A 72,089-nucleotide genomic window follows, 5' to 3' on the forward strand; every position below is an offset into this window, starting at 1 on the left:
TTCACTCCCATTGTACACAATCCAAATGGATCAAACTCCTTCCCATCTACGCCACTTGCACACAATCACAATGGATCCAAACACCTCTCCACACACTCCCATTGTGCATGATGCCTCAGGGATAGAAGCAGTTCACATTCATTCCCATTGTCCAGAACCCCAATGGATCAAACACTTTTCATTTAGCACCATTGTACACAACCCCAATACAGCCAATACCCTTCCCATTTACACTCACTGTACGCAATCCCAATTGACCTAAACCCCTTCACATTCACTCCCCTTTTGCACAATCCCAATGGAAACAAACCCTTTCTTTTTCACTCCGATTGTACACAATCCCAATAGACCAAATCCCATTCCCATTCACTCCCACTGTACACAATCTAATTGGATCAAACCATGGTCCATTGACTCCGATTGTACATAATCCCAATGGACCAAACCCAATCCCATTTGCTCCCATTGTACACAATCCAAATGGAACCAAACCCCTTTCCATTCACTCCCATTGTACACAGACCCAATGTATCTGGACTCCTTCCGTTCCATGGCCATTGTACACAGTCCAATGGATCAAATCCCTTCCCATTTACTCCCATTGTACACAATCCCAATGGATCAAAGACCTTCCCATTCACTCCCATTGCACACTGTCCCAATAATTCCAAACACATTCCCATTCACTCCCATTGTACTCAGTCCCATTGGATCTAAACTCATTCCCATCCACTATCGTTGCACACAATCCCAATGGATCCAACCCCTTCCCATTCACTTGCATTGTACACAGTCCCAATGGATCCAAAACCCTTCCCATTCACTCCCCTTGTACACAATCACAATGCACCCAAACCCCTTCCCATTAACTCTCATGTACACAATCCAAATGGATCAAACCACTTCCCATTGACTCCCATTGTACACACTCTCATTGTACACACTCCCAATGGATCAGATCCTCATCCCATTTCCCATCCATTGTGCACAATCCCAGTAGAACTAAACCCCTTCACATTCACTCCAGTTTTATACAACCCCAATGGATCAATCCCCTTTGCTTACACTCCCGAAGTACACAATCCCAAAAGATCCAATGCCCTTCCCATTCACTCCCATGGTGCACAACCCCAATGGACCCAAACTCCTTACCATTTGCTCCCATTGAACAAAATCCAAATGGACCCAAAATCCATTCCCATTCACTCCCATTGTACACAATCCCAATGGAGCTAATCCCTTTCCCATTCACTCCCATTCTGCACAACGACAATGGACCCAAACACCTTCCCTTTCACTCCCATTGTACACAATCCCAATGGACGCAATACCCTTCACATTGACTCCCATTGATTACACACCTAATGCACCCAAACCCCTTCCCATTCACTCTCATTTTACACAATCCCAATGGACACAAGACCCTTCCCATTCACTCCCATTGAGTACAAACCCAATGGAGCCAAACCCTTCCCATTCACTCTCATTGAACACAATCCAAATGGACACAAGACCCTTCCCATTGACACCCATTTTACACAAGCCCAATGGACACAAACCCCTTCCCTTTCACCCCCATTGTACACAATCCCAATGGACCCAAACCCCTTGCCATTCGCTCTCATGTACACAATCCAAATGGATCAAACCCCTTCCCATTGACTCCCATTGTATAAACTCCCAATGGATCAAATCATCATCCCATTTCCCATCCATTGTGCACAATCCGCGTGGAATGAAATCCCTTCCCATTCAATGCAGTTTTATACAACCCCAATGGACCAAACCCTTTAGCCTTGTCTGCTGAAGTACAGAATCCCAATGGAACAAAGCCCTTCCCATTCACTCCCGTTGTACACAATCCCAATGGACCCAAACCCCTTCCCATTCATTCCCATTGTAAACAATCCCAATGGACCCAAAAACGATCCCATTCAATCTTATTGTACATAATCCCAACGGAACCAAAACCCTTCCCATCCACTCCCATTGTACACAATCTCAATGGACCCAAACCTCTTCCCTTTCATTCTCATTTTACAAAATCCCAATGGACCCAAACGCCTTCCCATTCGCTCTCATGTACACATCCAAATGGATCAAACCAATTCCCATTGACTCCCATTGTATAAACTCCCAATGGATCAAATCATCATCCCATTTCCCATCCATTGTGCACAGTCCGAGTGGAATGAAACTTCTTCCCATTCACTGCAGTTTTATACAACCCCAATGGACCAAACCCTTTAGCGTTCACTGCTGAAGTACAGAATCCCAAAGGAGCAAAGCCCTTCCCATTCACTCCCGTTGTACACAATCCCAATGGACCCAAACCCCTTCCCCTTCACTCCCATTGTAAACATTCCCAATGGACCCAAAAACGTTCCCATTCAGTCTTATTGTACACAATCCCAATGGAACCAAACCCCTTCCGATCACTCCCATTGTAAGCAATTCCAATGGACCCAAACCTTTTCCCATTCACTCCCATTGCACACAATCCCAATGGACCCAAACCGCTTCCCATTCACTCCCATTGTACACAATCCCGATGGAACAAACCCCTCTCATTCACTCCCATTGTACCCAATATCAATGGACCCAGACGTGTTCCCATTCACTCTCGTTGTATACAATCCCAAGAGAACCAAACCCCTACCCATTCACTCTCATTGTACCCAATCCCAATGGACCCAAACCACTTCCCATTCACTCTCATTGTACACAATCCCAATGGACCCAAACCCCTTCCCTTTCACTCCCAGTTTTCCCACTCCCAATGGACGCAAAACCATTCCCATTCACTGCCCTTGTACACAATCCCAATGGACACAAACCACTTCCTATTCACTCCGATTGTACACAATCCCAATAGACCAAATCCCATTCCATTTCAATCCCATTGTACACAATCTAAATGGATCAAACCATGCCCCATTGACTCCGATTGTACATAATCCCAATGGAATAAACCCAACCCCATTCGCTCCCATTGTACACAATCCCAATGGATCAAATCCCTTCCCATTCACTCCCATTGCACACTGTCCCAATAATTCCAAACACATTCCCATTCACTCCCATTGTTTTCAGTCCCATTGGATCTAAACTCATTCCCATCCACCATCGTTGCACACAATCCCATTGGATCCAACCCCTTCCCGTTCACTTGCGTTGTACACAGTCCCAATGGATCCAAATCCCTTCCCATTCACTCCCCTTGTACACAATCCCAATGCACCCAAACCCCTTCCCATTAACTCTCATGTACACAATCCAAATGGATCAAACCACTTCCCATTGACTCTCATTGTACACACTCTCATTGTACACACTCCCAATCGATCAATTCCTCATCCCATTTCCCATCCATTGTGCACAATCCCAGTGGAACCAAACCCCTTCACATTCACTCCAGTTTTATACAACCCCAATGGATCAATCCCCTTTGCTTACACTCCCGAAGTACACAATCCCAAAAGAGCCAATGCCCTTCCCATTCACTCCCATGGTGCACAACCCCAATGGACACAAACTCGTTACCATTTGTTCCCATTGAACAAAATCCAAATGGACCCAAACACCATTCCCATTCACTCCCATTGTACACAATCCCAATGGAGCTAATCCCTTTCCCATTCACTCCCATTGTGCACAACGCCAATGGACCCAAACCCCTTCCCATTCACTCCCATTGTACACAATCCACATGGACCCAAACCCCTACCCATTCACTCTCATTGTACCCAATCCCAATGGACCTAAACCTCTTCCCATTCACTCTCATTGTACACAATCCCAATGGACCCAAACCCCTCCAATTCACTCCCAGCGTACCCACTCCCAATAGACCCAATCCCCTTCCCATTCACTCCCCTTGTACACAATCCCAATGGACACAAATCACTTCCTAAACACTCTCATTATACACAATCCCAATGGACACAAGAGCCTTCCCTTTGACGCCCTTTGAGTACTGATCCAATGGAGCCAATCCCCTTCCCATTCACCCCCATTTTACACAATCCCAATGGATCCAAATCCGTTCCCATTCACTCCCATTGCAAACAATCCCAATGGACACAAAACCATTCCCATTCACATTGATTGTACACAATCCCAATGGAACCAAACCCCTTCCCATTCACTCCCATTGTACACTATCCCAATGCACCCAAACCCCTTCCCATTCAATCCCATTGTACACAATCCCAATGGACCCAAACCCCTTCTCATTCACTCTCATTGTACACAATCCCAATGGACCCAAGACCCTTCCCATTGACTCCCGTTGAGCATACACCTAATGCACCCAAACCCTTCCCATTCATTCTCATTGTACAGAATCCCAATGGACCCAAACCCCTTCCCTTTCACTCTCATTGTACACAATCCCAATGGACACTAGAACCTTCCCATTCACTCCCATTGAGTACAAACCCAATGGAGCCAACCCCTTCCCATTCACTCTCATTGAACACAATCCAAATGGACACAAGACCCTTCCCATTGACACCCATTTTACACAATCCCAATGGACCCAAACCCCTTGCCATTCGCTCTCATGTACACAATCCAAATGGATCAAAACAATTCCCATTGACTCCCAATGTATAAACTCCCAATGGATCAAATCATCATCCCATTTCCCATCCATTGTGCACAATCCGAGTGGAATGAAATCCCTTCCCAATCACTGCAGTTTTATACAACCCCAATGGACCAAACCCTTTAGCCTTGTCTGCTGAAGTACAGAATCCCAATGGATCAAAGCCCTTCCCATTGACTCCCGTTGTACACAATCCCAATGGACCCAAACCCCTTCCCATTCACTCCCATTGTACACAATCCCAATGGACCCAAACCCCTTCTCATTCACTCCCATTGCACACAATCCCAATGGATCCAAAACGCTTCTCATTCACTCCCATTGTACACAATCCCGATGGATCAAACCCCATCTCATTCACTCCCATAGTACCCAATCCCAATGGACCCAAACCTCTTCCCATTCACTCTTATTTTACACAATCCCAATGGACCCAAACCCCGTCCCATTAACTCCCAGTGTTCCCACTCACAATGGACCCAAACCCCTTCCCTTTCACTCCCATTGTACACAATCCCAATGGACCCAAACCCCTTGCCATTCACTCCCATTGTACACTATCCCAATGGACCCAAACCCCTTGCCATTCGCTCTCATGTACACAATCCAAATGGATCAAACCAATTCCCATTGACTCCCAATGTATAAACTCCCAGTGGATCAAATCATCATCCCATTTCCCATCCATTGTGCACAATCCGAGTGGAATGAAATCCCTTCCCAATCACTGCAGTTTTATACAACACCAATGGACCAAACCCTTTAGCCTTGTCTGCTGAAGTACAGAATCCCAATGGAGCAAAGCCCTTCCCATTGACTCCCGTTGTACACAATCCCAATGGACCCAAACCCCTTCCCATTCACTCCCATTGCACACAATCCCAATGGATCCAAAACGCTTCTCATTCACTCCCATTGTACACAATCCCGATGGATCAAACCCCATCTCATTCACTCCCATAGTACACAATCCCAATGGACCCAGACACCTTCCCATTCACTCTTATTGTACACAATCCCAATGGACCCAAACCCCTTCCCATTAACTCCCAGTGTTCCCACTCACAAAGGCCCCAAACCCCTTCCCTTTCACTCCCATTGTACACAATCCCAATGGACCAAAACCGCTTCCCATCCTCTCTCATGTACACAATCCAAATGGAGCAAGCAAATTCCTATTGACTCCCATTGTATAAACTCCCAATGGATCAAATCATCATCCCATTTCCTATCCATTGTACACAATCCGAGTGGAATGAAACTTCTTCCCATTCACTGCAGTTTTATACAACCTCAATGGACCAAACCCTTTAGCCTTCACTGATGAAGTACAGAATCCCAATGGATCCAACCCCTTCCAATTCACTTGCATTGTACACAGTCCCAATGGATCCAAACCCCTTCCCATTCACTCCCCTTGTACACAATCCCAATGCACCCAAACCCCTTCCCATTAACTCTCATGTACACAATCCAAATAGATCAAACCACTTCCCTTTGACTCCCATTGTACACACTCTCATTGTACACACTCCCAATGGATCAGATCCTCATCCCATTTCCCATCCATTGTGCACAATCCCAGTAGAACCAAACCCCTGCACATTCACTCCAGTTTTATACAACCCCAATGGATCAATCCCCTTTGCTTACACTCCCGAAGTACACAATCCCAAAAGAGCCAATGCCCTTTCCATTCACTCCCATGGTGCACAACCCCAATGGACCCAAACTCCATACCATTTGCTCCCATTGAACAAAATCCAAATGGACACATTCTCCATTCCCATTCACTCCCATTGCACACAATCCCAATGGAGCTAATCCCTTTCCCATTCACTCCCATTGTGCACAACGCCAATGGACCCAAACACCTTCCCATTCACTCCCATTGTACACAATCCCAATGGACCCAAACACCTACCCATTCACTCTCATTGTACCCAATCCCAATGGACAAAAACCTCTTCCCATTCACTCTCATTGTACACAATCCCAATGGACCCAAACCCCTCCAATTCACTCCCAGTGTACCCAGTCCCAATAGACCCAACACCCTTCCCATTCAATCCCCTTGTACACAATCCCAATGGACACAAACCGCTTCCTATTCACTCTCACTATACACAATCCCAATGGACACAAGACCATTCCCTTTGACGCCCTTTCAGCACAGATCCAATGGAGCCAATCCCCTTCCCATTCACCCCCATTTTACACAATCCCAATGGATCCAAATCCGTTCCCTTTCACTCCCATTGTACACAATCCCAATGGACACAAAACCATTCCCATTCGCTCTGATTGTACACAATCCCAATGGAACCAAACCCCTTCCCATTCACTCCCATTGTACACTATCCCAATGCACCCAAAACCCTTCCCATTCAATCCCATTGTACACAATCCCAATGGACCCAAACCCCTTCTCATTCACTCTCATTGTACACAATCCCAAAGGACCCAAGACCCATCCCATTGACTCCCATTGAGCACACACCTCATGGACCCAAAACCCTTCCCATTCACTCACATTGCACAGAATCCCAATGGACCCAAACCCCTTCCCATTCACTCTCATTGGACACAAGCCAAATGGACACAAGATCCTTCCCATTGACACCCATTTTACACAAGCCCAATGGACCCAATCCCCTTCCCATTCACTCCCATTGTACGCAATCCCAATGGACCCAAACCCCTTCCCATTCGCTCTCATGTACACAATCCAAATGGATCAAACCAATTCCCTTTGACTCCCATTGTATAAACTCCCAATGGATCAAATCATCATCCAATTTCCCATCCAAAGTGCACAATCCGAGTGGAATGAAATCCCTTCCCATTCACTGCAGTTTTATACAACACCAAAGTACCAAACCCTTTAGCCTTCACTGCTGAAGTAAAGAATCCCAATGGAGCAAAGCCCTTCCCATTCACTCCCGTTGTACACAATCCCAATGGACCCAAACCCCTTCCCATTCACTCCCTTTGTAAACAATCCCAATGGACCCAAAAACGTTCCCACTCACTCTTATTGTACACAATCCCAATGGAACCAAACCCCTTCCCCGTCCACTCCCATTGTACACAATCCCAATGGACCAAAACCCCATCTCATTCACTCCGATTGCACACAATCCCAATGGACCCAAACCGCTTCCCATTCACTCCCATTGTACACAATCCCGATGGATCAAACCCCATCTCATTCACTCCAATAGTACCCAATCCCAATGGACCCAGACCCGGTCCCATTCACTCTCGTTGTATACAATCCCAAGAGAACCAAACCCCTACCCATTCACTCTCATTGTACCCAATCCCAATGGACCCAAACCTCTTCCCATTCACTCTTATTGTACACAATCCCAATGGACACAAACCCCTTCCCATTAACTCCCATTGTACACAATCTAAATGAATCAACCCATGCCCCATTTACTCCGATTGTACATAATCCCAATGGAATAAACCCAACCCCATTCACTCCCATTGTACACAATCCCAATGGATAAAAATCTTCCCATTTCAAACCCATTATACACAATCCAAATGGATCAAACTCCTTCCCATCTACCCCAATTGCACACAATCACAATGGATCCAAACACCTCTCCACACACTCCCATTGTGCATGATGCCTCAGGGATAGAAGCAGTTCACATTCATTCCCATTGTCCAGAACCCCAATGGATCAAACACTTTTCATTTAGCACCATTGTACACAACTCCAAACAGCCAATACCCTTCCCTTTTACTCTCATTGTACGCAATCCCAATTGACCTAAACCCCTTCCCATTCACTCCCATTTTACACAATCCCAAAGGAAACAAACCCTTTCTCATTCACTCCGATTGTACACAATCCCAATAGACCAAATCCCATTCCCATTCACTCCCACTGTACACAACCTAATTGGATCAAACCATGGCCCATTGACTCCGATTGTACATAAACCCAATGGACCAAACCCAATCCCATTTGCTCCCATTGTACACAATCCACATGGAACCAAACCCCTTCCCATTCACTCCCATTGTACACAGACCCAATGTATCTGGACTCCTTCCGTTCCATGGCCATTGTACACAGTCCAATGGATCAAATCCCTTCCCATTTACTCCCATTGTACACAATCCCAATGGATCCAAAACGCTTCTCATTCACTCCCATTGTACACAATCCCGATGGATCAAACCCCATCTCATTCACTCCCATAGTACACAATCCCAATGGACCCAGACACCTTCCCATTCACTCTCGTTGTATACAATCCCAAGAGAACCAAACCCCTACCCATTCACTCTCATTGTACCCAATCCCAATGGACCCAAACCTCTTCCCATTCACTCTTATTGTACACAATCCCAATGGACCCAAACCCCTTCCCATTAACTCCCAGTGTTCCCACTCACAATGGCCCCAAACCCCTTCCCTTTCACTCCCATTGTACACAATCCCAATGGACCCAAACCGCTTCCCATCCTCTCCCATGTACACAATCCAAATGGAGCAAACAAATTCCTATTGACTCCCATTGTATAAACTCCCAATGGATCAAATCATCATCCCATGTCCTATCCATTGTACACAATCCGAGTGGAATGAAACTTCTTCCCATTCACTGCAGTTTTATACAACCTCAATGGACCAAACCCTTTAGCCTTCACTGATGAAGTACAGAATCCCAATGGATCCAACCCCTTCCAATTCACTTGCATTGTACACAGTCCCAATGGATCCAAACCCCTTCCCATTCACTCCCCTTGTACACAATCCCAATGCACCCAAACCCCTTCCCATTAACTCTCATGTACACAATCCAAATAGATCAAACCACTTCCCTTTGACTCCCATTGTACACACTCTCATTGTACACACTCCCAATGGATCAGATCCTCATCCCATTTCCCATCCATTGTGCACAATCCCAGTAGAACCAAACCCCTGCACATTCACTCCAGTTTTATACAACCCCAATGGATCAAGCCCCTTTGCTTACACTCCCGAAGTACACAATCCCAAAAGAGCCAATGCCCTTCCCATTCACTCCCATGGTGCACAACCCCAATGGACCCAAACTCCTTACCATTTGCTCCCATTGAACAAAATCCAAATGGACCCATTCTCCATTCCCATTCACTCCCATTGCACACAATCCCAATGGAGCTAATCCCTTTCCCATTCACTCCCATTGTGCACAACGCCAATGGACCCAAACACCTTCCCATTCACTCCCATTGTACACAATCCCAATGGACCCAAACACCTACCCATTCACTCTCATTGTACCCAATCCCAATGGACAAAAACCTCTTCCCATTCACTCTCATTGTACACAATCCCAATGGACCCAAACCCCTCCAATTCACTCCCAGTGTACCCAGTCCCAATAGACCCAACACCCTTCCCATTCAATCCCCTTGTACAGAATCCCAATGGACACAAACCGCTTCCTATTCACTCTCACTATACACAATCCCAATGGACACAAGACCGTTCCCTTTGACGCCCTTTCAGCACAGATCCAATGGAGCCAATCCCCTTCCCATTCACCCCCATTTTACACAATCCCAATGGATCCAAATCCGTTCCCTTTCACTCCCATTGTACACAATCCCAATGGACACAAAACCATTGCAATTCGCTCTGATTGTACACAATCCCAATGGAACCAAACCCCTTCCCATTCACTCCCATTGTACACTATCCCAATGCACCCAAAACCCTTCCCATTCACTCCCATTGTACACTATCCCAATGCACCCAAAACCCTTCCCATTCAATCCCATTGTACACAATCCCAATGGACCCAAACCCCTTCTCATTCACTCTCATTGTACACAATCCCAATGGACCCAAGACCCTTCCCATTGACTCCCATTGAGCACACACCTCATGGACCCAAAACCCTTCCCATTCACTCACATTGCACAGAATCCCAATGGACCCAAACCCCTTCCCATTCACTCTCATTGAGTAGAAACCCAATGGAGCCAAATCCTTCCCATTCACTCTCATTGGACACAAGCCAAATGGACACAAGATCCTTCCCATTGACACCCATTTTACACAAGCCCAATGGACCCAATCCCCTTCCCATTCACTCCCATTGTACGCAATCCCAATGGACCCAAACCCCTTCCCATTCGCTCTCATGTACACAATCCAAATGGATCAAACCAATTCCCTTTGACTCCCATTGTATAAACTCCCAATGGATCAAATCATCATCCAATTTCCCATCCAAAGTGCACAATCCGAGTGGAATGAAATCCCTTCCCATTCACTGCAGTTTTATACAACACCAAAGGACCAAACCCTTTAGCCTTCACTGCTGAAGTAAAGAATCCCAATGGAGCAAAGCCCTTCCCATTCACTCCCGTTGTACACAATCCCAATGGACCCAAACCCCTTCCCATTCACTCCCTTTGTAAACAATCCCAATGGACCCAAAAACGTTCCCACTCACTCTTATTGTACACAATCCCAATGGAACCAAACCCCTTCCCATCCACTCCCATTGTACACAATCCCAATGGACCAAAACCCCATCTCATTCACTCCGATTGCACACAATCCCAATGGACCCAAACCGCTTCCCATTCACTCCCATTGTACACAATCCCGATGGATCAAACCCCATCTCATTCACTCCAATAGTACCCAATCCCAATGGACCCAGACCCGGTCCCATTCACTCTCGTTGTATACAATCCCAAGAGAACCAAACCCCTACCCATTCACTCTCATTGTACCCAATCCCAATGGACCCAAACCTCTTCCCATTCACTCTTATTGTACACAATCCCAATGGACCCAAACCCCTTCCCATTCACTCCCATTGTACACAATCTAAATGAATCAACCCATGCCCCATTTACTCCGATTGTACATAATCCCAATGGAATAAACCAACCCCATTCACTCCCATTGTACACAATCCCAATGGATAAAAAACTTCCCATTTCACTCCCATTGTACACAATCCAAATGGATCAAACTCCTTCCCATCTACCCCAATTGCACACAATCACAATGGATCCAAACACCTCTCCACACACTCCCATTGTGCATGATGCCTCAGGGATAGAAGCAGTTCACATTCATTCCCATTGTCCAGAACCCCAATGGATCAAACACTTTTCATTTAGCACCATTGTACACAACCCCAATACAGCCAATACCCTTCCCTTTTACTCTCATTGTACGCAATCCCAATTGACCTAAACCCCTTCCCATTCACTCCCCTTTTACACAATCCCAAAGGAAACAAACCCTTTCTCATTCACTCCGATTGTACACAATCCCAATAGACCAAATCCCATTCCCATGCACTCCCACTGTACACAACCTAATTGGATCAAACCATGGCCCATTGTCTCCGATTGTACATAAACCCAATGGACCAAAATCCCTTCCCATTTACTCCCATTGTACACAATCCCAATGGATCAAAGACCTTCCCATTCACTCCCATTGCACACTGTCCCAATAATTCCAAGCACATTCCCATTCACTCCCATTGTACTCAGTCCCATTGGATCTAAACTCATTCCCATCCACTATCGTTGCACACAATCCCAATGGATCCAACCCCTTCCCATTCACTTGTATTGTACACAGTCCCAATGGATCCAAACCCCTTCCCATTCACTCCCCTTGTACACAATCCCAATGCACCCAAACCCCTTCCCATTAACTCTCATGTACACAATCCAAATGGATCAAACCACTTCCCATTGACTCCCATTGTACACACTCTCATTGTACACACTCCCAATGGATCAGATCCTCATCCCATTTCCCATCCATTGTGCACAATCCCAGTGGAACCAAACCCCTTCACATTCACTCCAGTTTTATACAACCCCAATGGATCAATCCCCTTTGCTTACACTCCCGAAGTACACAATCCCAAAAGAGCCAATGCCCTTCCCTTTCACTCCCATGGTGCACAACCCCAATGGACCCAAACTCCTTACCATTTGCTCCCATTGAACAAAATCCAAATGGACCCATTCTCCATTCCCATTCACTCCCATTGTACAAAATGCCAATGGAGCTAATCCCTTTCCCATTCACTCCCATTGTGCACAACGCCAATTGACCCAAACCCCTTCCCATTCACTCCCATTGTACACAATCCCAATGGACCCAAACCCCTTCTCATTCACTCTCATTGTACACAATCCCAAAGGACCCAATACCCTTCCCATTGACTCCCATTGAGTACACACCTAATGCACCCAAAACTCTTCCCCTTTCACTCTTATTGTACACAATCCCAATGGACCCAAACCCCTTGCCATTCGCTCTCATGTACACAATACAAATGGAACAAACCAATTCCCATTGACTCCCATTGTATAAACTCCCAATGGATCAAATCATCATCCCATTTCCCATCCATTGTGCACAATCCGAGTGGAATGAAACCCCTTCCCATTCACTGCAGTTTTATACAACCCCAATGGACCAAACCCTTTAGCGTTCAGTGCTGAAGTACAGAATCCCAATGGAGCAAAGCCCTTCCCATTCACTCCCGTTGTACACAATCCCAATGGACCCAAACCCCTTCCCCTTCACTCCCATTGTAAACAATCCCAATGGACCCAAAAACGTTCCCATTCAATCTTATTGTACACAATCCCAATGGAACCAAACGCCTTCCCTTCCACTCGCATTGTACACAATCCCAATGGACCCAAACCCCTTCTCATTCACTCCCATTGCACACAATCCCAATGGATCCAAACCGCTTCCCATTCACTCCCATTGTACACAATCCCGATGGATCAAACCCCATCTCATTCAGTCCCATAGGACCCAATCCCAATGGACCCAGACCCGTTCCCATTCACTCTCGTTGTATACAATCCCAACAGAACCAAAGCCCTACCCATTCACTCTGATTGTACCCAATCCCAATGGACCCAAACCTCTTCCCATTCACTCTCATTGTACACAATCCCAATGGACCCAAACCCCTTCTCATTCGCTCTCATGTACACAATCCAAATGGATCAAACCAATTCCCATTGACTACCATTGTATAAACTCCCAATGGATCAAATCATCATCCCATTTCCCATCCATGGTGCACAATCCCAGTGGAATGAAACTTCTTCCCATTCCCTGCAGTTTTATACAACCCCAATGGACCAAACCCTTTAGCGTCCACTGCTGAAGTACAGAATCCCAATGGAGCAAAGCCCTTCCCATTCACTCCCGTTGTACACAATCCCAATGGACCCAAACCCCTTCCCCTTCACTCCCATTGTAAACATTCCCAATGGACCCAAAAACCTTCCCATTCACACTTATTGTACACAATCCCAATGGAACCAAACCCCTTCCCCGTCCACTCCCATTGTACACCATTCCGATGGATCCAAACCGCTTCCCATTCACTCCCATTGCACACAATCCCAATGGACCCAACCGCTTCTCATTCATTCCCATTGTACACAATCCCGATGGATCAAACCCCTTCTCATTCATTCCGATTGTACCCAATCCCAATGGACCCAGACGCGTTCCCTTTCACTCTCGTTGTTTACAATCCCAAGAGAACCAAACCCCTACCCATTCACTCACATTGTACCCAATCCCAATGGACCCAAACCACTTCCCATTCACTCTCATTGTACACAATCCCAATGGACCCAAACCCCTTCCCATTCACTCCCAGTTTTCCCACTCCCAATGAACGCAAAACCCTTCCCATTCACTGCCCTTGTACAAAATCCCAATGGACACAAAACACTTCCTATTCACTCCGATTGTACACAATCCCAATAGACCAAATCCCTTCCCATTTACTCCCATTGTACACAATCCCAATGGATCAAAGACCTTCCCATTCACTCCCACTGCACACTGTCCCAATAATTCCAAACACATTCCCATTCACTCCCATTGTACTCAGTCCCATTGGATCTAAGCTCATTCCCATCCACTATCGTTGCACACAATCCCAATGGATCCAACCCCTTCCCATTCACTTGTATTGTACACAGTCCCAATGGATCCAAACCCCTTCCCATTCACTCCCATTGTACACAATCCCAATGCACCCAAACCCCTTCCCATTAACTCTCATGTACACAATCCAAATGGATCAAACCACTTCCCATTGACTCCCATTGTACACACTCTCATTGTACACACTCCCAATGGATCAGATCCTCATCCCATTTCCCATCCATTGTGCACAATCCCAGTGGAACCAAACCCCTTCACATTCACTCCTGTTTTATACAACCCCAATGGATCAATCCCCTTTGCTTACACTCCCGAAGTACACAATCCCAAAAGAGCCAATGCCCTTCCCATTCACTCCCATGGTGCACAACCCCAATGGACCCAAACTCCTTACCATTTGCTCCCATTGAACAAAATCCAAATGGAGCCATTCTCCATTCCCATTCACTCCCATTGTACAAAATCCCAATGGAGCTAATCCCTTTCCCATTCACTCCCATTGTGCACAACGCCAATGGACCCAAAACCCTTCCCATTCACTCCCATTGTACACAATCCCAATGGACCCAAACCCCTTCTCATTCACTCTCATTGTCCACAATCCCAATGGACCCAATACCCTTCCCATTGACTCCCATTGAGTACACACCTAATGCACCCAAAACTCTTCCCCTTTCACTCTCATTGTACAGAATCCCAATGGACCCAAACCCCTTCCCATTCACTCTCATTGTACACAATCCCAATGGACACAAGACCCTTCCCATTCACTCCCATTAAGTACAAACCCAATGGAGCCAAACCCTTCCCATTCACTCTCATTGAACACAATCCAAATGGACACAAGACCCTTCCCTTTGACACCCATTTTACACAAGCCCAATGGACCTAAACCCCTTCCCTTTCAACCCCATTGTACACAATCGCAATGGACCCAAACCTTTTGCCATTCGCTCTCATGTACACAATCCAAATGGATCAAACCAATTCCCTTTGACTCCCATTGTATAAACTCCCAATGGATCAAATCATCATCCCATTTCCAATCCATTGTGCACAATCCGAGTGGAATGAAATCCCTTCCCATTCACTCCAGTTTTATACAACCCCAATGGATCAATCCCCTTTGCTTACACTCCCGAAGTACACAATCCCAAAAGAGCCAATGCCCTTCCCATTCACTCCCATGGTGCACAACCCCAATGGACCCACACTCCTTACCATTTGCTCCCATTGAACTAAATGCAAATGGACCCAAACTCCATTCCCATTCACTCCCATTGTACACAATCCCAATGGAGCTAATCCCTTTCCCATTCACTCCCATTGTGCACAACGCCAATGGACCCAAACCCCTTCCCATTCACTCCCATTGTACACAATCCAATGGACCCAATCCCCTTCTCATTCACTCTCATTGTACACAATCCCAATGGACCCAATACCCTTCCCATTGACTCCGATTGAGTACACACCTAATGCACCCAAAACCCTTCCCCATTCACTCTCATTGTACAGAATCCCAATGGACACAAGACCCTTCCCATTCACTCCCATTGAGTACAAATCCAATGGAGCCAAACCCTTCCCATTCACTCTCATTGAACACAATCCAAATGGACACAAGACCCTTCCCATTGACACCCATTTTACACAAGCCCAATGGACCCAAACCGCTTCCCTTTCACTCCCATTGTACACAATCCCAATGGACCCAAACCCCTTGCCATTCGCACTCATGTACACAATCCAAATGGATCAAACCCATTCCCATTGACTCCCATTGTATAAACTCCCAATGGATCAAATCATCATTCCATTTCCCATCCATTGTGCACAATCCGAGTGGAATGAAATCCCTTCCCATTCACTGCAGTTTTATACAACCCCAATGATCCAAACCCTTTAGCCTTGTCTGCTGAAGTACAGAATCCCAATGGAGCAAAGCCCTTCCCATTCACTCCCGTTGTACACAATCCCAATGGACCCCAAAACGTTCCCATTCAATCTTATTGTACACAATCCCAATGGAACCAAATCCCTTCCCATCCACTCACATTGTACACAATCCCAATGGACCCAAACCCCTTCTCATTCACTCCCATTGCACACAATCCCAATGGATCCAAACCGCTTCCCATTGACTCCCATTGCACACAATCCCAATGGACCCAAACCACTTCCCATTCACTCTCATTGTACACAATCCCAATGGACACAAGACCCTTCCCTTTCACTCCCATTGAGTACAACCCCAATGGAGCCAAACCCTTCCCATTCACTCTCATTGAACACAATCCAAATGGACACAAGACCCTTCCCATTGACAACCATTTTACACAAGCCCAATGGACCCAAACCCCTTCCCTTTCACGCCCATTGTACACAATCCCAATGGACCCAATACCCTTCCCATTGACTCCCATTGAGTACACTCCTAATGCACCCAAAACCTTTCCCATTTCACTCTCATTGTACAGAATCCCAATGGACCCAAACCCCTTCCCATTCACTCTCATTGTACACAATCCCAATGGACACAAGACCCTTCCCATTCACTCCCATTGAGTACAAACCCAATGGAGCCAAACCCTTCCCATTCACTCTCATTGAACACAATCCAAATGGACACAAGACCCTTCCCATTGACACACATTTTACACAAGCCCAATGGACCCAAACCCCTTCCCTTTCACGCCCATTGTACACAATCCCAATGGACCCAAACCCCTTGCCATTCGCTCTCATGTACACAATCCAAATGGATCAAACCAATTCCCATTGACTCCCATTGTATAAACTCCCAATGGATCAAATCATCATCCCATTTCCCATCCATTGTGCACAATCCCAGTGGAATGAAATCCCTTCCCATTCACTGCAGTTTTATACAACCCCAATGGACCAATCCCTTTAGCGTTCACTGCTGAAGTACAGAATCCCAATGGAGCAAAGCCCTTCCCATTCACTCCCGTTGTACACAATCCCAATGGACCCAAACCCCTTCCCATTCACTCCCATTGTAAACAATCCCAATGGATCCCAAAAACGATCCCATTCAATCTTATTGTACACAATCCCAATGGAACCAAACGCCTTCCCTTCAACTCCCATTGCACACAATCCCAGTGGATCCAAACCGCTTCCCATTCACTCCCATTGTACACAATCCCGATGGATCAAACCCCATCTCATTCAGTCCCATAGTACCCAATCCCAAAAGAACCAGACCCGTTCCCATTCTCTTTCGTTGTATACAATCCCAACAGAACCAAAGCCCTACCCATTGACTCTCATTGTTCCCAATCCCAATGGACCCAAACCTCTTCCCATTCACTCTCATTGTACACAATCCCAATGGACCCAAACCCCTTCCCATTCACTCCCAGTTTTCCCACTCCCAATGAACCCAAAACCCTTCCCATTCACCGCCCTTGTACACAATCCCAATGGACACAAACCGCTTCCTATTCACTCCGATTGTACACAATCCCAATAGACCAAATCCCAGTCCATTTCAATCCCATTGTACACAATCTAAATGGATCAAACCATGCCCCTTTGACTCCGATTGTACATAATCCCAATGGAATAAACCCAACGCCATTTACTCCAATTGTACACAATCCCAATGGATCAAATCCCTTCCCATTTACTCCCATTGTACACAATCCCAATGGATCAAAGACCTTCCCATTCACTCCCATTGCACACTGTCCCAATAATTATAAACACATTCCCATTCACTGCCGTTGTACTCAGTCCCATTGGATCTAAACTCATTCCCATCCACTATCATTGCACACAATCCCAATGGATCCAACCCCTTCCCATTCACTTGTATTGTACACAGTCCCAATGGATCCAAACCCCTTCCCATTCACTCCCCTTGTACACAATCCCAATGCACCCAAACCCCTTCCCATTAACTCTCATGTACACAATCCAAATGGATCAAACCACTTCCCATTGACTCCCATTGTACACACTCTCATTGTACACACTCCCAATGGATCAGATCCTCATCCCATTTCCCATCCATTGTGCACAATCCCAGTGGAACCAAACCCCTTCACATTCACTCCAGTTTTATACAACCCCAATGGATCAATCCCCTTTGCTTACACTCCCGAAGTACACAATCCCAAAAGAGCCAATGCCCTTCCCTTTCACTCCCATGGTGCACAACCCCAATGGACCCAAACTCCTTACCATTTGCTCCCATTGAACAAAATCCAAATGGACCCATTCTCCATTCCCATTCACTCCCATTGTACAAAATCCCAATGGAGCTAATCCCTTTCCCATTCACTCCCATTGTGCACAACGCCAATTGACCCAAACCCCTTCCCATTCACTCCCATTGTACACAATCCCAATGGACCCAAACCCCTTCTCATTCACTCTCATTGTCCACAATCCCAATGGACCCAATACCCTTCCCATTGACTCCCATTGAGTACACACCTAATGCACCCAAAACTCTTCCCCTTTCACTCTCATTGTACAGAATCCCAATGGACCCAAACCCCTTCCCATTCACTCTCATTGTACACAATCCCAATGGACACAAGACCCTTCCCATTCACTCCCATTAAGTACAAACCCAATGGAGCCAAACCCTTCCCATTCACTCTCATTGAACACAATCCAAATGGACACAAGACCCTTCCCTTTGACACCCATTTTACACAAACCCAATGGACCCAAACCCCTTCCCTTTCAACCCCATTGTACACAATCGCAATGGACCCAAACCTTTTGCCATTCGCTGTCATGTACAAAATCCAAATGGATCAAACCAATTCCCTTTGACTCCCATTGCATAAACTCCCAATGGATCAAATCATCATCCCATTTCCCATCCATTGTGCACAATCCGAGTGGAATGAAATCCCTTCCCATTCACTCCAGTTTTATACAACCCCAATGGATCAATCCCCTTTGCTTACACTCCCGAAGTACACAATCCCAAAAGAGCCAATGCCCTTCCCATTCACTCCCATGGTGCACAACCCCAATGGACCCACACTCCTTACCATTTGCTCCCATTGAACTAAATGCAAATGGACCCAAACTCCATTCCCATTCACTCCCATTGTACAAAATCCCAATGGAGCTAATCCCTTTCCCATTCACTCCCATTGTGCACAACGCCAATGGACCCAAACCCCTACCCATTCACTCCCATTGTACACAATCCCAATGGACACAAACCCCTTCTCATTCACTCTCATTGTACACAATCCCAATGGACCCAATACCCTTCCCATTGACTCCCATTGAGTACACACCTAATGCACCCAAAACCCTTCCCCATTCACTCTCATTGTACAGAATCCCAATGGACACAAGACCCTTCCCATTCACTCCCATTGAGTACAAATCCAATGGAGCCAAACCCTTCCCATTCACTCTCATTGAACACAATCCAAATGGACACAAGACCCTTCCCATTGACACCCATTTTACACAAGCCCAATGGACCCAAACCGCTTCCCTTTCACTCCCATTGTACACAATCCCAATGGACCCAAACCCCTTGCCATTCGCACTCATGTACACAATCCAAATGGATCAAACCCATTCCCATTGACTCCCATTGTATAAACTCCCAATGGATCAAATCATCATTCCATTTCCCATCCATTGTGCACAATCCGAGTGGAATGAAATCCCTTCCCATTCACTGCAGTTTTATACAACCCCAATGATCCAAACCCTTTAGCCTTGTCTGTTGAAGTACAGAATCCCAATGGAGCAAAGCCCTTCCCATTCACTCCCGTTGTACACAATCCCATTGGACCGAAACCCCGTCCCATTCACTCCCATTGTAAACAATCCCAATGGACCCAAAAACGTTCCCATTCAATCTTATTGTACACAATCCCAATGGAACCAAACCCCTTCCCATCCACTCACATTGTACACAATCCCAATGGACCCAAACCCCTTCTCATTCACTCCCATTGCACACAATCCCAATGGATCCAAACCGCTTCCCATTGACTCCCATTGCACACAATCCCAATGGACCCAAACCCCTTCCCATTCACTCTCATTGTACACAATCCCAATGGACACAAGACACTTCCCTTTCACTCCCATTGAGTACAAACCCAATGGAGCCAAACCCTTCCCATTCACTCTCATTGAACACAATCCAAATGGACACAAGACCCTTCCCATTGACAACCATTTTACACAAGCCCAATGGACCCAAACCCCTTCCCTTTCACGCCCATTGTACACAATCCCAATGGACCCAATACCCTTCCCATTGACTCCCATTGAGTACACACCTAATGCACCCAAAACTCTTCCCCTTTCACTCTCATTGTACAGAATCCCAATGGACCCAAACCCCTTCCCATTCACTCTCATTGTACACAATCCCAATGGACACAAGACCCTTCCCATTCACTCCCATTAAGTACAAACCCAATGGAGCCAAACCCTTCCCATTCACTCTCATTGAACACAATCCAAATGGACACAAGACCCTTCCCTTTGACACCCATTTTACACAAACCCAATGGACCCAAACCCCTTCCCTTTCAACCCCATTGTACACAATCGCAATGGACCCAAACCTTTTGCCATTCGCTGTCATGTACAAAATCCAAATGGATCAAACCAATTCCCTTTGACTCCCATTGCATAAACTCCCAATGGATCAAATCATCATCCCATTTCCCATCCATTGTGCACAATCCGAGTGGAATGAAATCCCTTCCCATTCATTCCAGTTTTATACAACCCCAATGGATCAATCCCCTTTGCTTACACTCCCGAAGTACACAATCCCAAAAGAGCCAATGCCCTTCCCATTCACTCCCATGGTGCACAACCCCAATGGACCCACACTCCTTACCATTTGCTCCCATTGAACTAAATGCAAATGGACCCAAACTCCATTCCCATTCACTCCCATTGTACAAAATCCCAATGGAGCTAATCCCTTTCCCATTCACTCCCATTGTGCACAACGCCAATGGACCCAAACCCCTACCCATTCACTCCCATTGTACACAATCCCAATGGACACAAACCCCTTCTCATTCACTCTCATTGTACACAATCCCAATGGACCCAATACCCTTCCCATTGACTCCCATTGAGTACACACCTAATGCACCCAAAACCCTTCCCCATTCACTCTCATTGTACAGAATCCCAATGGACACAAGACCCTTCCCATTCACTCCCATTGAGTACAAATCCAATGGAGCCAAACCCTTCCCATTCACTCTCATTGAACACAATCCAAATGGACACAAGACCCTTCCCATTGACACCCATTTTACACAAGCCCAATGGACCCAAACCGCTTCCCTTTCACTCCCATTGTACACAATCCCAATGGACCCAAACCCCTTGCCATTCGCACTCATGTACACAATCCAAATGGATCAAACCCATTCCCATTGACTCCCATTGTATAAACTCCCAATGGATCAAATCATCATTCCATTTCCCTTCCATTGTGCACAATCCGAGTGGAATGAAATCCCTTCCCATTCACTGCAGTTTTATACAACCCCAATGATCCCAACCCTTTAGCCTTGTCTGCTGAAGTACAGAATCCCAATGGAGCAAAGCCCTTCCCATTCACTCCCGTTGTACACAATCCCATTGGACCGAAACCCCGTCCCATTCACTCCCATTGTAAACAATCCCAATGGACCCAAAAACGTTCCCATTCAATCTTATTGTACACAATCCCAATGGAACCAAACCCCTTCCCATCCACTCACATTGTACACAATCCCAATGGACCCAAACCCCTTCTCATTCACTCCCATTGCACACAATCCCAATGGATCCAAACCGCTTCCCATTGACTCCCATTGCACACAATCCCAATGGACCCAAACCCCTTCCCATTCACTCTCATTGTACACAATCCCAATGGACACAAGACCCTTCCCTTTCACTCCCATTGAGTACAAACCCAATGGAGCCAAACCCTTCCCATTCACTCTCATTGAACACAATCCAAATGGACACAAGACCCTTCCCATTGACAACCATTTTACACAAGCCCAATGGACCCAAACCCCTTCCCTTTCACGCCCATTGTACACAATCCCAATGGACCCAATACCCTTCCCATTGACTCCCATTGAGTACACTCCTAATGCACCCAAAACCTTTCCCATTTCACTCTCATTGTACACAATCCCAATGGACACAAGACCCTTCCCATTCACTCCCATTGAGTACAAACCCAATGGAGCCAAACCCTTCCCATTCACTCTCATTGAACACAATCCAAATGGACACAAGACCCTTCCCATTGACACACATTTTACACAAGCCCAATGGACCCAAACCCCTTCCCTTTCACGCCCATTGTACACAATCCCAATGGACCCAAACCCCTTGCCATTCGCTCTCATGTACACAATCCAAATGGATCAAACCAATTCCCATTGACTCCCATTGTATAAACTCCCAATGGATCAAATCATCATCCCATTTCCCATCCATTGTGCACAATCCCAGTGGAATGAAATCCCTTCCCATTCACTGCAGTTTTATACAACCCCAATGGACCAATCCCTTTAGCGTTCACTGCTGAAGTACAGAATCCCAATGGAGCAAAGCCCTTCCCATTCACTCCCGTTGTACACAATCCCAATGGACCCAAACCCCTTCCCATTCACTCCCATTGTAAACAATCCCAATGGATCCCAAAAACGATCCCATTCAATCTTATTGTACACAATCCCAATGGAACCAAACGCCTTCCCTTCCACTCCCATTGCACACAATCCTAATGGATCCAAACCGCTTCCCATTCACTCCCATTGTACACAATCCCGATGGATCAAACCCCATCTCATTCTGTCCCATAGTACCCAATCCCAATGGACCCAGACCCGTTCCCATTCTCTTTCGTTGTATACAATCCCAACAGAACCAAAGCCCTACCCATTGACTCTCATTGTTCCCAATCCCAATGGACCCAAACCTCTTCCCATTCACTCTCATTGTACACAATCCCAATGGACCCAAACCCCTTCCCATTCACTCCCAGTTTTCCCACTCCCAATGAACCCAAAACCCTTCCCATTCACCGCCCTTGTACACAATCCCAATGGACACAAACCGCTTCCTATTCACTCCGATTGTACACAATCCCAATAGACCAAATCCCAGTCCATTTCAATCCCATTGCACACAATCTAAATGGATCAAACCATGCCCCTTTGACTCCGATTGTACATAATCCCAATGGAATAAACCCAACGCCATTTACTCCAATTGTACACAAACCCAATGGATCAAATCCCTTCCCATTTACTCCCATTGTACACAATCCCAATGGATCAAAGACCTTCCCATTCACTCCCATTGCACACTGTCCCAATAATTATAAACACATTCCCATTCACTGCCGTTGTACTCAGTCCCATTGGATCTAAACTCATTCCCATCCACTATCATTGCACACAATCCCAATGGATCCAACCCCTTCCCATTCACTTGTATTGTACACAGTCCCAATGGATCCAAACCCCTTCCCATTCACTCCCCTTGTACACAATCCCAATGCACCCAAACCCCTTCCCATTAACTCTCATGTACACAATCCAAATGGATCAAACCACTTCCCATTGACTCCCATTGTACACACTCTCATTGTACACACTCCCAATGGATCAGATCCTCATCCCATTTCCCATCCATTGTGCACAATCCCAGTGGAACCAAACCCCTTCACATTCACTCCAGTTTTATACAACCCCAATGGATCAATCCCCTTTGCTTACACTCCCGAAGTACACAATCCCAAAAGAGCCAATGCCCTTCCCTTTCACTCCCATGGTGCACAACCCCAATGGACCCAAACTCCTTACCATTTGCTCCCATTGAACAAAATCCAAATGGACCCATTCTCCATTCCCATTCAATCCCATTGTACAAAATGCCAATGGAGCTAATCCCTTTCCCATTCACTCCCATTGTGCACAACGCCAATTGACCCAAACCCCTTCCCATTCACTCCCATTGTACACAATCCCAATGGACCCAAACCCCTTCTCATTCACTCTCATTGTACACAATCCCAAAGGACCCAATACCCTTCCCATTGACGCCCATTGAGTACACACCTAATGCACCCAAAACTCTTCCCCTTTCACTCTCATTGTGCAGAATCCCAATGGACCCAAAGCCCTTCCCATTCACTCTCATTGTACACAATCCCAATGGACACAAGACCCTTCCCATTAACACCCATTTTACACAAACCCAATGGACCCAAACCCCTTCCCTTTCACCCCCATTGTACACAATCACAATGGACCCAAACCCCTTGCCATTCGCTCTCATGTACACAATCCAAATGGATCAAACCAATTCCCTTTGACTCCCATTGTATAAACTCCCAATGGTTCAAATCATCATCCCATTTCCCATGCATTGTGCACAATCCGAGTGGAATGAAATCCCTTCCCATTCACTGCAGTTTTATACAACCCCAATGGACGAAAGCCTTTAGCCTTGTCTGATGAAGTAGAGAATCCCAATGGAGCAAAGCCCTTCCCATTCACTCCCGTTGTACACAATCCCAATGGACCCAAACCCCTTCCCATTCACTCCCATTGTACACAATCCCAATGGCGCTAATACCTTTCCCATTCACTCCCATTGTGCACAACGCCAATGGACCCAAACCCCTTCCCATTCACTCTCATTGTACACAATCCCAATGGACCCAATACCCTTCCCATTGACTCCCATTGAGTACACACCTAATGCACCCAAAACCCTTCCCCTTTCACTCTCATTGTACAGAATCCCAATGGACCCAAACCCCTTCCCATTCACTCTCATTGTACACAATCCCAATGGACACAAGACCCTTCCCATTCACTCCCATTGAGTACAAACCCAATGGAGCCAAACCCTTCCCATTCACTCTCATTGAACACAATCCAAAAGGACACAAGACCCTTCCCATTGACACCCATTTTACACAAGCCCAATGGACCCAAACCCCTTCCCTTTCACGCCCATTGTACACAATCCCAATGGACCCAAACCCCTTGCCATTCGCTCTCATGTACACAATCCAAATGGATCAAACCAATTCCCATTGACTCCCATTGTATAAACTCCCAATGGATCAAATCATCATCCCATTTCCCATCCATTGTGCACAATCCGAGTGGAATGAAATCCCTTCCCATTCACTGCAGTTTTATACAACCCCAATGGACCAAACCCTTTAGCGTTCAGTGCTGAAGTACAGAATCCCAATGGAGCAAAGCCCTTCCCATTCACTCCCGTTGTACACAATCCCAATGGACCCAAACCCCTTCCCCTTCACTCCCATTGTAAACAATCCCAATGGACCCAAAAACGTTCCCATTCAATCTTATTGTACACAATCCCAATGGAACCAAACGCCTTCCCTTCCACTCCCATTGTACACAATCCCAATGGAACCAAACCCCTTCTCATTCACTCCCATTGCACACAATCCCAATGGATCCAAACCGCTTCCCATTCACTCCCATTGTACACAATCCCGATGGATCAAACCCCATCTCATTCACTCCCATTGTACCCAATCCCAATGGACCCAGACCCGTTCCCATTCTCTCTCGTTGTATACAATCCCAACAGAACCAAAGCCCTACCCATTCACTCTCATTGTACCCAATCCCAATGGACCCAAACCTCTTCCATTCACTCTCATTGTACACAATCCCAATGTACCAAAACCCCTTCTCATTCGCTCTCATGTACACAATCCAAATGGATCAAACCAATTCCCATTGACTACCATTGTATAAACTCTCAATGGATCAAATCATCATCCCATTTCCCATCCATTGTGCACAATCCCAGTGGAATGAAACTTCTTCCCATTCCCTGCAGTTTTATACAACCCCAATGGACCAAACCCTTTAGCGTCCACTGCTGAATTACAGAATCCCAATGGAGCAAAGCCCTTCCCATTCACTCCCATGATGCACAACCCCAATGGACCCAAACTCCTTACCATTTGCTCCCATTGAACAAAATACAAATGAACCCATTCTCCATTCCCTTTCACTCCCTTTGTACAAAATGCCTTGAAGCTAATCCCTTTCCCATTCATTCCCTTTGTGCACAACGCCAATTGACCCAAACCCCTTCCCATTCACTCCCATTGTACACAATCCCAATGGACCCAAACCCCTTCTCATTCACTCTCATTGTACACAATCCCAATGGACCCAATACCCTTCCCATTGACTCCCATTGAGTACACACCTAATGCACCCAAAACTCTTCCCCTTTCACTCTCATTGTACAGAATCCCAATGGAACCAAACCCCTTCCCATTCACTCTCATTGTACACAATCCCAATGGACACAAGACCCTTCCCATTCACTCCCATTGAGTACAAACCCAATGGAGCCAAACGCTTCCCATTCACTCTCATTGAACACAATCCAAATGGACACAAGACCCTTCCCATTGACAGCCATTTTACACAAGCCCAATGGACCCAAACCCCTTCCCTTTCACCCCCATTGTACACAATCCCAATGGACCCAATCCGCTTGCCATTCGCTCTCATGTACACAATCCAAATGGATCAAACCAATTCCCTTTGACTCTCATTGTATAAACTCCCAATGGATCAAATCATCATCCCATTTCCCATCCATTGTGCACAATCCGAGTGGAATGAAATCCCTTCCCATTCACTGCAGTTTTATACAACCCCAATGGACCAAAGCCTTTAGCCTTGTCTGATGAAGTACAGAATACCAATGGAGCAAAGCCCTTCCCATTCACTCCCGTTGTACACAATCCCAATGGTCCCAAACTCCTTCCCATTCACTCCCATTGTAAACAATCCCAATGGTCCCAAAAACGTTCCCATTCAATCTTATTGTACACAATCCCAATGGAACCAAACCCCTTCCCATCCACTCCCATTGTACACAATCCCAATGGAGCTAATCCCTTTCCCATTCACTCCCATTGTGCACAACGCCAATGGACCCAAACCCCTTCCCATTCACTCCCATTGTACACAATCCCAATGGACCCAAACCCCTTCTCATTCACTCTCATTGTACACAATCCCAATGGACCCAATACCCTTCCCATTGACTCCCATTGAGTACACACATAATGCACCCAAATCCCTTCCCCTTTCACTCTCATTGTACAGAATCCCAATGGACCCAAACCCCTTCCCATTCACTCTCATTGTACACAATCCCAAAGGACACAAGACCCTTCCCATTCACTCCCATTGAGTACAAACCCAATGGAGCCAAACCCTTCCCATTCACTCTCATTGAACACAATCCAAAAGGACACAAGACCCTTCCCATTGACACCCATTTTACACAAGCCCAATGGAGCCAAACCCCTTCCCTTTCACGCCCATTGTACACAATCCCAATGGACCCAAACCCCTTGCCATTCGCTCTCATGTACACAATCCAAATGGATCAAACCAATTCCCATTGACTCCCATTGTATAAACTCCCAATGGATCAAATCATCATCCCATTTCCCATCCATTGTGCACAATCCGAGTGGAATGAAACCCCTTCCCATTCACTGCAGTTTTATACAACCCCAATGACCAAACCCTTTAGCGTTCAGTGCTGAAGTACAGAATCCCAATGGAGCAAAGCCCTTCCCATTCACTCCCGTTGTACACAATCCCAATGGACCCAAACCCCTTCCCCTTCACTCCCATTGTAAACAATCCCAATGGACCCAAAAACGTTCCCATTCAATCTTATTGTACACAATCCCAATGGAACCAAACGCCTTCTCTTCCACTCGCATTGTACACAATCCCAATGGACCCAAACCCCTTCTCATTCACTCCCATTGCACACAATCCCAATGGATCCAAACCGCTTCCCATTCACTCCCATTGTACACAATCCCGATGGATCAAACCCCATCTCATTCAGTCCCATAGGACCCAATCCCAATGGACCCAGACCCGTTCCCATTCTCTCTCGTTGTATACAATCCCAACAGAACCAAAGCCCTACCCATTCACTCTCATTGTACCCAATCCCAATGGACCCAAACCTCTTCCCATTCACTCTCATTGTACACAATCCCAATGGACCCAAACCCCTTCTCATTCGCTCTCATGTACACAATCCAAATGGATCAAACCAATTCCCATTGACTACCATTGTATAAACTCCCAATGGATCAAATCATCATCCCATTTCCCATCCATGGTGCACAAACCCAGTGGAATGAAACTTCTTCCCATTCCCTGCAGTTTTATACAACCCCAATGGACCAAACCCTTTAGCGTCCACTGCTGAAGTACAGAATCCCAATGGAGCAAAGCCCTTCCCATTCACTCCGGTTGTACACAATCCCAATGGACCCAAACCCCTTCCCCTTCACTCCCATTGTAAACATTCCCAATGGACCCAAAAACCTTCCCATTCACTCTTATTGTACACAATCCCAATGGAACCAAACCCCTTCCCCGTCCACTCCCATTGTACACCATTCCGATGGATCCAAACCGCTTCCCATTCACTCCCATTGCACACAATCCCAATGGACCCTTCCGCTTCTCATTCATTCCCATTGTACACAATCCCGATGGATCAAACCCCTTCTCATTCATTCCGATTGTACCCAATCCCAATGGACCCAGACGCGTTCCCTTTCACTCTCGTTGTTTACAATCCCAAGAGAACCAAACCCCTACCCATTCACTCACATTGTACCCAATCCCAATGGACCCAAACCACTTCCCATTCACTCTCATTGTACACAATCCCAATGGACCCAAACCCCTTCCCATTCACTCCCAGTTTTCCCACTCCCAATGAACGCAAAACCCTTCCCATTCACTGCCCTTGTACAAAATCCCAATGGACACAAAACACTTCCTATTCACTCCGATTGTACACAATCCCAATAGACCAAATCCCTTCCCATTTACTCCCATTGTACACAATCCCAATGGATCAAAGACCTTCCCATTCACTCCCATTGCACACTGTCCCAATAATTCCAAATACATTCCCATTCACTCCCATTGTACTCAGTCCCATTGGATCTAAGCTCATTCCCATCCACTATCGTTGCACACAATCCCAATGGATCCAACCCCTTCCCATTCACTTGTATTGTACACAGTCCCAATGGATCCAAACCCCTTCCCATTCACTCCCATTGTACACAATCCCAATGCACCCAAACCCCTTCACATTAACTCTCATGTACACAATCCAAATGGATCAAATCACTTCCCATTGACTCCCATTGTACACACTCTCATTGTACACACTCCCAATGGATCAGATCCTCATCCCATTTCCCATCCATTGTGCACAATCCCAGTGGAACCAAACCCCTTCACATTCACTCCAGTTTTATACAACCCCAATGGATCAATCCCCTTTGCTTACACTCCCGAAGTACACAATCCCAAAAGAGCCAATGCCCTTCCCATTCACTCCCATGGTGCACAACCCCAATGGACCCAAACTCCTTACCATTTGCTCCCATTGAACAAAATCCAAATGGAGCCATTCTCCATTCCCATTCACTCCCATTGTACAAAATCCCAATGGAGCTAATCCCTTTCCCATTCACTCCCATTGTGCACAACGCCAATGGACCCAAACCCCTTCCCATTCACTCCCATTGTACACAATCCCAATGGACCCAAACCCCTTCTCATTCACTCTCATTGTCCACAATCCCAATGGACCCAATACCCTTCCCATTGACTCCCATTGAGTACACACCTAATGCACCCAAAACTCTTCCCCTTTCACTCTCATTGTACAGAATCCCAATGGACCCAAACCCCTTCCCATTCACTCTCATTGTACACAATCCCAATGGACACAAGACCCTTCCCATTCACTCCCATTAAGTACAAACCCAATGGAGCCAAACCCTTCCCATTCACTCTCATTGAACACAATCCAAATGGACACAAGACCCTTCCCTTTGACACCCATTTTACACAAGCCCAATGGACCCAAACCCCTTCCCTTTCAACCCCATTGTACACAATCGCAATGGACCCAAACCTTTTGCCATTCGCTCTCATGTACACAATCCAAATGGATCAAACCAATTCCCTTTGACTCCCATTGTATAAACTCCCAATGGATCAAATCATCATCCCATTTCCCATCCATTGTGCACAATCCGAGTGGAATGAAATCCCTTCCCATTCACTGCAGTTTTGTACAACCCCAATGGACCAAACCCTTTAGCCTTGTCTGTTGAAGTACAGAATCCCAATGGAGCAAAGCCCTTCCCATTCACTCCCGTTGTACACAATCCCAATGGACCCAAACCCCTTCCCATTCACTCCCATTGTAAACTATCCCAATGGACCCAAAAACGTTCCCATTCAATCTTATTGTACACAATCCCAATGGAACCAAACCCCTTCCCATCCACTCCCATTATACACAATCCCAATGGAGCTAATCCCTTTCCCATTCACTCCCATTGTGCACAACGCCAATGGACCCTAACCCCTTCCCATTCACTCCCATTGTACACAATCCCAATGGACCCAAACCCCTTCTCATTCACTCTCATTGTACACAATCACAATGGACCCAATAACCTTCCCATTGACTCCCATTGAGTACACACCTAATGCACCCAAATCCCTTCCCCTTTCACTCTCATTGTACAGAATCCCAATGGACCCAAACCCCTTCCCATTCACACTCATTGTACACAATCCCAATGGACACAAGACCCTTCCCATTCACTCCCATTGAGTACAAACCCAATGGAGCCAAACCCTTCCCATTCACTCTCATTGAACACTTTCCAAAAGGACACAAGACCCTTCCCATTGACACCCATTTTACACAAGCCCAATGGACCCAAACCCCTTCCCTTTCACGCCCATTGTACACAATCCCAATGGACCCAAACCCCTTGCCATTCGCTCTCATGTACACAATCCAGATGGATCAAACCAATTCCCATTGACTCCCATTGTATAAACTCCCAATGGATCAAATCATCATCCCATTTCCCATCCATTGTGCACAATCCGAGTGGAATGAAACCCCTTCCCATTCACTGCAGTTTTATACAACCCCAATGGACCAAACCCTTTAGCGTCCAGTGCTGAAGTACAGAATCCCAATGGAGCAAAGCCCTTCCCATTCACTCCCGTTGTACACAATCCCAATGGACCCAATCCCCTTCCCCTTCACTCCCACTGTAAACAATCCCAATGGACCCAAAAACGTTCCCATTCAATCTTATTGTACACAATCCCAATGGAACCAAACGCCTTCTCTTCCAATCCCATTGTACACAATCCCAATGGACCCAAACCCCTTCTCATTCACTCCCATTGCACACAATCCCAATGGATCCAAACCGCTTCCCATTCACTGCCATTGTACATAATCCCGATGGATCAAACCCCATCTCATTCAGTCCCATAGGACCCAATCCCAATGGACCCAGACACGTTCCCATTCTCTCTCGTTGTATACAATCCCAACAGAACCAAAGCCCTACCCATTCACTCTCATTGTACCCAATCCCAATGGACCCAAACCTCTTCCCATTCGCTCTCATGTACACAATCCAAATGGATCAAACCAATTCCCATTGACTACCATTGTATAAACTCCCAATGGATCAAATCATCATCCCATCTCCCATCCATTGTGCACAATCCCAGTGGAATGAAACTTCTTCCCATTCCCTGCAGTTTTATACAACCCCAAAAGACCAAACCTTTAGCGTCCACTGCTGAAGTACAGAATCCCAATGTAGCAAAGCCCTTCCCATTCACTCCCGTTGTACACAATCCCAATGGACCCAAACCACTTCCCCTTCACTCCCATTGTAAACATTCCCAATGGACCCAAAAACGTTCCCATTCACTCTTATTGTACACAATCCCATTGGAACCAAACCCCTTCCCCGTCCACTCCCATTGTACACAATTCCAATGGATCCAAACCGCTTCCCATTCACTCCCATTGCACACAATCCCAATGGACCCAAACCGCTTCCCATTCACTCCCATTGTACACAATCCCGATGGATCAAACCCCTTCTCATTCATTCCGATTGTACCCAATCCCAATGGACCAGACGCGTTCCCTTTCACTCTCGTTGTTTACAATCACAAGAGAACCAAACCCCTACCCATTCACTCACATTGTACCCAATCCCAATGGACCCAAACCACTTCCCATTCACTCTCATTGTACACAATCCCAATGGACCCAAACCCCTTCCCATTCACTCCCAGTTTTCCCACTCCCAATGAATGCAAAACCCTTCCCATTCACTGCCCTTGTACAAAATCCCAATGGACACAAACCACTTCCTATTCACTCCGATTGTACACAATCCCAATAGACCAAATCCCTTCCCATTTACTCCCATTGTACACAATCCCAATGGATCAAAGACCTTCCCATTCACTCCCATTGCACACTGTCCCAATAATTCCAAACACATTCCCATTCACTCCCATTGTACTCAGTCCCATTGGATCTAAGCTCATTCCCATCCACTATCGTTGCACACAATCCCAATGGATCCAACCCCTTCCCATTCACTTGTATTGTACACAGTCCCAATGGATCCAAACCCCTTCCCATTCACTCCCATTGTACACAATCCCAATGCACCCAAACCCCTTCCCATTAACTCTCATGTACACAATCCAAATGGATCAAACCACTTCCCATTGACTCCCATTGTACACACTCTCATTGTACACACTCCCAATGGATCAGATCCTCATCCCATTTCCCATCCATTGTGCACAATCCCAGTGGAACCAAACCACTTCACATTCACTCCAGTTTTATACAACCCCAATGGATCAATCCCCTTTGCTTACACTCCCGAAGTACACAATCCCAAAAGAGCCAATGCCCTTCCCATTCACTCCCATGGTGCACAACCCCAATGTCCCAAACTCCTTACCATTTGCTCCCATTGAACAAAATCCAAATGGAGCCATTCTCCATTCCCATTCACTCCCATTGTACAAAATCCCAATGGAGCTAATCCCTTTCCCATTCACTCCCATTGTGCACAACGCCAATTGACCCAAACCCCTTCCCATTCACTCCCATTGTACACAATCCCAATGGACCCAAACCCCTTCTCATTCACTCTCATTGTCCACAATCCCAATGGACCCAATACCCTTCCCATTGACTCCCATTGAGTACACACCTAATGCACCCAAAACTCTTCCCCTTTCACTCTCATTGTACAGAATCCCAATGGACCCAAACCCCTTCCCATTCACTCTCATTGTACACAATCCCAATGGACACAAGACCCTTCCCATTCACTCCCGTTAAGTACAAACCCAATGGAGCCAAACCCTTCCCATTCACTCTCATTGAACACAATCCAAATGGACACAAGACCCTTCCCTTTGACACCCATTTTACACAAGCCCAATGGACCCAAACCCCTTCCCTTTCAACCCCATTGTACACAATCCCAATGGACCCAAACCTTTTGCCATTCGCTCTCATGTACACAATCCAAATGGCTCAAACCAATTCCCTTTGACTCCCATTGTATAAACTCCCAATGGATCAAATCATCATCCCATTTCCCATCCATTGTGCACAATCCGAGTGGAATGAAATCCCTTCCCATTCACTGCAGTTTTGTACAACCCCAATGGACCAAACCCTTTAGCCTTGTCTGATGAAGTACAGAATCCCAATGGAGCAAAGCCCTTCCCATTCACTCCCGTTGTACACAATCCCAATGGACCCAAACCCCTTCCCATTCACTCCCATTGTAAACAATCCCAATGGACCCAAAAACGTTCCCATTCAATCTTATTGTACACAATCCCAATGGAACCAAACCCCTTCCCATCCACTCCCATTATACACAATGCCAATGGAGCTAATCCCTTTCCCATTCACTCCCATTGTGCACAACGCCAATGGACCCAAACCCCTTCCCATTCACTCCCATTGTACACAATCCCAATGGACCCAAACCCCTTCTCATTCACTCTCATTGTACACAATCCCAATGGACCCAATAACCTTCCCATTGACTCCCATTGAGTACACACCTAATGCACCCAAATCACTTCCCCTTTCACTCTCATTGTACAGAATCCCAATGGACCCAAACCCCTTCACATTCACACTCATTGTACACAATCCCAATGGACACAAGACCCTTCCCATTCACTCCCATTGAGTACAAACCCAATGGAGCCAAACCCTTCCCATTCACTCTCATTGAACACTTTCCAAAAGGACACAAGACCCTTCCCATTGACACCCATTTTACACAAGCCCAATGGACCCAAACCCCTTCCCTTTCACGCCCATTGTACACAATCCCAATGGACCCAAACCCCTTGCCATTCGCTCTCATGTACACAATCCAAATGGATCAAACCAATTCCCATTGACTCCCATTGTATAAACTCCCAATGGATCAAATCATCATCCCATTTCCCATCCATTGTGCACAATCCGAGTGGAATGAAATCCCTTCCCATTCACTGCAGTTTTATACAACCCCAATGGACCAAACCCTTTAGCGTCCAGTGCTGAAGTACAGAATCCCAATGGAGCAAAGCCCTTCCCATTCACTCCCGTTGTATACAATCCCAATGGACCCAAACCCCTTCCCCTTCACTCCCATTGTAAGCAATCCCAATGGACCCAAAAACGTTCCCATTCCATCTTATTGTACACAATCCCAATGGAACCAAACGCCTTCTCTTCCACTCCCATTGTACACAATCCCAATGGACCCAAACCCCTTCTCATTCACTCCCATTGCACACAACCCCAATGGATCCAAACCGCTTCCCATTCACTGCCATTGTACACAATCCCAATGGACCCAGACGCGTTCCCTTTCACTCTCGTTGTATACAATCCCAAGAGAACAAAACCCCTACCCATTCACTCACATTGTACCCAATCCCAATGGACCCAAACCACTTCCCATTCACTCTCATTGTACACAATCCCAATGGACCCAAACCACGTCCCATTCACTCCCATTTTTCCCTCTCCCAATGAACACAAAACCCTTCCCATTCACTGCCCTTGTACACATTCCCAATGGACACAAACCACTTCCTATTCACTCCGATTGTACACAATCCCAATAGACCAAATCCCTTCCCATTTACTCCCATTGTACACAATCCCAATGGATCAAAGACCTTCCCATTCACTCCCATTGCACACTGTCCCAATAATTCCAAACACATTCCCATTCACTCCCATTGTACTCAGTCCCATTGGATCTAAACACATTCCCATCCACTATCGTTGCACACAATCCCAATGGATCCAAGCCCTTCCCATTCACTGGTATTGTACACAGGCCCAATGGATCCAAACCCCTTCCCATTCACTCCCCTTGTACACAATCCCAATGCACCCAAACCCCTTCCCATTAACTCTCATGTACACAATCCAAATGGATCAAACCACTTCCCATTGACTCCCATTGTACACACTCTCATTGTACACACTCCCAATGGATCAGATCCTCATCCCATTTCCCATCCATTGTGCACAATCCCAGTGGAACCAAACCCCTTCACATTCACTCCAGTTTTATACAACCCCATTGGATCAATCCCCTTTGCTTACACTCCCGAAGTACACAATCCCAAAAGAGCCAATGCCTTTCCCATTCACTCCCATGGTGCACAACCCCAATGGACCCAAACCCCTTACCATTTGCTCCCATTGAACAAAATCCAAATGGAGCCATTCTCCATTCCCATTCACTCCCATTGTACAAAATCCCAATGGAGCTAATCCCTTTCCCATTCACTCCCATTGTGCACAACGCCAATGGACCCAAACCCCTTCCCATTCACTCCCATTGTACACAATCCCAATGGACCCAAACCCCTTCTCATTCACTCTCATTGTAAACAATCCAAATGGACCCAATACCCTTCCCATTGACTCCCATTGAGTACACACCTAATGCACCCAAAACTCTTCCCCTTTCACTCTCATTGTACAGAATCCCAATGGACCCAAACCCCTTCCCATTCACTGCCATTGTACACAATCCCGATGGATCAAACCCCTTCTCATTCACTCCCATTTTACACAATCCCAATGGACCCAGACCCGTTCCCTTTCACTCTCGTTGTATACAAACCCAACAGAACCAAAGCCCTACCCATTCACTCTCATTGTACCCAGTCCCAATGGACCCAAACCTCTTCCCATTCACTCTCATTGTACACAATCCCAATGGACCCAAACCCCTTCCCATTCGCTCTCATGTACACAATCCAAATGGATCAAACCAATTCCCATTGACTCCCATTGTATAAACTCCCAATGGATCAAATCATCATCCCATTTCCCATCCATTGTGCACATTCCGAGTGGAATGAAACTTTTTCCCATTCACTGCAGTTTTATACAACCACAATGGACCAAAACCTTTAGCGTTCATTGCTGAAGTACAGAATCCCAATGGAGCAAAGCTGTTCCCATTCACTCCCGTTGTACACAATCCCAATGGACCCAAACCCCTTCCACTTCACTCCCATTGTAAACAATCCCAATGGACCCAAAAACGTTCCCATTTCACTCTTATTGTACACAATCCCAATGGAATCAAACCCCTTCCCCGTCCACTCCCATTGTACACAATTCCAATGGACCCAAACCGCTTCCCATTCACTCCCATTGCACACAATCCCAATGGACCCAAACCGCTTCCCATTCACTCCCATTGTACACAATCCCGATGGATCAAACCCCTTCCCATTCACTCCCAGTTTTCCCACTCCCAATGACCCCAAAACCCTTCCCATTCACTGCCCTTGTACACAATCCCAATGGACACAAACCAATTCCTATTCACTCCGATTGTACACAATCCCAATAGAACAAATCCCATTCCATTTCAATCCCATTGTACACAATCTAAATGGATCAAACCATGCCCCATTGACTCCGATTGTACATAATCCCAATGGAATAAACCCAACCCCATTCACTCCCATTGTACACAATCCCAATGGATCAAATCCCTTCCCATTTACTCCCATTGTACACAATCCCAATGGATCAAAGACCTTCCCATTCACTCCCATTGCACACTGTCCCACTAATTCCAAACACATTCCCATTCATTCCCATTGTACTCAGTCCCATTGGATGTAAACTCATTCCGTTCCACTATCGTTGCACACAATCCCAATGGATCCAACCCCTTCCCTTTCACTTGCATTGCACACAGTCCCAATGGATCCAAACCCCTTCCCATTCACTCCCCTTGTACACAATCCCAATGCACCCAAACCCCTTCCCATTAACTCTCATGTACACAATCCAAATGGATCAAACCATTTCCCATTGACTCCCATTGTACACACTCTCATTGTACACACTCCCAATGGATCAGATCCTCATCCCATTTCCCATCCATTGTGCACAATCCCAGTGGAACCAAACCCCTTCACATTCACTCCTGTTTTATGCAACCCCAATGGATCAATCCCCTTTGCTTACACTCCCGAAGTACACAAGCCCAAAAGAGCCAATGCCCTTCCCATTCACTCCCATGGTGCACAACCCCAATGTCCCAAACTCCTTACCATTTGCTCCCATTGAACAAAATGCAAATGGACCCAAACTCCATTCCCATTCACTCCCATTGTACACAATCCCAATGGAGCCAAACCCTTCCCATTCACTCTCATTGAACACAATCCAAATGGACACAAGACCCTTCCCATTGACACCCATTTTACATAAGCCCAATGTACCCAAACCCCTTCTCATTCACTCCCATTATACACAATCCCAATGGACCCAAACCCCTTGCCATTCGCTCTCATGTACACAATCCTAAAGGATCAAACCAATTCCCTTTGACTCCCATTGTATAAACTCCCAATGGATCAAATCATCATCCCATTTCCCATCCATTGTGCACAATCCGAGTGGAATGAAATCCCTTCCCATTCACTGCAGTTTTATACAACCCCAATGGACCAAACCCTTTAGCGTTCACTGCTGAAGTACAGAATCCCAATGGAGCAAAGCCCTTCCCATTCACTCCCGTTGTACACAATCCCAATGGACCCAAACCCCTTCCACTTCACTCCCTTTTTAAACAATCCCAATGGACCCAAAAACGTTCCCATTCACTCTTATTGTACACAATCCCAATGGAACCAAACACCTTCCCCGTCCACTCCCATTGTACACAATTCCAATGGACCCAAACCGCTTCCCATTCACTCCCATTGCACACAATCCCAATGGACCCAAACCGCTTCCCATTCACTGCCATTGTACACAATCCCGATGGATCAAACCCCTTCTCATTCACTCCCATTGTACCCAATCCCAATGGACCCAGACGCGTTCCCTTTCACTCTCGTTGTATACAATCCCAAGAGAACCAAACCCCTACCCATTCACTCACATTGTACCCAATCCCAATGGACCCAAACCACTTCCCATTCACTCTCATTGTACACAATCCCAATGGACCCAAAGCCCTTCCCATTCACTCCCAGTTTTCCCACTCCCAATGAACCCAAAACCCTTCCCATTCACTGCCCTTGTACACAATCCCAATGGACACAAACCACTTCCTATTCACTCCGATTGTACACAATCCCAATAGACCAAATCCCATTCCATTTCAATCCCATTGTACACAATCTAAATGGATCAAACCATGTCCCATTGACTCCGATTGTACATAATCCCAATGGAATAAACCCAACCCCATTCACTCCCATTGTACACAATCCCAATGGATCAAATCCCTTCCCATTTACTCCCATTGTACACAATCCCAATGGATCAAAGACCTTCCCATTCACTCCCATTGCACACTGTCCCAATAATTCCAAACACATTCCCATTCACTCCCATTGTATGCAATCCCATTGGATGTAAACACATTCCGTTCCACTATCGTTGCACACAATCCCAATGGATCCAACCCCTTCCCATTCACTTGCATTGTACACAGTCCCAATGGATCCAAACCCCTTCCCATTCACTCCCCTTGTACACAATCCCAATGCACCCAAACCCCTTCCCATTAACTCTCATGTACACAATCCAAATGGATCAAACCACTTCCCATTGACTCCCATTGTACACACTCTCATTGTACACACTCCCAATGGATTAGATCCTCATCCCATTTCCCATCCATTGTGCACAATCCCAGTGGAACCAAACCCCTTCACATTCACTCCAGTTTTATACAACCCCAATGGATCAATCCCCTTTGCTTACACTCCCGAAGTACACAATCCCAAAAGAGCCAATGCCCTTCCCATTCACTCCCATGGTGCACAACCCCAATGGACCCAAACTCCTTAAAATTTGCTCCCATTGAACAAAATCCAAATGGACCCAAACTCCATTCCCATTCACTCCCATTGTACACAATCCCAATGGAGCTAATCCCTTTCCCATTCACTCCCATTGTGCACAACGCCAATGGACCCAAACCTCTTCCCATTCACTCCCATTGTACACAATCCCAATGGACCCAAATTCCTTCTCATTCACTCTCATTATACTCAATCCCAATGGACCCAATACCCTTCCCATTGACTCCCGTTGAGTACACACCTAATGCACCCAAAACCTTTCCCATTTCACTCTCATTGTACAGAATCCCAATGGACCCAAACCCCTTCCCATTCACTCTCATTGTACACAATCCCAATGGACACAAGACCCTTCCCATTCACTCCCATTAAGTACAAACCCAATGCAGCCAAACCCTTCCCATTCACTCTCATTGAACACAATCCAAATGGACACAAGACCCTTCCCATTGACACCCATTTTACATAAGCCCAATGGACCCAAACCCCATCCCTTTCACTCCCATTGTACACAATCCCAATGGACCCAAACCCCTTGCCTTTCGCTCTCATGTACACAATCCAGATGGATCAAACCAATTCCCTTTGACTCCCATTGTATAAACTCCCAATGGATCAAATCATCATCCCATTTCCCATCCATTGTGCACAATCCAAGTGGAACGAAATCCCTTCCCATTCACTGCAGTTTTGTACAACCCCAATGGACCAAAACCTTTAGCGTTCACTGCTGAAGTACAGAAACCCAATGGAGCAAAGCCCTTCCCATTCACTCCCGTGGTACACAATCCCAATGGACCCAAACCCCTTCCCCTTCACTCCCATTGTAAAAAAACCCAATGGACCCAAAAACGTTCCCATTCACTCTTATTGTACACAATCCCAATGGAACCAAACCCCTTCCCCGTCCACTCCCATTGTACACAATTCCAATGGACCCAAACCGCTTCCCATTCACTCCCATTGCACACAATCCCAATGGACCCAAACCGCTTCCCATTCACTGCCATTGTACACAATCCCGATGTTTCAAACCCCTTCTCATTCACTCCCATTGTACCCAATCCCAATGGACCCAGACGCGTTCCCTTTCACTCTCGTTGTATACAATCCCAAGAGAACCAAACCCCTACCCATTCACTCACATTGTACCCAATCCCAATGGACCCAAACCACTTCCCATTCACTCTCATTGTACACAATCCCAATGGACCCAAAGACCTTCCCATTCACTCCCAGTTTTCCCACTCCCAATGACCCCAAAACCCTTCCCATTCACTGCCCTTGTACACAATCCCAATGGACACAAACCAATTCCTATTCACTCCGATTGTACACAATCCCAATAGACCAAATCCCATTCCATTTCAATCCCATTGTACACAATCTAAATGGATCAAACCATGCCCCATTGACTCCGATTGTACATAATCCCAATGGAATAAACCCAACCCCATTCACTCCCATTGTACACAATCCCAATGGATCAAATCCCTTCCCATTTACTCCCATTGTACATAATCCCAATGGATCAAAGACCTTCCCATTCACTCCCATTGCACACTGTCCCACTAATTCCAAACACATTCCCATTCACTCCCATTGTACTCAGTCCCATTGGATGTAAACTCATTCCGTTCCACTATCGTTGCACACAATCCCAATGGATCCAACCCCTTCCCATTCACTTGCATTGCACACAGTCCCAATGGATCCAAACCCCTTCCCATGCACTCCCCTTGTACACAATCCCAATGCACCCAAACCCCTTCCCATTAACTCTCATGTACACAATCCAAATGGATCAAACCATTTCCCATTGACTCCCATTGTACACACTCTCATTGTACACACTCCCAATGGATCAGATCCTCATCCCATTTCCCATCCATTGTGCACAATCCCAGTGGAACCAAACCCCTTCACATTCACTCCTGTTTTATGCAACCCCAATGGATCAATCCCCTTTGCTTACACTCCCGAAGTACACAAGCCCAAAAGAGCCAATGCCCTTCCCATTCACTCCCATGGTGCACAACCCCAATGTCCCAAACTCCTTACCATTTGCTCCCATTGAACAAAATGCAAATGGACCCAAACTCCATTCCCATTCACTCCCATTGTACACAATCCCAATGGAGCCAAACCCTTCCCATTCACTCTCATTGAATACAATCCAAATGGACACAAGACCCTTCCCATTGACACCCATTTTACATAAGCCCAATGTACCCAAACCCCTTCTCATTCACTCCCATTATACACAATCCCAATGGACCCAAACCCCTTGCCATTCGCTCTCATGTACACAATCCTAAAGGATCAAACCAATTCCCTTTGACTCCCATTGTATAAACTCCCAATGGATCAAATCATCATCCCATTTCCCATCCATTGTGCACAATCCGAGTGGAATGAAATCCCTTCCCATTCACTGCAGTTTTATACAACCCCAATGGACCAAACCCTTTAGCGTTCAGTGCTGAAGTACAGAATCCCAATGGAGCAAAGCCCTTCCCATTCACTCCCGTTGTACACAATCCCAATGGACCCAAACCCCTTCCCCTTCACTCCCATTGTAAACAATCCCAATGGACCCAAAAACGTTCCCATTCAATCTTATTGTACACAATCCCAATGGAACCAAACGCCTTCCCTTCCACTCCCATTGTACACAATCCCAATGGACCCAAACCCCTTCTCATTCACTCCCATTGCACACAATCCCAATGGACCCAAACCGCTTCCCATTCACTCCCATTGTACACAATCCCGATGGATCAAACCCCTTCTCATTCACTCCCATTGTACCCAATCCCAATGGACCCAGACGCGTTCCCTTTCACTCTCGTTGTATACAATCCCAAGAGAACCAAACCCCTACCCATTCACTCACATTGTACCCAATCCCAATGGACCCAAACCACTTCCCATTCACTCTCATTGTACACAATCCAAATGGATCCAAAGCCCTTCCCATTCACTCCCAGTTTTCCCACTCCCAATGAACCCAAAACCCTTCCCATTCACTGCCCTTGTACACAATCCCAATGGACACAAACCACTTCCTATTCACTCCGATTGTACACAATCCCAATAGACCAAATCCCATTCCATTTCAATCCCATTGTACACAATCTAAATGGATCAAACCATGCCCCATTGACACCGATTGTACATAATCCCAATGGAATAAACCCAACCCCATTCACTCCCATTGTACACAATCCCAATGGATCAAAGACCTTCCCATTCACTCCCATTGCACACTGTCCCAATAATTCCAAACACATTCCCATTCATTCCCATTGTACTCAGTCCCATTGGATCTAAACTCATTCCGTTCCACTATCGTTGCACACAATCCCAATGGATCCAACCCCTTCCCTTTCACTTGCATTGCACACAGTCCCAATGGATCCAAACCCCTTCCCATTCACTCCCCTTGTACACAATCCCAATGCACCCAAACCCCTTCCCATTAACTCTCATGTACACAATCCAAATGGATCAAACCATTTCCCATTGACTCCCATTGTACACACTCTCATTGTACACACTCCCAATGGATCAGATCCTCATCCCATTTCCCATCCATTGTGCACAATCCCAGTGGAACCAAACCCCTTCACATTCACTCCTGTTTTATGCAACCCCAATGGATCAATCCCCTTTGCTTACACTCCCGAAGTACACAAGCCCAAAAGAGCCAATGCCCTTCCCATTCACTCCCATGGTGCACAACCCCAATGTCCCAAACTCCTTACCATTTGCTCCCATTGAACAAAATGCAAATGGACCCAAACTCCATTCCCATTCACTCCCATTGTACACAATCCCAATGGAGCCAAACCCTTCCCATTCACTCTCATTGAACACAATCCAAATGGACACAAGACCCTTCCCATTGACACCCATTTTACATAAGCCCAATGTACCCAAACCCCTTCTCATTCACTCCCATTATACACAATCCCAATGGACCCAAACCCCTTGCCATTCGCTCTCATGTACACAATCCTAAAGGATCAAACCAATTCCCTTTGACTCCCATTGTATAAACTCCCAATGGATCAAATCATCATACCATTTCCCATCCATTGTGCACAATCCGAGTGGAATGAAATCCCTTCCCATTCACTGCAGTTTTATACAACCCCAATGGACCAAACCCTTTAGCGTTCACTGCCGAAGTACAGAATCCCAATGGAGCAAAGCCCTTCCCATTCACTCCCGTTGTACACAATCCCAATGGACCCAAACCCCTTCCACTTCACTCCCTTTTTAAACAATCCCAATGGACCCAAAAACGTTCCCATTCACTCTTATTGTACACAATCCCAATGGAACCAAACACCTTCCCCGTCCACTCCCATTGTACACAATTCCAATGGACCCAAACCGCTTCCCATTCACTCCCATTGCACACAATCCCAATGGACCCAAACCGCTTCCCATTCACTCCCATTGTACACAATCCCGATGGATCAAACCCCTTCTCATTCACTCCCATTGTACCCAATCCCAATGGACCCAAACCACTTCCCATTCACTCTCATTGTACACAATCCCAATGGACCCAAAGCCCTTCCCATTCACTCCCAGTTTTCCCACTCCCAATGAACCCAAAACCCTTCCCATTCACTGCCCTTGTACACAATCCCAATGGACACAAACCACTTCCTATTCACTCCGATTGTACACAATCCCAATAGACCAAATCCCATTCCATTTCAATCCCATTGTACACAATCTAAATGGATCAAACCATGTCCCATTGACTCTGATTGTTCATAATCCCAATGGAATAAACCCAACCCCATTCACTCCCATTGTACACAATCCCAATGGATCAAATCCCTTCCCATTTACTCCCATTGTACACAATCCCAATGGATCAAACACCTTCCCATTCACTCCCATTGCACACTGTCCCAATAATTCCAAACACATTCCCATTCACTCCCATTGTATGCAATCCCATTGGATGTAAACACATTCCGTTCCACTATCGTTGCACACAATCCCAATGGATCCAACCCCTTCCCATTCACTTGCATTGTACACAGTCCCAAGGGATCCAAACCCCTTCCCATTCACTCCCCTTGTACACAATCCCAATGCACCCAAACCCCTTCCCATTAACTCTCACGTACACAATCCAAATGGATCAAACCACTTCCCATTGACTCCCATTGTACACACTCTCATTGTACACACTCCCAATGGATTAGATCCTCATCCCATTTCCCATCCATTGTGCACAATCCCAGTGGAACCAAACCCCTTCACATTCACTCCAGTTTTATACAACCCCAATGGATCAATCCCCTTTGCTTACACTCCCGAAGTACACAATCCCAAAAGAGCCAATGCCCTTCCCATTCACTCCCATGGTGCACAACCCCAATGGACCCAAACTCCTTAAAATTTGCTCCCATTGAACAAAATCCAAATGGACCCAAACTCCATTCCCATTCACTCCCATTGTACACAATCCCAATGGAGCTAATCCCTTTCCCATTCACTCCCATTGTGCACAACGCCAATGGACCCAAACCCCTTCCCATTCACTCCCATTGTACACAATCCCAATGGACCCAAATCCCTTCTCATTCACTCTCATTATACTCAATCCCAATGGACCCAATACCCTTCCCATTGACTCCCGTTGAGTACACACCTAATGCACCCAAAACCTTTCCCATTTCACTCTCATTGTACAGAATCCCAATGGACCCAAACCCCTTCCCATTCACTCTCATTGTACACAATCCCAATGGACACAAGACCCTTCCCATTCACTCCCATTAAGTACAAACCCAATGCAGCCAAACCCTTCCCATTCACTCTCATTGAACACAATCCAAATGGACACAAGACCCTTCCCATTGACACCCATTTTACATAAGCCCAATGGACCCAAACCCCATCCCTTTCACTCCCATTGTACACAATCCCAATGGAACCAAACCCCTTCCCATTCGCTCTCAAGTACACAATCCAAATGGATCAAACCAATAACCATTGACTCCATTGTATAAACTCCCAATGGATCAAATCATCATCCCATTTCCCATCCATTGTGCATAATTCGAGTGGAATGAAAACCCGTCCCATTCACTGCAGTTTTATACAACCCAGTTTTCCCACTCCCAATGAACCCAAAACCCTTCCCATTCACTGCCCTTGTACACAATCCCAATGGACACAAACCACTTCCTATTCACTCCGATTGTACACAATCCCAATAGACCAAATCCCATTCCATTTCAATCCCATTGTACACAATCTAAATGGATCAAACCATGCCCCATTGACACCGATTGTACATAATCCCAATGGAATAAACCCAACCCCATTCACTCCCATTGTACACAATCCCAATGGATCAAAACCCTTCCCATTTACTCCCATTGTACACAATCCCAATGGATCAAAGACCTTCCCATTCACTCCCATTGCACACTGTCCCAATAATTCCAAACACATTCCCATTCATTCCCATTGTACTCAGTCCCATTGGATCTAAACACATTCCCATTCACTCCCCTTGTACACAATCCCAATGCACCCAAACCCCTTCCCATGAACTCTCATGTACACAATCCAAATGGATCAAAGCACTTCCCATTGACTCCCATTGTACACACTCTCATTGTACACACTCCCAATGGATTAGATCCTCATCCCATTTCCCATCCATTGTGCACAATCCCAGTGGAACCAAACCCCTTCACATTCACTCCAGTTTTATACAACCCCAATGGATCAATCCCCTTTGCTTACACTCCCGAAGTACACAATCCCAAAAGAGCCAATGCCCTTCCCATTCACTCCCCTGGTGCACAACCCCAATGGACCCAAACTCCTTACCATTTGCTCCCATTGAACAAAATCCAAATGGACCCAAACTCCATTCCCATTCACTCCCATTGTACACAATCCCAATGGAGCTAATCCCTTTCCCATTCACTCCCATTGTGCACAACGCCAATGGACCCAAACCCCTTCCCTTTCACTCCCATTGTCCACAATCCCAATGGACCCAAATCCCTTCTCATTCACTCTCATTATACTCAATCCCAATGGACCCAATACCCTTCCCATTGACTCCCGTTTACTACACACCTAATGCACCCAAAACCCTTCCCCTTTCACTCTCATTGTACAGAATCCCAATGGACCCAAACCCCTTCCCATTCACTCTCATTGTACACAATCCCAATGGACACAAGATCCTTCCCATTCACTCCCATTGAGTACAATCCCAATGCAGCCAAACCCTTCCCATTCACTCTCATTGAACACAATCCAAATGGAAACAAGACCCTTCCCATTGACACCCATTTTACACAAGCCTAATGGACCCAAACCCCTTCCCTTTCACTCTCATTGTACACAATCCCAATGGACCCAAACCCCTTCCCATTAACTCCCAGTGTTACCACTCCCAATGACCAAAACCACTTCCCTTTCACTCCCATTGTACACAATCCCAATGGAACCAAACCCCTTCCCATTCGCTCTCAAGTACACAATCCAAATGGATCAAACCAATAACCATTGACTCCATTGTATAAACTCCCAATGGATCAAGTCATCATCCCATTTCCCATCCATTGTGCATAATTCGAGTGGAATGAAAACCCGTCCCATTCACTGCAGTTTTATACAACCCCAATGGACCAAACCCTTTAGCGTTCACTGCTGAAGTACAGAATCCCAATGGAGCAAAGCCCTTCCCATTCACTCCCGTTGTACACAATCCCAATCGACCCAAACCCCTTCTGCTTCACTCCCATTGTAAACAATCCCAATGGACCCAAAAACGTTCCCATTCACTCTTATTGTACACAATCCCAATGGAACCAAACCCCTTCCCCGTCCACTCCCATTGTACACAATTCCAATGGACCCAAACCGCTTCCCATTCACTCCCATTGCACACAATCCCAATGGACCCAAACCGCTTCCCATTCACTGCCATTGTACACAATCCCGATGGATCAAACCCCTTCTCATTCACTCCCATTTTACCCAATCCCAACGGACCCAGACGCGTTCCCTTTCACTCTCGTTGTATACAATCCCAAGAGAACAAAACCCCTACCCATTCACTCACATTGTACCCAATCCCAATGGAACCAAACCACTTCCCATTCACTCTCATTGTACACAATCCCAATGGACCCAAACCCCTTCCCATTCACTCCCAGTTTTCCCACTCCCAATGAACCCAAATCCCTTCCCATTCACTGCCCTTGTACACAATCCCAATGGACACAAACCACTTCCTATTCACTCCGATTGTAAACAATCCCAATAGACCAAATCCCATTCCATTTCAAACCCATTGTACACAATCTAAATGGATCAAACCATGCCCCATTGACTCCGATTGTACATTAACCCAATGGAATAAACCCAACCCCATTCACTCCCATTGTACACAATCCCAATGGATCAAATCCCTTCCCATTTACTCCCATTGTACACAATCCCAATGGATCAAAGACCTTCCCATTCACTCCCATTGCACACTGTCCCAATATTTCCAAACACATTTGCATTCACTCCCTTTGTACTCAGTCCCATTGGATGTAAACTCATTCCGTTCCACTATCATTGCGCAGAATCCCAATGGATCCAACCCCTTCCCATTCACTTGCATTGTACACATTCCCAATGGATCCAAACCCCTTCCCATTCACTCCCCTTGTACACAATCCCAATGCACCCAAACCCCTTCCCATTAACTCTCATGTACACAATCCAAATGGATCAAACCACTTCCCATTGACTCCCATTGTACACACTCTCATTGTAGACACTCCCAATGGATTAGATCCTCATCCCATTTCCCATCCATTGTGCACAATCCCAGTGGAGCGAAACCCCTTCACTTTCACTCCAGTTTTATGCAACCCCAATTGATCAATCCCCTTTGCTTACACTCCCGAAGTACACAATCCCAAAAGAGCCAATGCCCTTCCCATTCACTCCCATGGTGCACAACTCCAATGTCCCAAACTCCTTACCATTTGCTCCCATTGAACAAAATGCAAATGGACCCAAACTCCATTCCCATTCACTCCCATTGTACACAATCCCAATGGAGCCAAACCCTTCCCATTCACTCTCATTGAACACAATCCAAATGGAGACAAGACCCTTCCCATTGACACCCATTTTACATAAACCCAATGGACCCAAACCCCTTCTCATTCACTCCCATTGTACACAATCCCAATGGACTCAAACCCCTTGCCATTCGCTCTCATGTACACAATCCTAAAGGGTCAAACCAATTCCCATTGACTCCCATTGTATAAACTCCCAATGGATCAAATCATCATCCCATTTCCCATCCATTGTGCACAATCCGAGTGGAATGAAATCCCTTCCCATTCACTGCAGTTTTATACAACGACAATGGACCAAACCCTTTAGCCTTGTCTGCTGAAGTACAGAATCCCAATGGAGCAAAGCCCTTCCCATTCACTCCCGTTGTACACAATCCCAATGGACCCAAACCCCTTCCCATTCACTCCCATGTAAACAATTCCAATGGACCCAAAAACGTTCCCATTTCTCTTATTGTACACAATCCCAATGGAACCAAACCCCTTCCCTTCCACTCCCATTGTACACAATCCCAATGGACACAAACCCCTTCTCATTCACTCCCATTGCACACAATCCCAATGGATCCAAACCGCTTCCCATTCACTCCCATTGTACACAATCCCGATGGATCAAACCCCATCTCTTTCACTCCTATAGTACCCAATCCCAATGGACCCAGACCCGTTCCCATTCACTCTCGTTGTATACAATCCCAACAGAACCAAAGCCATACCCATTCACTCTCATTGTACCCAATCCCAATGGACCCAAACCTCTTCCCATTCACTCTTATTGTACACAATCCCAATTGATCCAAACCCCTTCCTATTCGCTCTCATGTACACAATCCAAATGGATCAAACCAATTCCCATTGACTCACATTGTATAAACTCCCAATGGATCAAATCATCATCCCATTTCCCATCCATTGTGCACAATCCGAGTGGAATGAAACTTCTTCCCAATCACTGCAGTTTTATACAACCAAAATGGACCAAACCCTTCAGCGTTCACTGCTGAAGTACAGAATCCCAATGGAGCAAAGCCCTTCCCATTCACTCCCGTTGTACACAATCCCAATGGACCCAAACCCCTTCCCCTTCACTCCCAGTGTAAACAATCCCAATGGACCCAAAAACGTTCCCATTCACTCTTATTGTACACAATCCCAATGGAACCAAACCCCTTCCCCGTCCACTCCCATTGTACACAATTCCAATGGACCCAAACCGCTTCCCATTCACTCCCATTGCACACAATCCCAATGGACCCAAACCGCTTCCCATTCACTGCCATTGTACACAATCCCGATGGATCAAACCCCTTCTCATTCACTCCCATTGTACCCAATCCCAATGGACCCAGACGCGTTCCCTTTCAGTCTGGTTGTATACAATCCCAAGAGAACCAAACCCCTACCCATTCACTCACATTGTACCCAATCCCAATGGAGCCAAACCACTTCCCATTCACTCTCATTGTACACAATCCCAATGGACCCAAACCCCTTCCCATTCACTCCCAGTTTTCCCTTTCCCAATGAACCCAAATCCCTTCCCATTCACTGCCCTTGTAACAATCCCAATGGACACAAACCACTTCCTATTCACTCCGATTGTACACAATCCCAATAGACCAAATCCCATTCCATTTCAATCCCAATTGTACACAATCTAAATGGATCAAACCATGCCCCATTGACTCCGATTGTACATAATCCCAATGGAATAAACCCAACCCCATTCACTCCCATTGTACACAATCCCAATGGATCAAATCCCTTCCCATTTACTCCCATTGTACACAATCCCAATGGATCAAAGACCTTCCCATTCACTCCCATTGCACACTGTCCCAATAATTCCAAACACATTCACATTCACTCCCATTGTACTCAGTCCCATTGGATGTAAACTCATTCCGTTCCACTATCGTTGCACACAATCACAATGGATCCAACCCCTTCCCATTCACTTGCATTGTACACAGTCCCAATGGATCCAAACCCCTTCCCCTTCACTCCCCTTGTACACAATCCCAATGCACCCAAACCCCTTCCCATTAACTCTCAAGTACACAATCCAAATGGATCAAACCACTTCCCATTGACTCCCATTGTACACACTCTCATTGTACACACTCCCAATCGATCAGATCCTCACCCCATTTCCCATCCATTGTGCACAATCCCAGTGGAACCAAACCCCTTCACATTCACTCCAGTTTTATACAACCCCAATGGATCAATCCCCTTTGCTTACACTCCCGTAGTACACAATCCCAAAAGAGCCAATGCCCTTCCCATTCACTCCCATGGTGCACAACCCCAATGGACCCAAACTCCTTACCATTTGCTCCCATTGAACAAAATCCAAATGGACCCATTCTCCATTCCCATTCACTCCCATTGTACACAATCCCAATGGAGCTAATCCCTTTCCCATTCACTCAAATTGTGCACAACGCCAATGGACCCAAACCCCTTCCCATTCACTCCCATTGTACACAATCCCAATGGACCCAAACCCCTACCCATTCACTCTCATTGTACCCAATCCCAATGGACAAAAACCTCTTCCCATTCACTCTCATTGTACACAATCCCAATGGACCCAAACCCCTCCACTTCACTCCCAGTGTAACCAGTCCCAATATACCCAAAACCCTTCCCATTCACTCCCCTTTACTCAATCCCAATGGACACAAACGGCTTCCTATTCACTCTCACTATACACAATCCCAATGGACACAAGACCGTTCCCTTTGAAGCCCTTTCAGTACAGATCCAATGGAGCCAATCCCCTTCGCATTCACTCCCATTGTACACAATCCCAATGGACACAAAACCATTCCCATTCACTCTGATTGTACACAATCCCAATGGAACCAAACCCCTTCCCATTCACTCCCATTGTACACTATCCCAATGCACCCAAACCCCTTCCCATTCAATCAAATTGTACACAATCCCAATGGACCCAAACCCCTTCTCATTCACTCTCATTGTACACAATCCTAATGGACCCAAGACCCTTCCCATTGACTCCCATTGAGCACACACCTAATGGACCCAAAACCCTTTCCATTCACTCACATTGTACAGAATCCCAATGGACACAAACCCCTTCCCATTCACTCTCATTGAGTACAAACCCAATGGAGCCAAATCCTTCCCATTCACTCAAATTGAACACAATCCAAATGGACACAAGATCCTTCCCATTGATACCCATTTTACACAAGCCCAATGGACCCAAACCCCTTTCCATTCAATCCCATTGTACGCAATCCCAATGGACCCAAACCCCTTCCCATTCGCTCTCATGTACACAATCCAAATGGATCAAACCAATTCCCTTTGACTCCCATTGTATAAACTCCCAATGGATCAAATCATCATCCCATTTCCCATCCATTGTGCACAATTAGAGTGGAATGAAATCCCTTCCCATTCACTGCAGTTTTATACAACCCCAATGGACCAAATCATTTAGCCTTCACTGCTGAAGTACAGAATCCCAAAGGAGCAAAGCCCTTCCCATTCACTCCCGTTGTACACAATCCCAATGGACGCAAACCCCTTCCTATTCACTCCCATTGTAAACAATCCCAATGGACCCAACAACGTTCCGACTCACTCTCATTATAAACAATCCCAAAGGAACCAAACCACTTCCCATCCACTCCCATTGTACACAATCCCAATGGAACCAAACCCCATCTCATTCACTCCCATTGCACACAATCCCAATGGACCCAAACCGCTTCCCATTCACTCTCGTTGTATACAATCCCAAGAGAACCAAACCCCTACCCTTTCACTCTCATTGTACCCAATCCCAATGGACCCAAACCTCTTCCCATTCACTCTTATTGTACACAATCCCAATGGACCCAAACCCCTTCCCATTCACTCCCATTGTACACAATCCCAATGGACCCAAACCCCTTCACATTCGCTCTCATGTACACAATCCAAATGGATCAAACCAATAACCATTGACTCCCATTGTATAAACTCCCAATGGATCAAATCATCATCCCATTTCCCATCCATTGTGCACTACCCGCGTGGAATGAAACCCCTTCCCATTCACTGCAGTTTTATACAACCCCAATGGACCAAACCCTTTAGCCTTCACTGCTGAAGTACAGAATCCAAATGGAGCAAAGCCCTTCCCATTCACTCCGGTTGTACACAATACCAATGGACCCAAACCCCTTCCCATTCACTGCCATTGTGAACAATCCCAATGGACCCAAAAACGTTCCCATTCACTCTTATTGTACACAATCCCAATGGAACCAAACCCCTTCCCATCCACTCCCATTGTTCACAATCCCACTGGACCCAAACCACTTCCCATTCACTCCCATTGCACACAATCCCAATGGACCCAAACCGCTTCCCATTCACTCCCATTGTACACAATCCCGATGGATCAAACCCCTTCTCATTCACACCCATTGTACCCAATCCCAATGGACCCAGACCCGTTCCCATTCACTCTCATTGTATACAATCCCAAGAGAACCAACCCCTACCCATTCATTCTCATTGTACCCAATCCCAATGGACCCAAACCTCTTCCCATTCACTCTCATTGTACACAATCCCAATGGACCCAAACCCCTTCCAATTCACTCCCAGTGTTCCAAAGTGACAATGGACCCAAACCCCTTCCCATTCTCTGCCCTTGTCCACAATCCCAATGGACACAAACCACTTCCTATTCACTCCGATTGTACACAATCCCAATAGACTAAATCCCATTCCATTTCAATCCCATTGTACACAGTCTAAATGGATCATACCATGCCCCACTGACTCCGATTGTACATAATCCCAATGGAATAAACCCAACCCCATTCACTCCCATTGTACACAATCCCAATGGATCAAAAACTTCCCATTTCACTCCCATTGTACACAATCCAAATGGATCAAACTCCTTCCCATCTACCCCAATTGCACACAATCACAATGGATCCAAACACCTCTCCACACACTCCCATTGTGCACGATGCCTCAGGGATAGAAGCAGTTCAAATTCATTCCCATTGTACAGAACCCCAATGGATCAAACACTTTTCATTTAGCACTATTGTACACAACCCCAATACAGCCAATAGCCTTCCCATTCACTCTCATTGTTCGCAATCCCAATGGACCTAAACCCCTTCCCTTTCACTCCCCTTGTACACTCTCCCAATGCAACCAAACCCTTTCTTATTCACTCCGATTGTACACTATCCCAAAAGACCAAATCCCATTCCCATTCACTCCCATTGTACACAATCTAATTGGTTCAAACCATGGCCCATTGACTCCGATTGTACATCATCCCAATGGACCAAACCCAATCCCTTTTGCTCCCATTGTACACAGACGCAATGTATCTGGACTCCTTCCCATCCACGACCATTGTACACAATCCCAATGGATCAATCCCCTTTGCCTACACTCCCGAAGTACACAATCCCAAAAGAGCCAATGCCCTTCCCTTTCACTCCCATGGTGCACAACCCCAATGGAGCCAAACTCCTTACCATTTGTTCCCATTGAACAAAATCCAAATGTACCCAAACTCCATTCCCATTCACTCCCATTGTGCACAATCCCAATGGAGCTAATCCCTTTCCCATTCACTCCCATTGTGCACAAAGCCAATGGACCCAAACCCCTTCCCATTCACTCCCATTGTACACAATCCCAATGGACCCAAAAACGTTCCCATTCACTCTTATTTTACACAATCCCAATGGAACCAAACCCCCTCCCATCCACTCCCATTGTACACAATCCCAATGGACACAAACCCCTTCTCATTCACTCCCATTGCACACAATCCCAATGGACCCTAACCGCTTCCCATTCACTCTCATTGTACCCAATCCCGATGGATCAAACCCCATCTCATTCACTCCCATAGTACCCAATCCCAATGGACCCAGACCCGTTCCCTTTCACTCTCGTTGTATACAATCCCAAGAGAACCAAACCCCTACCCAATCACTCTTATTGTACCCAATCCCAATGGACCCAAACCTCCTCCCATTCACTCTTATTGTACAGAATCCCAATGGACCCAAACCCCTTCCCATGAACTCCCAGTGTTCCCACTCCCAATGGACCCAAACCCCTTCCCAAACACTCCCATTGTACACTATCCCAATGGACCCAAACCCTTCCCATTCACTCTCATTGAACACAATCCAAATGGACACAAGACCCTTCCCATTGACACCCATTTTACACAAGCCCAATGGACCCAAACCCCTTCCCTTTCACTCCCATTGTACACAATCCCAATGGACCCAACACCTTGCCATTCGCTCTCATGTAGACAATCCAAATGGATCAAACCAATTCCCATTGACTCCCATTGTATAAACTCCCAATGGATCAAATCATCATCCCATTTCCCATCCATTGTGCACAATCCGAGTGGAATGAAATCCCTTCCCATTCACTGCAGTTTTATACAACCCCAATGGACCAAACCCTTTAGCCTTGTCTGCTGAAGTACAGAATCCCAATGGAGCAAAGCCCTTCCCATTCACTCCCGTTGTACACAATCCCAATGGACCCAAACCCCTTCCCATTCACTCCCATTGTAAACAATCCCAATGGACCCAAAAACGTTCCCATTCAATCTTATTGTACACAATCCCAATGGATCCAAACCCCTTCCCATCCACTCCCATTGCACACAATCCCAATGGACACAAACCCCTTCTCATTCACTCCTATTGCACACAATCCCAATGGATCCAAACCCCTTCCCACACACTCCCATTGTACACAATCCCGATGGATCAAACCCCATCTCATTCACTCCCATAGTACCCAATCCCAATGGACCCAGACCCGTTCCCATTCACTCTCGTTGTATACAATCCCAACAGAACCAAAGCCCTACCCATTCACTCTCATTGTACCCAATCCCAATGGACCCAAACCTCTTCCCATTCACTCTCATTGTACACAATCCCAATGCATCCAAACCCCTTCCCATTCGCTCTCATGTACACAATCCAAATGGATCAAACCAATTCCCATTGACTCCCATTGTATAAGCTCCCAATGGATCAAATCATCATCCCATTTCCCATCCATTGTTCAGTACCCGCGTGGAATGAAACCCCTTCCCATTCACTGCAGTTTTATACAACTCCAATGGACGAAACCCTTTAGCCTTCACTGCTGAAGTACAGAATCCAAATGGAGCAAAGCCCTTCCCATTCACTCCGGATGTACACAATACCAATGGACCCAAACCCCTTCCCATTCACTCCCATTGTGAACAATCCCAATGGACCCAAAAACGTTCCCATTCACTCTTATTGTACACAATCCCAATGGAACCAAACCCCTTCCCATCCACTCCCATTGTTCACAATCCCACTGGACCCAAACCACTTCCCATTCACTCCCATTGCACACAATCCCAATGGACCCAAACCGCTTCCCATTCACTCCCATTGTACACAATCCCGATGGATCAAACCCCTTCTCATTCACACCCATTGTACCCAATCCCAATGGACCCAGACCCGTTCCCATTCACTCTCATTGTATAAAATCCCAATAGAACCAAACCCCTACCCATTCATTCTCATTGTACCCAATCCCAATGGACCCAAACCTCTTCCCATTCACTCTCATGGTACACAATCCCAATGGACCCAAACCCCTTCCAATTCACTCCCAGTGTTCCAAAGTCACAATGGACCCAAACCCCTTAACATTCAATGCCCTTGTCCACAATCCCAATGGACACAAAGCAGTTCCTATTCACTCCGATTGTACACAATCCCAATAGACCAAATCCCATTCCATTTCAATCCCATTGTACACAATCTAAATGGATCATACCATGCCCCACTGGCTACGATTGTACATAATCCCAATGGAATAAACCCAGCCCCTTTCACTCCCATTGTACACAATCCCAATGGATCAAAAACCTCCCATTTCACTCCCATTGTACACAATCCAAATGGATCAAACTCCTTCCCATCTACCCCAATTGCACACAATCACAATGGATCCAAACACCTCTCCACACACTCCCATTGTGCACGATGCCTCAGGGATAGAAGCAGTTCACATTCATTCCCATTGTACAGAACCCCAATGGATCAAACACTTTGCATTTAGCACTATTGTACACAACACCAATACAGCCAATACCCTTCCCATTCACTCTCATTGTACGCAATCCCAATGGACCTAAACCCCTTCCCTTTCATTCCCCTTGTACACTCTCCCAATGGAACCAAACCCTTTCTTATTCACTCCGATTGTACACTATCCCAAAAGACCAAATCCCATTCCCATTCACTCCCATTGTACACAATCTAATTGGATCAAACCATGGCCCATTGACTCCGATTGTACATAATCCCAATGGACCAAACCCAATCCCTTTTGCTCCCATTGTACACAGACGCAATATATCTGGACTCCTTCCCATCCACGACCATTGTACACAATCCCAATGGATCAATCCCCTTTGCCTACACTCCCGAAGTACACAATCCCAAAAGAGCCAATGCCCTTCCCTTTCACTCCCATGGTGCACAACCCCAATGGAGCCAAACTCCTTACCATTTGTTCCCATTGAACAAAATCCAAATGGACCCAAACTCCGTTCCCATTCACTCCCATTGTGCACAATCCCAATGGAGCTAATCCCTTTCCCATTCACTCCCATTGTGCACAAAGCCAATGGACCCAAACCCCTTCCCATTCACTCCCATTGTACACAATCCCAATGGACCCAAAAACGTTCCCATTCACTCTTATTTTACACAATCCCAATGGAACCAAACCCCTTCCCATCCACTCCCATTGTACACAATCCCAATGGACACAAACCCCTTCTCATTCACTCTTATTGTACACAATCCCAATGGACCCAAACCCCTTCCCATGAACTCCCAGTGTTCCCACTCCCAATGGACCCAAACCCCTTCCCATTCACTCCCATTGTACACTATCCCAATGGACCCAAACCCCTTCCCTTTGACTCTCATTGAGTACAAACCCAATTGAGCCAAATCCTTCCCATTCACTCTCATTGAACACAATCCAAATGGACACAAGACCCTTCCCATTGACACCCATTTTACACAAGCCCAATGGACCCAAACCTCTTCCCATTCACTCCCATTGTACGCAATCCCAATGGAACCAAACCCCTTCCCTTTCGCTCTCATGTACACAATCCAAATGGATCAAACCAAATCCCTTTGACTCCCATTGTATAAAGTCCCAATGGATCAAATCATCATCCCTTTTCCCATCCATTGTGCACAATCCGAGTGGAATGAAACCCCTTCCCATTCACTGCAGTTTTATACAACCCCAATGGACCAAACCCTTTAGCCTTCACTGCAGATGTACAGAATACCAATGGAGCAAAGCCCTTCACATTCACGCCCGTTGTACTCAATCCCAATGGACCCAAACCCCTTCCCCTTCACTCTTATTGTACACAATCCCAATGGACCCAAACCCCTTCCCATCCACTCCCATTGTACAGAAACCCAATGGAGCTAATCCCTTTCCCATTCACTCCCATTGTGCACAGCGCCAATGGGCCCAAACCCCTTCCCTTTCACTCCCATTGTACACAATCCTAATAACCCAATACCCTTCCCATTGACTCCCATTGAGTACACACCTAATGCACCCAAAACCCTTCCCCTTTCACTCTCATTGTACAGAATCCCAATGGACCCAAAACCCTTCCCCTTTCACTCTCATTGTACAGAAACCCAATGGACCCAAACCCCTTCTCATTCACTCTCATTGTACGCAATCCCAATGGACACAAGACCCTTCCCATTCACTCCCATTGAGTACAAACCCAATGGAGCCAAACCCTTCCCATTCACTCTCATTGAACACAATCCAAAAGGACACAAGACCCTTCCCATTGACACCCATTTTACACAAGCCCAATGGACCCAAACCCCTTCCCTTTCACTCCCATTGTACACAATCCCAATGGACCCAAACCCCTTGCCATTCGCTCTCATGTACACAATCCAAATGGATCAAACCAATTCCCATTGACTCCCATTGTATAAACACCCAATGGATCAAATCATCATCCCATTTCCCATCCATTGTGCACAATCCGACTGGAATGAAATCCCTTCCCATTCACTGCAGTTTTGTACAACCCCAATGGACCAAACCCTTTAGCCTTGTCTGCTGAAGTACAGAATCCCAATGGAGCAAAGCCCTTCCCATTCACTCCCGTTGTACACAATCCCAATGGAACCAAACCCCTTCCCATCCAATCCCATTGTACACAATCCCAATGGACCCAAACCCCTTCTCATTCACTCCCATTGCACACAATCCCAATGGATCCAAACCGCTTCCCATTCAGTCCCATTGTAGACAATCCCGATGGATCAAACCCCATCTCATTCACTCCCATAGTACCCAATCCCAATGGACCCAGACCCGTTCCCATTCACTCTCGTTGTATACAATCCCAACAGAACCAAAGCCCTACCTATTCACTCTCATTGTACCCAATCCCAATGGACCCAAACCTCTTCCTTTTCACTCTCATTGTACACAATCCCAATTGATCCAAACCCCTTCCCATTCGCTCTCATGTACACAATCCAAATTTATCAAACCAATTCCCATTGACTCCCATGGTATAAACTCCCAATGGATCAAATCATCATCCCATTTCCCATCCATTGTGCACAATCCGAGTGGAATGAAACTTCTTCCCATTCACTGCAGTTTTATACAACCCCAATGGACCAAACCCTTTAGCGTTCACTGCTGAAGTACAGAATCCCAATGGAGCAAAGCCCTTCCCATTCACTCCCGTTGTACGCAATCCCAATGGAACCAAACCCCTTCCCCTTCACTCCCATTGTAAACAATCCCAATGGACCCAAAAACGTTCCCATTCACTCTTATTGTACACAATCCCAATGGAAACAAACCCCTTCCACGTCCACTCCCATTGTACACAATTCCAATGGACCCAAACCGCTTCCCATTCACTCCCATTGCACACAATCCCAATGGACCCAAAACGCTTCCCATTCACTGCCATTGTACACAATCCCGATGGTTCAAACCCCTTCTCATTCACTCCCATTGTACCCAATCCCAATGGACCCAGACGCGTTCCCTTTCACTCTCGTTGTATACAATCCCAAGAGAACCAAACCCCTACCCATGCACGCACATAGTACCCAATCCCAATGGACCCAAACCACTTCCCATTCACTCTGATTGTAAACAATCCCAATGGACCCAAACCCCTTCCCATTCACTCCCAGTTTTCCCACTCCCAATGGACCCAAAACCCTTCCCATTCACTGCCCTTGTACACAATCCCAATGGACACAAACCACTTCCTATTCACTCCGATTGTACACAATCCCAATAGATCAAATCCCATTCCATTTCAATCCCATTGTACACAATCTAAATGGATCAAACCATGCCCCATTGACTCCGATTGTACATAATCCCAATGGAATAAACCCAACCCCATTCACTCCCATTGTACACAATCCCAATGGATCAAATCCCTTCCCATTTACTCCCATTGTACACAATCCCAATGGATCAAAGACCTTCCCATTCACTCCAATTGCACACTATCCCAATAATTCCAAACACATTCCCATTCACTCCCATTATACTCAGACCCATTGAATGTAAACTCATTCCATTCCACTATCGTTGCACACAATCCCAATGGATCCAACCCCTTCCCATTCACTTGCATTGTACACAGTCCCAATGGATCCAAACCCCTTCCCATTCACTCCCCTTGTACACAATCCCAATGCACCCAAACCCCTTCCCATTAACTCTCATGTACACAATCCAAATGGATCAAGTCACTTCCCATTGACTCCCATTGTACACACTCTCATTGTACACACTCCCAATCGATCAGATCCTCATCCCATTTCCCATCCACTGTGCACAATCCCAGTGGAACCAAACCCCTTCACATTCACTCCAGTTTTATACCACCCCAATGGATCAATCCCCTTTGCTTACACTCCCGAAGTACACAATCCCAAAAGAGCCAATGCCCTTCCCATTCACTCCCATGGTGCACAACCCCAATGGACCCAAACTCCTTACCATTTGCTCCCATTGAACAAAATCCAAATGGACCCAAACTCCATTCCCATTCACTCCCATTGTACACAATCCCAATGGAGCTAATCCCTTTCCCATTCACTCCCATTGTGCACAACGCCAATGGACCCAAACCCCTTCCCATTCACTCCCATTGTACACAATCCCAATGGACCCAAACCCCTTCTCATTCACTCTCATTGTGCACAATCCCAATGGACCCAATACCCTTCCCATTTACTCGCACTGAGTACACACCTAATGTACCCAAAACTCTTCCCCTTTCACTCTCATTGTACAGAATCCCAATGGACCCAAACCCCTTCACATTCACCCTCATTGTACACAATCCCAATGGACACAAGACCCTTCCCATTCACTCCCATTGAGTACAAACCCAATGCAGCCAAACCATTCCCATTGACTCTCATTGAACACAATCCAAATGGACACAAGACCCTTCCCATTGACACCCATTTTACACAAGCCCAATGGACCCAAACCCCTTCCCTTTCACTCCCATTGTACACAATCCCAATGGACCCAACCCCTTGCCATTCGCTCTCATGTACACAATCCAAATGGATCAAACCAATTCCCATTGACTCCCATTGTATAAACTGCAATGGATCAAATCATCATCCCATTTCCCATCCATTGTGCACAATCCGAGTGGAATGAAATCCCTTCCCATTCACTGCAGTTTTATACAACCCCAATGGACCAAACCCTTTAGCCTTGTCTGCTGAAGTACAGAATCCCAATGGAGCAAAGCCCTTCCCATTCACTCCCGTTGTACACAATCCCAATGGACCCAAACCCCTTCCCATTCACTCCCATTGTAAACAATCCCAATGGACCCAAAAACGTTCCCATTCAATCTTATTGTACACAATCCCAATGGAACCAAACGCCTTCCCATCCACTCCCATTGCACACAATCCCAATGGACACAAACCCCTTCTCATTCACTCCTATTGCACACAATCCCAATGGATCCAAACCGCTTCCCATTCACTCCCATTGTACACAATCCCGATGGATCAAACCCCATCTCATTCACTCCCATAGTACCCAATCCCAATGGACCCAGACCCGTTCCCGTTCACTCTCGTTGTATACAATCCCAACAGAACCAAAGCCCTACCCATTCACTCTCATTGTACCCAATCCCAATGGACCCAAACCTCTTCCCATTCACTCTCATTGTACACAATCCAAATGGATCCAAACCCCAGCCCATTCGCTCTCATGTACACAATCCAAATGGATCAAACCAATTCCCATTGACTCCCATTGTATAAACTCCCAATGGATCAAATCATCATCCCATTTCCCATCCATTGTGCACTACCCGCGTGGAATGAAACCCCTTCCCATTCACTGCAGTTTTATACAACCCCAATGGACCAAACCCTTTAGCCTTCACTGCTGAAGTACAGAATCCCAATAGAGCAAAGCCCTTCCCATTCACTCCGGTTGTACACAATACCAATGGACCCAAACCCCTTCCCATTCACTCCCATTGTGAACAATCCCAATGGACCCAAAAACGTTCCCATTCACTCTTATTGTACACAATCCCAATGGAACCAAACCCCTTCCCATCCACTCCCATTGTTCACAATCCCACTGGATCCAAACCACTTCCCATTCACTCCCATTGCACAAAATCCCAATGGACCCAAACCGCTTCCCATTCACTCCCATTGTACACAATCCCGATGGATCAAACCCCTTCTCATTCACACCCATTGTACCCAATCCCAATGGACCCAGACCCGTTCCCATTCACTCTCATTGTATACAATCCCAAGAGGACCAAACCCCTACCCATTCATTCTCATTGTACCCAATCCCAATGGACCCAAACTTCTTCCCATTCACTCTCATGGTACACAATCCCAATGGACACAAACCCCTTCCAATTCACTCCCAGTGTTCCAAAGTCACAATGGACCCAAACCCCTTAACATTCAATGCCCTTGTCCACAATCCAAATGGACACAAACCACTTCCTATTCACTCCGATTGTACACAATCCCAATAGACCAAATCCCATTCCATTTCAATCCCATTGTACACAATCTAAATGGATCATACCATGCCCCACTGACTCCGATTGTACATAATCCCAATGGAATAAACCCAACCCCTTTCACTCCCATTGTACACAATCCCAATGGATCAAAAACTTCCCATTTCACTCCCATTGTACACAATCCAAATGGATCAAACTCCTGCCCATCTACCCCAATTGCACACAATCACAATGGATCCAAACACCTCTCCACACACTCCCATTGTGCACGATGCCTCAGGGATAGAAGCAGTTCACATTCATTCCCATTGTACAGAACCCCAATGGATCAAACACTTTGCATTTAGCACTATTGTACACAACCCCAATACAGCCAATACCCTTCCCATTCACTCTCATTGTACGCAATCCCAATGGACCTAAACCCCTTCCCTTTCATTCCCCTTGTACACTCTCCCAATGGAACCAAACCCTTTCTTATTCACTCCGATTGTACACTATCCCAAAAGACCAAATCCCATTCCCATTCACTCCCATTGTACACAATCTAATTGGATCAAACCATGGCCCATTGACTCCGATTGTACATAATCCCAATGGACCAAACCCAATCCCTTTTGCTCCCATTGTACACAGACGCAATGTATCTGGACTCCTTCCCATCCACGACCATTGTACACAATCCCAATGGATCAATGCCCTTTGCCTACACTCCGGAAGTACACAATCCCAAAAGAGCCAATGCCCTTCCCTTTCACTCCCATGGTGCACAGCCCCAATGGAGCCAAACGCCTTACCATTTGTTCCCATTGAACAAAATCCAAATGGACCCAAACTCCGTTCCCATTCACTCCCATTGTGCACAATCCCAATGGAGCTAATCCCTTTCCCATTCACTCCCATTGTGCACAAAGCCAATGGACCCAAACCCCTTCCCATTCACTCCCATTGTACACAATCCCAATGGACCCAAAAACGTTCCCATTCACTCTTATTTTACACAATCCCAATGGAACCAAACCCCTTCCCATCCACTCCCATTGTACACAATCCCAATGGACACAAACCCCTTCTCATTCACTCTTATTGTACACAATCCCAATGGACCCAAACCCCTTCCCATGAACTCCCAGTGTTCCCACTCCCAATGGACCCAAACCCCTTCCCATTCACTCCCATTGTACACTATCCCAATGGACCCAAACCCCTTCCCTTTGACTCTCATTGAGTACAAACCCAATTGAGCCAAATCCTTCCCATTCACTCTCATTGAACACAATCCAAATGGACACAAGACCCTTCCCATTGACACCCATTTTACACAAGCCCAATGGACCCAAACCTCTTCCCATTCACTCCCATTGTACGCAATCCCAATGGACCCAAACCCCTTCCCATTCGCTCTCATGTACACAATCCAAATGGATCAAACCAAATCCCATTGACTCCCATTGTATAAAGTCCCAATGGATCAAATCATCATCCCATTTCCCATCCATTGTGCACAATCCGAGTGGAATGAAACCCCTTCCCATTCACTGCAGTTTTATACAACCCCAATGGACCAAACCCTTTAGCCTTCACTGCAGAAGTACAGAATACCAAAGGAGCAAAGCCCTTCACATTCACGCCCGTTTACTCAATCCCAATGGACCCAAACCCCTTCCCCTTCACTCCCATTGTAAACAATCCCAATGGACCCAAAAACGGTCCCATTCACTCTTATTGTACACAATCCCAATGGAACCAAACCCCTTCCCATCCACTCCCATTGTACCGAATCCCAATGGAGCTAATCCCTTTCCCATTCACTCCCATTGTGCACAACGCCAATGGGCACAAACCCCTTCCCATTCACTCCCATTGTACACAATCCCAATGGACCCAAAACCCTTCTCATTCACTCTCATTGCACACAATCCCAATAACCCAATACCCTTCCCATTGACTCTATTGAGTACACACCTAATGCACCCAAAACCCTTCCCCTTTCACTCTCATTGTACAGAAACCCAATGGACCCAAACCCCTTCTCATTCACTCTCATTGTACGCAATCCCAATGGACACAAGACCCTTCCCATTCACTCCCATTGAGTACAAACCCAATGGAGCCAAACCCTTCCCATTCACTCTCATTGAACACAATCCAAATGGACACAAGACCCTTCCCATTGACACCCATTTTACACAAGCCCAATGGACCCAAACCCCTTCCCTTTCACTCCCATTGTACACAATCCCAATGGACCCAAACCCCTTGCCATTCGCTCTCATGTACACAATCCAAATGGATCAAACCAATTCCCATTGACTCCCATTGTATAAACACCCAATGGATCAAATCATCATCCCATTTCCCATCCATTGTGCACAATCCGACTGGAATGAAATCCCTTCCCATTCACTGCAGTTTTGTACAACCCCAATGGACCAAACCCTTTAGCCTTGTCTGCTGAAGTACAGAATCCCAATGGAGCAAAGCCCTTCCCATTCACTCCCGTTGTACACAATCCCAATGGAACCAAACCCCTTCCCATCCAATCCCATTGTACACAATCCCAATGGACCCAAACCCCTTCTCATTCACTCCCATTGCACACAATCCCAATGGATCCAAACCGCTTCCCATTCAGTCCCATTGTAGACAATCCCGATGGATCAAACCCCATCTCATTCACTCCCATAGTACCCAATCCCAATGGACCCAGACCCGTTCCCATTCACTCTCGTTGTATACAATCCCAACAGAACCAAAGCCCTACCTATTCACTCTCATTGTACCCAATCCCAATGGACCCAAACCTCTTCCTTTTCACTCTCATTGTACACAATCCCAATTGATCCAAACCCCTTCCCATTCGCTCTCATGTACACAATCCAAATTTATCAAACCAATTCCCATTGACTCCCATGGTATAAACTCCCAATGGATCAAATCATCATCCCATTTCCCATCCATTGTGCACAATCCGAGTGGAATGAAACTTCTTCCCATTCACTGCAGTTTTATACAACCCCAATGGACCAAACCCTTTAGCGTTCACTGCTGAAGTACAGAATCCCAATGGAGCAAAGCCCTTCCCATTCACTCCCGTTGTACGCAATCCCAATGGAACCAAACCCCTTCCCCTTCACTCCCATTGTAAACAATCCCAATGGACCCAAAAACGTTCCCATTCACTCTTATTGTACACAATCCCAATGGAAACAAACCCCTTCCACGTCCACTCCCATTGTACACAATTCCAATGGACCCAAACCGCTTCCCATTCACTCCCATTGCACACAATCCCAATGGACCCAAAACGCTTCCCATTCACTGCCATTGTACACAATCCCGATGGTTCAAACCCCTTCTCATTCACTCCCATTGTACCCAATCCCAATGGACCCAGACGCGTTCCCTTTCACTCTCGTTGTATACAATCCCAAGAGAACCAAACCCCTACCCATGCACGCACATAGTACCCAATCCCAATGGACCCAAACCACTTCCCATTCACTCTGATTGTAAACAATCCCAATGGACCCAAACCCCTTCCCATTCACTCCCAGTTTTCCCACTCCCAATGGACCCAAAACCCTTCCCATTCACTGCCCTTGTACACAATCCCAATGGACACAAACCACTTCCTATTCACTCCGATTGTACACAATCCCAATAGATCAAATCCCATTCCATTTCAATCCCATTGTACACAATCTAAATGGATCAAACCATGCCCCATTGACTCCGATTGTACATAATCCCAATGGAATAAACCCAACCCCATTCACTCCCATTGTACACAATCCCAATGGATCAAATCCCTTCCCATTTACTCCCATTGTACACAATCCCAATGGATCAAAGACCTTCCCTTTCACTCCAATTGCACACTGTCCCAATAATTCCAAACACATTCCCATTCACTCCCATTATACTCAGACCCATTGAATGTAAACTCATTCCATTCCACTATCGTTGCACACAATCCCAATGGATCCAACCCCTTCCCATTCACTTGCATTGTACACAGTCCCAATGGATCCAAACCCCTTCCCATTCACTCCCCTTGTACACAATCCCAATGCACCCAAACCCCTTCCCATTAACTCTCATGTACACAATCCAAATGGATCAAATCACTTCCCATTGACTCCCATTGTACACACTCTCATTGTACACACTCCCAATCGATCAGATCCTCATCCCATTTCCCATCCACTGTGCACAATCCCAGTGGAACCAAACCCCTTCACATTCACTCCAGTTTTATACAACCCCAATGGATCAATCCCCTTTGCTTACACTCCCGAAGTACACAATCCCAAAAGAGCCAATGCCCTTCCCATTCACTCCCATGGTGCACAACCCCAATGGACCCAAACTCCTTACCATTTGCTCCCATTGAACAAAATCCAAATGGACCCAAACTCCATTCCCATTCACTCCCATTGTACACAATGCCAATGGAGCTAATCCCTTTCCCATTCACTCCCATTGTGCACAACGCCAATGGACCCAAACCCCTTCCCATTCACTCCCATTGTACACAATCCCAATGGACCCAAACCCCTTCTCATTCACTCTCATTGTGCACAATCCCAATGGACCCAATACCCTTCCCATTTACTCGCACTGAGTACACACCTAATGTACCCAAAACTCTTCCCCTTTCACTCTCATTGTACAGAATCCCAATGGACCCAAACCCCTTCACATTCACCCTCATTGTACACAATCCCAATGGACACAAGACCCTTCCCATTCACTCCCATTGAGTACAAACCCAATGCAGCCAAACCATTCCCATTGACTCTCATTGAACACAATCCAAATGGACACAAGACCCTTCCCATTGACACCCATTTTACACAAGCCCAATGGACCCAAACCCCTTCCCTTTCACTCCCATTGTACACAATCCCAATGGACCCAACCCCTTGCCATTCGCTCTCATGTACACAATCCAAATGGATCAAACCAATTCCCATTGACTCCCATTGTATAAACTCCCAATGGATCAAATCATCATCCCATTTCCCATCCATTGTGCACAATCCGAGTGGAATGAAATCCCTTCCCATTCACTGCAGTTTTATTCAACCCCAATGGACCAAACCCTTTAGCCTTGTCTGCTGAAGTACAGAATCCCAATGGAGCAAAGCCCTTCCCATTCACTCCCGTTGTACACAATCCCAATGGACCCAAACCCCTTCCCATTCACTCCCATTGTAAACAATCCCAATGGACCCAAAAACGTTCCCATTCAATCTTATTGTACACAATCCCAATGGAACCAAACCCCTTCCCATCCACTCCCATTGCACACAATCCCAATGGACACAAAACCCTTCTCATTCACTCCTATTGCACACAATCCCAATGGATCCAAACCGCTTCCCATTCACTCCCATTGTACACAATCCCGATGGATCAAACCCCATCTCATTCACTCCCATAGTACCCAATCCCAATGGACCCAGACCCGTTCCCGTTCACTCTCGTTGTATACAATCCCAACAGAACCAAAGCCCTACCCATTCACTCTCATTGTACCCAATCCCAATGGACCCAAACATCTTCCCATTCACTCTCATTGTACACAATCCAAATGGATCCAAACCCCACCCCATTCGCTCTCATGTACACAATCCAAATGGATCAAACCAATTCCCATTGACTCCCATTGTATAAACTCCCAATGGATCAAATCATCATCCCATTTCCCATCCATTGTGCACTACCCGCGTGGAATGAAACCCCTTCCCATTCACTGCAGTTTTATACAACCCCAATGGACCAAACCCTTTAGCCTTCACTGCTGAAGTACAGAATCCCAATAGAGCAAAGCCCTTCCCATTCACTCCGGTTGTACACAATACCAATGGACCCAAACCCCTTCCCATTCACTCCCATTGTGAACAATCCCAATGGACCCAAAAACCTTCCCATTCACTCTTATTGTACACAATCCCAATGGAACCAAACCCCTTCCCATCCACTCCCATTGTTCACAATCCCACTGGATCCAAACCACTTCCCATTCACTCCCATTGCACAAAATCCCAATGGACCCAAACCGCTTCCCATTCACTCCCATTGTACACAATCCCGATGGATCAAACCCCTTCTCATTCACACCCATTGTACCCAATCCCAATGGACCCAGACCCGTTCCCATTCACTCTCATTGTATACAATCCCAAGAGAACCAAACCCCTACCCATTCATTCTCTTTGTACCCAATCCCAATGGACCCAAACCTCTTCCCATTCACTCTCATGGTACACAATCCCAATGTACCCAAACGCCTTCCAATTCACTCCCAGTGTTCCAAAGTCACAATGGACCCAAACCCCTTCCCATTCACTGCCCTTGTCCACAATCCCAATGGACACAAACCACTTCCTATTCACTCCGATTGTACACAATCCCAATAGACCAAATCCCATTCCATTTCAATCCCATTGTACACAACCTAAATGGATCATACCATGCCCCACTGACTCCGATTGTACATAATCCCAATGGAATAAACCCAACCCCTTTCACTCCCATTGTACACAATCCCAATGGATCAAAAACTTCCCATTTCACTCCCATTGTACACAATCCAAATGGATCAAACTCCTTCCCATCTACCCCAATTGCACACAATCACAATGGATCCAAACACCTCTCCACACACTCCCATTGTGCACGATGCCTCAGGGATAGAAGCAGTTCACATTCATTCCCATTGTACAGAACCCCAATGGATCAAACACTTTTCATTTAGCACTATTGTACACAACCCCAATACAGCCAATAGCCTTCCCATTCACTCTCATTGTACGCAATCCCAATGGACCTAAACCCCTTCCCTTTCACTCCCCTTGTACACACTCCCAATGGAACCATACCCTTTCTTATTCACTCCGATTGTACACTATCCCAAAAGACCAAATCCCATTCCCATTCACTCCCATTGTACACAATCTAATTGGATCAAACCATGGCCCATTGACTCCGATTGTACATAATCCCAATGGACCAAACCCAATCCCTTTTGCTCCCATTGTACACAGACGCAATGTATCTGGACTCCTTCCCATCCACGACCATTGTACACAATCCCAATGGATTAAATCCCTTCCCATTTACTCCCATTGGACACAATCCCAATGGATCAAAGACCTTCCCATTCACTCCCATTGCACACTGTCCCTTTAATTCCAAAAACATTCCCATTCACTCCCCTTGTACACAATCCCAATGCACCCAAACCCCTTCCCATGAACTCTCATGTACACAATCCAAATGGATCAAACCACTTCCCATTGACTCCCATTGTACACACTCACATTGTACACACTCCCAAGCGATCAGATCCTCATCCCATTTCCCATCCATTGTGCACAATCCCAGTGGAACCAAACCCCTTCACATTCACTCCAGTTTTATACAACCCCAATGGATCAATCCCCTTTGCCTACACTCCCGAAGTACACAATCCCAAAAGAGCCAATGCCCTTCCCTTTCACTCCCATGGTGCACAACCCCAATGGAGCCAAACGCCTTATCGTTTGTTCCCATTGAACAAAATCCAAATGGACCCAAACTCCATTCCCATTCACTCACATTGTGCACAATCCCAATGGAGCTAATCCCTTTCCCATTCACTCCCATTGTGCACAAAGCCAATGGACCCAAACCCCTTCCCATTCACTCCCATTGTACACAATCCCAATGGACCCAAAAACGTTCCCATTCACTCTTATTTTACGCAATCCCAATGGAACCAAACCCCTTCCCATCCACTCCCATTGTACACAATCCCAATGGACACAAACCCCTTCTCATTCACTCCCATTGCACACAATCCCAATGGACCCTAACCGCTTCCCATTCACTTTCATTGTACCCAATCCCGATGGATCAATCCCCATCTCATTCACTCCCATAGTACCCAATCCCAATGGACCCAAACCACCTCCCATTCACTCTTATTGTACACAATCCCAATGGACCCAAACCCCTTCCCATTAACTCCCAGTGTTCCCACTCCCAATGGACCCAAGCCCCTTCCCATTCACTCCCATTGTACACTATCCCAACGGACCCAAACCCCTTCCCTTTCACTCTCATTGAGTACAAACCCAATTGAGCCAAATCCTTCCCATTCACTCTCATTGAACACAATCCAAATGGACACAAGACCCTTCCCATTGACACCCATTTTACACAAGCCCAATGGACCCAAACCTCTTCCCATTCACTCCCATTGTACGCAATCCCAATGGACCCAAACCCCTTCCCATTCGCTCTCATGTACACAATCCAAATGGATCAAACCAAATCCCATTGACTCCCATTGTATAAAGTCCCAATGGATCAAATCATCATCCCATTTCCCATCCATTGTGCACAATCCGAGTGGAATGAAAGCCCTTCCCATTCACTGCACTTTTATACAACCCCAATGGACCAAACCCTTTAGCCTTCACTGCTGAAGTACAGAATACCAATGGAGCAAAGCCCTTCCCATTCACGCCCATTGTACCCAATCCCAATGGACCCAAACCCCTTCCCCTTCACTCCCATTGTAAACAATCCCAATGGACCCAAAAACGTTCCCATTCACTCTTATTGTACACAATCCCAATGGAACCAAACCCCATCCCATCCACTCCCATTGTACAGAATCCCAATGGAGCTAATCCCTTTCCCAATCACTCCCATTGTGCACAACGCCAAAGGGCCCAAACCCCTTCCCATTCACTCCCATTGTACACAATCCCAATGGACCCAAACC

Source organism: Carcharodon carcharias, chromosome 8 (assembly GCF_017639515.1).
Source record: "Carcharodon carcharias isolate sCarCar2 chromosome 8, sCarCar2.pri, whole genome shotgun sequence".
In the NCBI taxonomy this organism is placed as follows: Eukaryota; Metazoa; Chordata; class Chondrichthyes; order Lamniformes; family Lamnidae; genus Carcharodon; species Carcharodon carcharias.